The sequence below is a fragment of the Pinus tabuliformis genome, chromosome 3_2 (assembly GCF_031772625.1).
Source record: "Pinus tabuliformis cultivar Carrire ecotype Pingquan chromosome 3_2, CPIR1, whole genome shotgun sequence".
In the NCBI taxonomy this organism is placed as follows: Eukaryota; Viridiplantae; Streptophyta; class Pinopsida; order Pinales; family Pinaceae; genus Pinus; species Pinus tabuliformis.
The window spans coordinates 341,961,370-342,033,458 of NC_142302.1; the positions used below are offsets into that span (position 1 = coordinate 341,961,370).

Here is a 72,089-nt window from a genome sequence, read left to right on the forward strand (position 1 = left end):
TGTTCCAAGTCCAGAATTCACAGTTAGAGTTGGTTAGCAAGTTTTGTTCTTCTCTTCTTCTCTTGTTTTAATTTCCCATGTGCTATTATTTCCATTGCTTGGATAAGGGTTTCCTTTGTAGTAGTTTCTGCACATTCCACCAAATGAGCTTGGCCCTTTTATTAAACATAAATGGATAAGGCTTCCTTACTAGTTTTATACGCATTAACTTTAGTAAGAAAATACCTAACACGATAGACAAACTTGTAGGTAAATGTCGGTATTTTCTTTTCTAAGTGAAACCGATCACCCAGAGCTTGGTCTTTACCCTTACAGGTGACTAACAGTTTTCCTGAAAGTAACCAATCCTAGATTTCTTAAACAAGGGTAATCTGTGGTGACTGGGGAAAATTTTTTACAAGCTTTTCCTTATACGGTTTGCCCTCTGGCACATATAGTTATTTTATCTACATTATCTAGTATTATAAGAAATATGTATTCTATACTCTCGCATTAAATATTACAAGTAATTTTCATTCTACACTTGGTGCTTTAAAAAATAGATTAGCTTGTTTCCATAGTCCTTCTATGAATTTTCTTTCTTATCATTTTTTATAATGGTTACGATAATGTATGGAAATTAAGAAAAACACATGATATTCTTTGTTTCCTCTTTCCTACAGAATTAAAAGTTAACAATCGGGAAATTTTATTTTTCTTTTGTTTCTTTCATAAAGATACTTATATGTTCCACAGATACCAAAAGGTCTCACCACCCAACACCCAACCTTGAGACTGGTGACTACATCCTGTCTCTCCCCCGAGGCTTTCTTCCAGACAGTTAAGGAAGGAATCTCGAATTTTTGGTAACCGATATCTGAACCTTAGGACCCCTGGTCCAGTCCAGTACTGTATCCTTGAATTGGTTTGAAGGTTCCATTGACTTTCTAATTCGGCTCAATAACTCCTCTACAAGTAGAGTTCTACTTTTGTCATTACAGTGACAAGTTTCGGTTTTTGTCTTTCTCTCCAATTCCTCCAGCTTCTCCCTTAGCCATCACTGGGAGTCCCTTTTCTCTCTAGGAAGGAGAGGAAACCATGAACCCTAACTGATTCTAACTGTCTGGAAAATAATAAATAAATAATAATATATTCTTTAATTTCTTTATTTTTTTTATTGTTTTTGGTTCACAACCGTGACCATTTTAGTCATTATATCATTCTCATACATAATCTTTAAACAAGTTCTTCTTTACTACCAGTTTAGCAATCATCCAAAATCTACTAAGTTATAACAGATAAAAGTATTTATCTAGCTAGTAATTAATTCAGCAATGGGGTGTTACATATTCCCCGTCTCGTGCGAAACACCATCCTCAGTGTTTGTATCCAATCCTCTGAAAAATTCCAGGTATGACTCCCGCATTAATTCTCTATCTTCCTAGATGGCCTCCTTAGGGTTGAAGTGCTTCCATTGCACTTTAACTTGGGTTATGGTTTGCCTCTGTAGCATTATTTATCTTTGCTTGAGGATGCACTGAGTTTCTATTAAGAACTCTCCATCCAGTTCGACCTGTTACATAGTCATAAATTTATTCATGAGAATTTATCATAGTAGCATGAAATTACATTCTCTCTTTTAAAAATAAATAAATAAATATATTAATTACCTAGACATCCTACCAATGAATCACATGTTTAGGGTCATACACATATCGTTTTAACAGTGAGACATGAAACACATTATGAACCTTTACATAAATTGGTAAGGCTAGTTTGTAAGCTACCAGTCCAATTCTTTCGAGTATCTCGAAAGGACCACAAAAACAAGGGGCAATCTTTGCACAACTAGCCCATCTCAGTGTACTCTTCTTGGGTTTAATTCACACATAAACATGGTCCCCAACTTTAAAAGCTTGATATGTTCTTTTTCGGTTAGCATAAGATTTTTTCCTATCATGGGTAGCCTTTAAATTCCGTCAAACTCTCTTTACTATCCACTCTATTTCTTCCAACATTTTTGGTCCTAACCTTAACATGTTCTCAGGACTGCTCCAATTTGCAGGTGTTCTGCACCTTCTTCCATAAAGTACCTCAAAAGGACTCATTTTTAAAGACTCATGATACCCATTGTTATAGACAAACTCCACAAGATGAAAATAATCCTTCCATTTTCTAGGTTGTTGCATAACATATATTCGAAGCATGTCTTCCAATACCTTATTCACACGTTTAGTTTTCCCATCAGTTTGTGGATGATATGTAGTGATGAATTGGATTTGGGTACCCAATCTTGTGAATAGGGCTCTCCAAAATGAAGATTAAAATTTTACATCTCTGTCCGATATAACCACCTTAGGAATACCATGCAATCAGAACACTTCTTTCATAAAAATATCAGCAATTTGGATGGCCTTGAAAGTAGATTGTACTGGGATAAAGTGAGCTACTTTACTGAGTTTGTCTACAATTACCATGATAGAGTCATTATGCTTCTTAGATTTAGGCATCCCAGCTCCCACTTCCATTGCGGTATAGGTATGGGTTGAAGAAGACTAGCAGGGTGTTGATGTTCAGCTTTAACTTGCTGACATTCAATGCATTTTGTCAAATATTCTGCAATATCCCTGTGCATTCCTGGCCAAAAGTTATTTGGTTTGATGGCTGAAAACATTTTCTGATACCCAGGATGGGCATGGTAAGGGATTTTGTGGAACTCATCTAAAATCAGTTGTCTAACTGAAATTTGGTTAGGGACATATATTATTTTCTTAAAAGTTAACAACTGATCTTTATTTATGTCATAATTTGATTGTTTTCCCTGACTGCCAACTTGCTGCCATAAAAATTTATATTCGGGGTCTCGTTGGGAAACCTCTTTAATTTGTTCTAGAAATTTAAATTCTATTTGGTTATAACATAGTTCATAAACACAATGTATTCTTCTACTTAATGTGTCAACAACACAATTTTCCTTGCCTTTCAAATGCTTGATATCAAATTCAAATTCACTAAGGAAAGCATTCCACCTTGCTTGTTGAGCATTTAAATTAGGTTGTTTGAAATAACTTGTTAAACTACTATGATCCGTTAACAACAGAAATATTTTTCCTAGAAGATAGTGCCTCCATACCTTTAGTGCATGAACTATGATAATTAATTCTAAATCATAATCAAAGTATCTTTGCTCATGCTCTTTCAACTTTTGAGACTCATAGGAAATCACCCTCCCATCTTGTGTTAATACTGCCCCCACACCCTCCAAGCACGCATCTGTGTAGAATATGAATTACTTATTCGGATCAACAATTTTTAGTACAGGGTCATTGGTTAATAAATGTTTTAACTGTTCGAAGCTTTGTTGACATTCATTGGTCCATTTAAAAATATTTCCCTTATTTTGTAAGGAGGTGATGGGATATGCAATTCGAGAAAAATTCTCAATGAAATGGCAATAACCCTGCAAAACCCATAAAGCATCATAAATCAACTATGTTTTTGGGAACTAGCCACTCCATAATAGTCCTGATCTTTTCAGGATCAACTACTATACCCTCGGTTGTAATAACATGTCCCAAGTACTGAATTTGATCTTTGTAAAAATCACACTTACTAAACTTCACATACAACTGATGATCTCTTAATGTTTGTAATACTATTCGTAAGTGTTCCTTATGTTCTTCTAGAGACTTTGAGTAAATCAAAATATCATCTATAAAGATCAAAACAAATTTATCCAAGAAAGGATGGAAAATACCATGCATCAAACTCATGAATGTCACGAATGTGTTAGTTAGTCCAAAAGGTAGGACTACAAATTCATAGTGGTTGTATCGATTTCGAAAGGTCATCTTACAAATATCCTCCTCCTTCACCCAAATCTGATGATATCCTGATCGTAAATCAATCTTGGAGAAAATTGTTGTGCCTTTTACCTGATCAAACATGTCGTCAATTCGAGGTAGAGGGTACTTATTTTTTATAGTTAACTTATTAGGTTGCATTTAGTTAATACAAAACCGCAATGTGCCATCCTTTTTTCTTACAAACAATACTTGGGCTGCCCAGGGAGACACACTAGGGCGAATATATCCTTTATCGAGTAATTCCTGCAATTGCATCTTGAGTTCGGTTAACTCTAGAATACTCATATGGTAAGGGGATTTGGACACTAGCGCTACCCCAAGAATTAGCTCAATTGTAAAATCAATATCTCGCTTTGGAGGTAACCCTGAAATATTTTCAGGAAACACATCAACAAATTCTTGAATTACTGGTATGTTTTCCAAAGTAAAAATCTTCTCTTTGGAATTGGAATACCCAACTTGGACAACATAAATCATACAACCCTTCCTAATACATTTACTTAATTGGGAGGCAGTGATGGGACGTAACCTTATAGGATTTTTAACTCCTTCGATTTCTTACTAAGTACCATCTTCAACAAGGTAGTTGATGGTCTTGTCCTTACAATTCACTAAGGACCAGTGACTCTCTAACTAGTCCATTCCAATTAACAAATCATATGACCCTAAGGGTAATATATTCAAATCTATTTTTGTAAGCTGGCCACCTATATCAACAGAACAATTTGGGACTTTGGCATTTACCCTTCTCTTAGCTCCTGTAGCCAGTTGTACCAGCCAGGGGTTTTTAAATTTATGTGTTTGCAAACAACATTTTTCTACTACTTTGGGGCTAACATAACTCAAGCTTGCACCCGAATCTACTAAAATAGATATAGATTGAGTAGTTAACTTACCTTCCAATTCTATCATAGTAGGTTGGTAATCATCTTGTCGCTCTTCCAATGCAACATTGATCCGGGGCATGCTCCTTGCCACCTCTCCAACCATAGATGCCTCTTGTATATTAGCAGTTTGTTCAGGTCAGGTATGTTGAGGGAAATTCTTGTAATAATGAGGTCCTCCACAACCCCAACATTGCAAAGGGGGTTTTTGTCCTTGACTGGGTTTTGGTTTGCTAGATGCTTCCGTCAGCTTATTATCTGCTTGCCACCTGGTCTTTTGTTGATTCCTTCCAGGTTGTTTACTTAATTGATTTCTTTTTGTATTCTTGAAATTTGTAGATTTAGTACCCCAGAAATTATGATAATTTTTCTTTGCATTCTTCTGAGACGAATTCTTGCCAGAATCCCTTTCTGTTTTACATGTTGGTAACACATTCGAGCCTTTTGAATGGCTTCATCCATAGTCTTAGGACTATCAAACTCTATTCTTTCCTTCATATATGTAGGTAAACTACTTAGAAAACATTGTACTTTAGCTTTTTCCTCTTTGATATATGACACATACCTTAATAAAGATGTAAATTTTGTCACATACTCATCCACAGTTAATTGCCCCAATTTGAAATCATAAAATTATTTGGATTTTTCATCATAGAATTGCTCCATCGGTTATTTATTTTCAAAATGTTTCTGGAATTCATCCACATTACATCCTGATCCTTTATCCCATCAACTATTTTAACCTCTTCCCACCATAAAGTGGCCTTCCCCTGGAGCTGATAAATGGCCAATCTAGCCTTAAGGTGACTGTCGTATTCATAAACTTGGAAATAATTGTTCATAATAATGATCCAAGCTTTTGCAACTTCCTCTGCCCCCCATCAAACAATGAAGGCTTAATCTTTTTGAGCTCACCTTGCAATTCTAGTTTATGCTTCTTTATTTTCCTTGGTTCCGATACATTACTCAATTCTTCCTCATAATCCATTTTGTTTTTCTCCATTCTCTGGGTATGGCTCCCTTCCAAAGTATCTTCACTTGGGTGTTGATGCTCTTCTTCATCCCTGGTTTTATGCTCAGGACTAGGTCGAGAGGTTTGATGATTCTATTTGTCTAAGAGGCTCTTTAGAATCCTCTCCTGTTATCACATTAATCTTTCATTGTCTATCCTCAACCACACAATTTCAACTTGCAGTTGCTGAACATTTTCAAGCATCATATTTGTTTGGTTCTACTGTTCTACACCTAACTGCACCCACACTTCTAGATTCACATCAGGATTCGGTACCGAGCCCGCTCCTCGGCCTCCAGTTCCTCTCCTCATTGCGATCTATCTACCTAGTCACTTTCCTTCTCTATGCATATTTCAATACATTTACTATTACTATTGTTGGCTACTTGGGGCCTGACCCAAGTTTAGCAGTGAGTTTAGCCAAGCAAATCCTGGCACTACTGGCCCTTTTGACAACATTCCATGGTGCACGGACTAAGGTCTCACCCAAGGTAGTATGGGAGGGTGTTGGAACCAGGTTTTTTCACCCTAGGGATGTCTAGATGAAGTCTGGGAAGTTCACGAACTGATCTGCGCACTTGCACTACTCTGCGCAGTCGTCATTCCCTCGCACCTTATGCAACTGTTCTGCGTAGCTCTGTAAAGGGTGCGAAGAGATGATGTCTAGATCCTTTATCCTTACTGTGCCTTTAATATAGATCTTGCTTAATTATGTGGGCCCAAAATTCTTATTAATACCAATGCGCACAATCATGAACTGTAAAGAGATGCATAAATATCACAGAAACAACAACACATAATATTCCAGTGTCAACTTATCTTTTATTAATCTTCTATTCCAGTACAATCCCAACTCTGCCTTATGCACTCAGCTACAGGGGTCCGTGCACACAGCTGCGGACTCTACCAGGTCTTTGCGCACTCAGCTGCAGAGCCTCTTACTACCACTGCGACCCAAGACTCAGATTTACAGACTTAGAGCAAATTCCTTATTAAAAAACCCATAATACTTCTCAAAGCTAAGACTAAGACTTCCTTTCCACTTAGAGCCTTGCTCTATTTATACATCCCATGGTCTACGGACCATGGGTAGGCCAACTCATTCTGTATTAATTTACATTATTTGAGGGTAGACAACCCTAGACTTTCATGCTCCGCACCCGCATTTTGCGGGGTCTTTACATTACATTGACCAACTCGGGCTTTAGTTCCAAAAAACATGTTATGGGGGGATTGGCTACCCAACAGGCCCCCAACACAATCATCGTCACTCGTCTTGAGTCACTCGGCTGGTGCGGTGATCTTCGCATGGAGTTCATCCAGCAACCTCTGTGCTTCACTTACATCCACAACACATTCTTCCATTGTCCACTATACCAGTTGTGCATGTATCTCCGATGCTTCGTTGTCAGGTGCAATTCCTTGCTGAAGTGCATATATACCCTGCATCTGTGCCAGCTTTCCCTCGATCTTGGCAGTGACCGTGAATGCTTCCTTGAGCCAAGGCTAGATGCGCGCTTTAAGCATTGCTTCTTTCTGGTGCACGACGTCCATCTGTTCTTTTAGAGCCTGAGCCTCCTTCATCTTGGCAAGTCGCTGAGTAAGGGCAACCGTCTGTGTGGTCCCCCTGATATTGTCATATGCCTGCTGTAACTGCCATGCTTCTGTCTCTAGACGCTGTATGGTTGGATCTTCTTGCAACGAGGTGAGCGTGAAGAGGGACTGATCCAACAATCCCGTGCAGTCCTGTATAGTGTGCTCTATCGCTTCCAACCCCGATTGAATGGCACGGTGGCGCTGCTCTCTGACTTCCGGGGGTGTAGAGGGCTGCGCCTTCAGCCACAGCTCAACGATCTACAAGTTCAGCTCCAATTGAACCTTTGCAGCCTCTTCCTGGGCCTTGTGGACTCTAGCCGCTAGTTGGTGAATATTTTTTGTTGTTGGGAGTACCACTGGCACGACCAACTCTGGTATGCCGCTATAAGCCTCCTCCACGGCCTGTTCCAATCCCTAGGTTTGTACGACCAAGTTGTCGCACTGCAGGCTGAGCTATTCTAAATTTACCTTCTGCTCGCTCAAGACTTGGAGGGCACGGCCCTCCTTGGCGCGAAGCTCAGCAGTTACCCCATCCTGTAGTTGGCATATGATTTCTCTGGGAAGGGCGGCCAAATTCAACCCCCAACCCTTCACTTGACTTTCTGTGGCCTGGTCGCCCTTAACTACGGCTAAGACTATGCCTTTTCGTAACACCAAAGTGTTTGCTATGTGGGCGCGCAACATCTGCTTGGTTTCGGAGGTACCTACCGCAATGTGTGGTGTCATCATTCCTGGAGGTCGCACCTGTAATGCCTGCAACTGTGCTCTGAGTGCCCCCAACACCGTTGTTTGCTCCGACATTAATTATTCCAAAGCATCCTTTGTCTTTGAGACCTTTGGATTTTTCTGCGGGACTAACTCCTCCTGGATGCGTGGCCCCTTGAGTTGAGTCGATGTCAGTGCCGGGTTCGTGTGTTCCTCCATTTGATCCTCCCCCTGTATGTCATGTTCTGTGGACATTTCCTAGCTTCCCTTAGGCTCTCTGACTGGTGCAGTTGTAGTCTCTATCATCTATGTTTCTGCTGCTGCCTCAGCCGCCTTCCACTGCGTGGCCGCTTCTTCCTCCTGGCGCCTTCTTTCCGCCAGCTATGTGATGCATAGTTTGGTATCCTTCTTTCACTGCTGTGTTGTGATCTTTTCCATTTCTGCCAAGTCCGAGGCATGCCACTCCGGAGGCCAGGACTCCATTACCCCAAAGATCGCATCATCCATTGTGATGAATGGGAACTTTGCCAATGTTCGCGCGGGATCTTTGCATGCCTAGATATATAGGTTATGCATATCCACCTTAAACTTTGTCATGCCCTGTAAGTTGTTATGGATTGTAGGGGACATGCGCGACCTGCAATTGATCCATGTTCGTATGCTTGCCTCTATGAAAACCCAAAACAACTTTAGCTCGTGAACCCTTGTTGCGTCTTTCGTTGCCCAGAGTGAGGTGTATCGTGTGGCTTTGGGTAGGTCACCCTCAACCGTGGGAAACTGGCTGTCCTTTGGCAGTTCTCCTGCGACCAACAAGATGGATAAAAGAAACCACGCATAGTGGAAAGTCTTACCCTGCTCCTGGGCCTCCCTGCAGTTTGTCAAGAACTCATTACAGAGGAACTGTGCCCAGTTGAACTGGACCCCCTCTGTGCATTGCTCTTCCAATGCAATTACAATCATTGGCACTTTGTCTGTGCGGCATTTCCTCATCAGCTTGCCGGCCAGCATTTGGGTGGCTATGCACACCCCTTGGTCCTTGATGCTGGTGATTGCATACCCTCGCTTCCTCTTCTCCAGCTTATATTTGGCCTTCATAGCTTCTGTGAGGGCCAAGTCACTGCTCTTCCCTGCTATGGCTACAGGGTCATTTCCTTTGATGGGCAGCCGAGAAATCTGGTGGATTATATCGGCCATGATGGGAATTGGCTCCTCTAGCCAAAGATACCCATCATATACTAGGCATAGTAGTTGCTAGATGACAAAAATAGTGACGGGTGCACGGTGGTAGTGGGGTATCCATTGTAGATGGAGAAGCCTAGCCTTCTCTACACCGCGTGAGCATTTCTACTGCAGTAAGTTCTCCGTGGCCAACTGTGGGAACTTCTCACTGTCCGCAAGGTCTTAGTCTTCGAACTTCATATTAGGTACCCATTCCATCGGCGGACCTTCAAACCTTATGTCATCCGGAAGGAGCGGGGTCTGGAGCACACTCTTCATGGCCTCCAGGCCCTTCGGTATCTTGGCTTTCCCCTTCCACAGGGGGATGTAGGGGGTAACTTTATCACCGACGGCACTTGGGAGCCAGTCTTCGCCTCATCGTCTTGCGCTTCAATTTGGGTGATCAGAGCTTGCAAATCCTGCTCCTCTTCCTCAGTTTCAAGGGTGACAGCTTTGCCCTTCTCTTTCATTGACAATTTACTAAACCGTGGGTTCCGTGGTGATACCCGAACTGGCCCCATTGTTTTCTTGTCCTTCTGTGGTCATGGCATGCAGGGTGACTTTGGGACCTCTGGTGTAGCTGCTGCCTCTCCAGGCTCCTCCTGGGTCATACGGGGCTCTGGGGTAACTTCCACGAATTGCACCCTGGTTCTCGCAGTCATCATTGTGTCTACACTGGATCCATTCAGTCGCGTACTCAAGGGTGGAAAGAGTGCTTGGTGCTCAATGCTCTATACTGGCTCAAATATTAAACAACCAAGTGTTGCCTCAAGGCTAGCCCAAGGGATTTTATAGTATTGCTTGAATTTGTATTCGACCATTCCCTCCACTTCTGAGTCATTAATACCTTCTTGGCGGTAGATCGTCCCGAATCTAGCTCTTAATTCTTGTCTTAATTGCCCGCCACTTGCTCCTTTCTGCCTTAAATTGGACCTCTTATCATGAACAGTGACATCAACGATCACCTCCCAGCCTACTCGCGCAGCAGCACAACCCCTTATGCGCGACCGCGACCGCTGGGACATACTGACCCTGCGCATAACCTCCTTCCCACGCAGCTCTCCTACAGACTCGTTTATAGTCCCGCACTCTCTTTCAACTGCGTGCAGCACTGAGACTATGCGTCCTATAGATAGTCAGGTGGTTGCACCCATGGTGTGAGGCTTCAAATCACCTTTCAGCCTAGTCCACGAGCCACCCTTAGTTATCCTCATGCCAGTCAGCGCCCCGCGTTCTTCCTTATGTGGTGCGCTTCCTTGGTTGCTTTGTCTGATAAGGTGCAGTCGCAACCATGGTAGTATGGCCAAAAAATTTCGGCAACAATATTCTAGCGTAGTGGTAGGGCTACCCATATGTGGCCCCGTCCTTCTGTCGATGCGCAATGCTTGTGCGATGTTGGTTTCTAGTTTTTTGATATCTACGTCCATTAGTCTACTTTTCTGCTTCAGTCGTACCCGATCTTCTTCGAGTTTGCAAAGCTCAAGGTTCCCTTGCTGAATTGCTTCTTGAATCTACATATGTTCATTCTCGTGTGGTTACATAATCTCTTCGCTCTGGTCCTCGCGTGTTGTCACACTTATGGGAGTCTTTGCATGAGGATTTTTTCCCAAAGCTACGGCCTCAACTCTGCTTGTCATCTTTGGAATCATTTTTGCGCTCAGGTTTTTGTATATGGCCTTATAGGCCCATCGGACCGCTGGCACGTGCAGGTCCTAATCAGTTCGTCCCACCTGGTAAACTCTGTTCATGATTCCGCATAGCATTGTGAATGATCCGATGTGGAATATTTGTGGTGTGTGGTGCTTTTCCTGCTGCTGCTGCTGGTTCGGCGTGTCGATCCTTAGTATCGGATGTGCTTGCACAACACACGACTGCACCCATTGACCCAGGTGGGTGTGCAAGCTACTTCGTCTTGGCTGCCCAGCTCTCTTTTGACGCTGGGGACTTCCAAACCGTAAGCACATCCATCTTCTACATTCGCGCTAGTTTCCAATAGTCTTCTAATGTGTTCTCCACCATCGTGCGGGTGTCACGCGCAACACCCATGCCAGTGCACTGTACCGCTACTATTTCAGTACTGCTCTTTCAAATTTGTCTAAGAATTCATCCATCGTTGTTACTCCATCATATGTTGGCAATTCCCTTGCTTCTGTCATCACACACTGCGATGATCTAATCATCATGTTGCAATTCAGCATTGTCACCTCGTGCAACCAGTTCTGCCAGCATTCTACTTCTTCATCTGAATCCAAAGTACAAGAACTGTCGTGTTCACACGAGATTCTCCCATCTGCAGTCAGGTTCACTTGATCCTGGTCTTGCGTCGTTATCTGGTAAATGCAATCTAGCTCATCGTCATTGTCATCATCACGCACAGGTTCAGTGTAGCATGCTCCTTTGGCTGGATCTAGTGGAACTACTACACGTAGGGAATTGTTCTCAAATATCATCTTCCACTTCTTCAGGTTGATAACTCCATTCATATCAGTGGCCCAGTCTATCCCTAGCAACATAGGATAAGGATTGTTGTCATCAACAATATCTATTACTTCAAAGTCCGTCTGCATGCTCGCGCCTTCGATATCAATTGTTACCCCTTGAAACCTCCCCATAGGTAAAATCTTTTGTTGGTTCTCCATTCGTAATTGAATAGGAGACCATTGCAATGTGGACATGCCCAGGCATTCCCATGTATGCTTTGGTAACACATTCGCGTCTAAACCCAGGTCCAAGATTACCTCATCCATTTCGTATTCACCAATCTGAGCTGTCAATCTCATCTCCCTCCCAGTGCGCAATGTATGCTTTTCTAGTTTTTAGACTACACATGGTTCACCCGACCCTATGCACCTAGTAATCAGCTCTTGTAGTCCTTTAACTGCTTTATTGTTGCACAGTAGCTTCATTCATGTCTCTAAAAAGGTAGTAAGCATAGAAGGATCCATTCCTGGCTCTGGTTGATCCTTACTACCTGAAGTAGAGGCCTTCGTGAAGCTCTTCTTAGCTTCCATAAACGTCTCCTTTGTGTGTTCCAAGTCAAACTCAGGTTCCTTTGTAGGAGCCTTGCGAACCCATGTATCTTCCTCAGGCTACTTCCCCTTATCTTCCCTTGTGGTCGTGTCGCTTCTGAGCACCATATTCACATTTGGGTCTTCTTCGCATGGTTCAGACCTCATCATTTGGATATTTTGAGTCAGAGTAGGCTGAAGTACTCCTTTCTCGCGCATTTGTGCGATCAACGTAGGACAATCTACTGCTTCATGATCGAACTGAGCACAGTATGAACAAGATATTCTCGTTGGGTTGGTACAATCATGAGTGTAGTGCCCTGGTCCTCCGCAATTGTAACGGATTAACTCTCCACGGCCCCTTCGTAGCCCCATTCCTCCTTGTCCTTGACATCGGCCCTGAAACCCAGCGCACGCCATCCCTATAGCTGGATCGAGGCCTCACGTTTCTATCTGCATTCTATATGGCGGGGTCCGCTCCATCCTTAACTCGTAGTTGTGACAAGTATGCTCATTGTGGCCCACCAATCTACAGAAATTACAAAACAGCTGCTATAGAGTCTGTGTATACTTCTACAACAGATGACAATTGTCCGTCGTGTGTTTTCCTCCTATCTGACAGATCGCACACCATAACGTGGGTGTCATACTCGGCCCTGCCTGTGCTTCTGGTCTTAATGGCATCGGTCCCCCTCCTACCAAGTAGTTCACAAATACCAGACAGTGGTCCTTTTCGTGTCCCTGGCCTTTGCATTTTATGCACCACACTTCCTCGCGTGCCTCCAGCCGTGGTTCCCTATTCTGCTTCAAGCTCTGCATTTCCAAGCATAGATTTTGTAGTTGCACGTGGATTTGTTGGACTCCCAACCCCGAATCATGTATCGGTGTTTCATGCAACCTCATCGCCATTTCCAACGCTTCTACCTGGGTTGAAAGCTTCTGTTGTGACAACGTTGTCCTCAGGTGTGGCGTCAAAGACACCACAAACCATGCATGGTGCTGCACATCCGTTAGCATCATATTAGCCTCGCGAATTGTACTCTTCAGCCGCTGATCCAGATCCCATGGGGTCTTTCCTGGAAGCATCGCGATCTCTTTAAATCCGATGATTGACTGTGTCTCTAATTTCGATCGGCTAAATTCTTTGTTCAGCGCATTTTGGATCTCCGTTATTCTTGCATTTGGGTGATCATTAAAGTGATTGATATACCATGTCAGTACGCGATCCTGCAGCACGCACACTAATGTGGCCTTCTTAATGTGGTTGTTCGTGACCCCTTGTGCTTCCCACACTGCTCTTACCACGAACCAGAACTGGTCTGGATCCTCATTCCCTATTCCTCTGAATACAAGTAGCTTGATCACGCTCGCCATGCTGAAATGCGGGTTTGGTGGAGGTGGGGTGGGTGAAGATGGAGGTGAAACAAGTGCAGCGAGCGATGGCATAAGTGGAGGTGATAACTGCAGAATGCACTACCTTATCAAACTGACCGCACTTCTCGGAGAAACCCGAGTGCGCTCTTCCTCGCTCTCTCGCGAAGGTGAAATTAAGGGACTGTTTCCTAATCCTTCGGTACCTTTGTAGATCTTTCTGCTCCACGTCATTCCAAACATTAATGTATTTGCATCACCCATTTTTCACATAACAACATCTTAATCCAGGTATTCAGGGATTTAATGTACCTACCTCGCAGTCCCTTGAGAAAACATCGCTCTGCTTCGTTGTAGCTCACGGTCGTGTCTATTGCAAATTCAATGATAAATCCCCCTATTATCCGATCGAGCCAATGGTCCACATCTCGCGCGATCTTATCTTCTGATGTTTTTATTCTGTGCACTAACTCCGGAGTCTACACTATCGGTTGATCGAGCTTTTACCTTCCCTGGCTGTCAGCTAACCTCGCGATCCACTCATGTAGTTCATAAGAGAAAGACGCGAAGAATATTTCATGGATTTCTGTATATACGTAGCGATCTAGCCACCTCTTCTCGGATATCTGCAGAGTTTTGTTTTCCTGTGTCATGAACTCATGAAGCTTCTTGTCCAACCACTCTTCAATTTCCTCCTTTGTAGGGTTCCAATAGCATGACATCAGACATCCCTTAGGTAGATCTCAGTCTCGGCAACAGAACCATTTGTTGGCTACTTGGGGCCTGACCTAGGTTCACTGGTGAGTTTAGCCAAGCAAATCCCAGTACTACCAGCCCTTTCAGCAACAGTTCGCAGTGTGCGGATTGAGGTCTCACCCAAAGTAGTATGGGAGGGTGTTGCAACCAGGTTTCCGCACCCTAGGGATGTCTGGATGAAGTCTAGGAAGTTCGTGAACCGATTTGTGCGCTGGCGCTGCTTCGCGCAGCCGTCAGTCCCTCGTGCCTTATGCAACTATTCCGCGTAGCTCTGTAAAGGGCACAAAGAGATGTTGTCTAGATCCTTTATCCTTATTGTGCCTTTATTATAGATCTTACTTAATTATGTGGGCCCAATATTCTTATTAATCATTCAATATTTATAACCAGTGCGCACAATCATAAACTGTAAAGAGATGCATAAATATCACAGAAACAACAACACATAGTATTCCAGAGTCAACTTATCTTTTATTAATCTTCTATTCCAATACAATCCCAACTCCGCCCTGCGCACTCAGCTGCAGGGGTCCGCACACACAGCTGCGGACTCTACTAGGCCTCTGCGCACTCAGTTGTAGAGCCTCTTACTACCACTATGACCCAAGACTCGGACTTACAGACTCAGAGCGAATTCCTTATTCAAAAACCCATAATACTTCTCAAAGCTAAGACTAAGACTTCCTTTCCACTTAGAGCCTCGCTCTATTTATACAATCCCATGGTCTGCGGACCATGGGTAGGTCGACTCATTCTATATTATTTTACATTATTTTAGGGTGGACAACCCTAGAATTTCGCGCTTCGCGCCCACATTTTGCGAGGTCTTTACATTACATTGACCAACTTGGGCTTTAGGCCCCAAAAACATGATATGGGGAGATCCACTGCCCAACAACTATCATTTCCCATTCAGACCACAATATTGAGAACTGAGCTCTAATACCACTTGTAACCTATCTAATCATCAACCCATAAAAAAAATCATTTCGCTTTTACCTAAGATCAAGTATCTAAACAGTACATGATACTTTTCAACCTAGGTGCAATAACAGTTATAATATTTCACATTGTATAAGGTACTTTTGGATTTATTTATGATTATAGTCGAATGTGTGATTATCAACACCATATATATATTATGAAACATTCATGCTATGTTTAATTCTCATCCACTTTGTAATTCCAACTATCTAACCTTAAAATCCAGCAGATTAATTTTTTTACCTTGGAACTTGGTTCCATATAGAATAAGGATATCTGACATAAATTTGTATGTGATTATGGTTAAATGAATACACTATAATAATTTGTACTTGGTGAAACCATTAGACTACACAAGAGCTAAGAAATGATCTTGGAAGTTTCTCGACCCCTAACAAGCGTTAGTCGCACTCGACTGACAAATGGTCTGCTCTCCATCGCAAGATGAAGGTTTAGTGGATGGTTCAAATCTATCCCTCTATGATTAGGGCAATTGACATACCCTACCCTTCGTCCAAACCCTCATTCCATTATGTTTTCGACTATGAAGTCGCTCTGCAATTTGGCGATTTGTCTCCAACTTCAGCTATTTCACACTTCTACTACAAGGAGGTAAGCTTTTGTACAACTCTGCGTTGATTTTGGTTTCTCCTTTCCTTATTATTGAAAGAAACTAAATGATTTTATCCTTATTCTATTCTGTATGATAGAAATTTTTCCTATTCTGCATTGTGCTCCTCTGAATGACAAAGATCCATCTTCTTACATTTATTTCATTGCTGCAGTGCTTTATACTTGCATAAAAGGAGAAGCAAGGGTTTTCTGACTGTGGCTTTAAGTCAATAATTTATTCAAGGGTTATTCTGAGTTTTCCAATTGTACCTAAAGTTAATAGATTTGTTGTTGTTCTATTCATTTCTCCCTTTTCTTTTACTACAGGTCAGGTGAATCTACATTCCCAGTCTTGGCTTATGTCTAAAATTCGATGTGGTCCTCCCTTTCTCAGGTATTTATAATGTTCAGAGGTTCCTTGGGGAGTTTAAAGGTTGCACAGTATAATCTTAAGGTTGCTATGGGTTATATAGTCATGGCATAATTTCTTTGTTTTCACGGTTTGCAGACCCTTATGGCCCAACTGGGTATCTGTTCTAGCTCACGTGAGGGTTGCCGAAATCTTGTTTCTGAGTTCAGGTTCTTTCACCTAACTCTTGAGCTCTTCTGGTTTTTTCCCATTCCTCTCGACATTGTTCTCTAGGAAATCTCTTACAGAAAAGTGTGCTAAGTTTATGTACTAGGTTCCAGTGAATTTTGTTTTTAGTTGTATCAAGGGTTTCTAATTTTTTTTTGAAAACACTGCAACATAGAAAAGGGTATTTCGAAACCCTTGTATCATATTACAAAAGAGACAGTTTTTATTTGCTTTCCCTAAATAGTAGGTGTAGAACATGTCTCAAAATTTCTCTTGTATTTGGAAATTATCTTTATGAACTCGACTGGTTTAAAATTTATCAATATATCTGAGAATTCCTTCCTGGTAATTTTATTATGCGTTCCAAGTCCAGAATTACAGTTAGAGTTGGTTAGCAATCATTGTTCTTCTTTACTTCTCTTTTTTTAATTTCCCATGTGCTGGTATTTTCGTTGCTTGGATAAGGGTTTCCTTTGTAACACTTTCTGCATATTCCACCTAATGATCTTGGCCCTTTTATTAAACATAAATGTATAAGGCTTCCTTACCAATTTTCTACTCATTAACTTCAGTAAGAAAATACTTGTCATTGTAGACAAATTTGTAGGTAAATGTGGGTATTTTCTTTTCTAATTAAAACCGACCACCCAAAGCTTGGTCTTTACCCTTACAAGTGACTAATAGTTTTCTTGGAAGTAACCAATCCCATATTTCTTAAACTGGGGTAATCTGCCGTGACTGGGAAAAAATGTTATTGGATTTTCCTTATACTATTTGTACTCTAGCACATATAGTTATTTTACCTACATTATCTAATATTATAAGAAATATGTATTCTATACTCTCGCATTAAATATTACAAATAATTTTCATTCTACACTTGGTGCTTTAAAAAGCAAATTAGCTTGTTTCCATAGTCCTTCTATTAATTTTCTTTCTTATCATTGTTTATAATGTTTACAATAATGTATGGAAATTAAGAAAAACACATGATATTCTTTGTTTCTTCTTTCCTACAGGATTAAAAGTAAACACTCAGGAAATTATATTTTTCTTTTGCTTCTTTCATAGAGATACTTATATGTTCTGAAGATACCAAAAGGTCTTGCCACCCAACCTTGAGACTGACGATTATGTCATGTCTCTCCCGGAGGCTTTATTCCAGACAGTTAAGGAAGGAATTTCCAATTTTTGGTAACCAATATCTAAACCTCAGGACCCCTGGTCGAGTCGAGTAATGTACCCTTGAATCATTTGAGGGTTCCACTCATTTTCACATTCAACTCAAGAACACCTCTAGAAGCATAGTTCTTCTTTTGGCATTAGAGTGATCGATCTTTGTCCTTCGCTCCAATTCCTCCAGCTTCTCCCTTAGCCATCCTCAGATATTTCCACTGAGAGTCCCTTTTCTCTCTAAGAAGGAGAGGAAACCAAGAACCCTAACTAATTCTAACTGCCTGGAAATTAATAAAGAAATAATAATATATTATTTAATTCCTTCTTTATTTTATTTACTATTTTTGGTTAACAACCGTGACCCTTTTAGTCATTATATCATTCTCATACATAGTCTTTAAATAATTTCCTCTTTACTACCAGTTTAGCAATCATCCAAAATCTACTAAGTTATAACAGATAAAAGTATTTATTTATCTAATAATTAATTCAACAATGGGGTGTTAAATTTTGTTAGATATTTTTAATGAGCCGAGAAGCTCATTCTACAATCCAGTATGAGAAGAAAGTGTAATTTAGTGCGTGTTGAACTTGGAGTCACATGTCTCTTAAAAAAATACTTTAAATGAAAAATATTGTCAACTATAATAAAAACATAAATAATTATACATATTTGGTTAGTTTTAATTAAAATCATTATAAAAAATTACTAATGACATTCTCAGTGTGCTCACTTGATTCTTTGATATTTCACTTTCACTCTTCAAGTAATAAATAAAATATTTCCATATCTATTGTGAATAATATAATTTTATATATTTTCACATAGATAAAGTAGGAAGAAAAAACAACACTTGTATTTCTCATGTAAATATCCTTCTCTCTCTCTCTATATATGTGTGTGTGTGTAGCTTAGTAAAATATTTTAATGTGAGGAAGGAAAAAGTAATTAAAGGTCAAATAATTTAGTTATTTCTTAATAAGAGGAAAATGTGTAACTCGTTCATTTTTTAATATAAAATATTATTAATAATAAATTAATGGTCTATATAGAGAGACGAAAATCTCTTGGCTTGTAAATCTTTTTTCAAGGTTTGCATTCTAAATAGACCCTTTCATATAATGAGATTTGATCCGTGGTTAAGATGAATCTATACTAGTGTTATATAAAATAAAGATATAAAATGTTACTTTTTGGTTAAGATAAATAAATGTTGAGATGAAAAGTAAAACTAAAATAATTTAGTCATAATTTAATTAATGGATAATTGAAATATTTTAGGCATAATTTAATTAATAGATATTTTTGTGAATGTGAAGATACAATTTTGGTATTATTTTCAACACGAAAAAAAACTATATATTTGTATTATAATCCATGATTGATATACATATACAATGTCTATGTTACTGCCTGATAATAAACTGTAGATTGAAAACATATCCCACTTTGAAACTGACCAAAATAATGAAAATTTTCTAGGATACATACCCAGAAACTGAGTGGATATCAGATGTGATAGGGATCAAGAAATTTTTTTTCAGAATCTGCAATGTATGTTGCAAATAAGGAAGAAGTACCTACACTGCTAAAACTATCATGTATGGATAAGACAATTATAGAAAAACCAAAATTTTCTACCATTCTTTAATGTTATATGCCCTGAAAATGAAAATCCTGGATCTGGTAGATATTGTTGTCCGCCTTTATCTGCATTCTCCATAAACCTTGGGGCGAGGTTAGACCCATTTTAGATAAAGCATCAACCTTTTTGTTTTTGTTCCTGTCAATATGAGAAATAGAATAGTCCCTCCTGTTGTTCCATAACGCTGCAATCCTGTCCAACCATCCAGCAAGATGAATGTTTTTTATGTGTTGCTTTGACAAAACATGGTCCGTAATTACCTTGGAATCTCCATAGATTTGCAGGTTCGGAATATCAAGAAAATTGCTGAAGGAGAGAAGACCCGCTAATGCCACTGCTTCAGCTCTGTTGTTTGTCCCCAGACCAGCATTCCAATAGATTTCTATAGCTTGTGTATTTGATGTTCTGATGTAAACACCACATGCATAAGTTCCTTGTTGAGCTGCACTGTCGAAATATGCACATGGTGTTGCCAAAACAGTCATTTTCATGGTTCTTCTTCCACTCTCATACCTGTAGATTGTTGACTCATAATTCCTTCCATTACCATTGCTATTCTTCCTGGATATATCGAGGGCACTGTATAGAGCTATTATAGAAGCAATTACAGAAGAGCATGTTTCCACCTTTGAGCTGAAGATTTTGCCATTTCTCCATTTCCATATGCCCCAAATAGCCAATAAGGGTATGGCTCTCCATTCTTTCTTCATGGTGCTCCATTTTTTAAATGCTTCAGAAATGGATGGGAAAGAACAGAGGGAGAAACCATAGAGAGCCGCAAGATTCTGCCAGATTGGCCGCACCTGTTGACAGTTGAGGAATAGATGAAAATTATTTTCAGAGCTTTCTCTGCACAGCGGACATATGGCAGGCCCGTGCCAATTGCGTTTCTGTAAGTTTTCCCACGTAAGGTTCCTATTGTTAAAAACCAACCAAGCAAAAATGATTATCTTGGTGGGGCATCCCGATTTCCAAAATGTGGGAGGGAATATTTCTCCGGATATATTGCTCTCGGTACTTAGAAGCTGTAAATAAACATGTTTTACCTTCACATCCGTGGAGCCATCCATACCCCCCCAAATGAGCAGGTCTTTATCCGCTGTTCGGAAAATCCCATGGCCATGCAAAGAGGATAAAACAAATTCCCACTGTGCCTTCATGTATCCACAGAGATGTAGTTCATTCGAGATTTTCCATATGGGAATGGCCCCTTCCCATTTCCGGATGGTGCTGGCCCAAAAGAAAATCCCTCTGTTATGGAGCGCTCTCAACAACTGAGGGGAAACATGAATTTTCCCCGCACCTCCCGCAAACTCGTCCCTTCCTATCAAAATCTGAGTGCCCGTCTGAAATTTCCAAATGATGTTCTGTCTAAAATAAGGTTCCATCTTCTTGAATAATCTCCAGATAGCCGAACCAAATGGGGACCCAATATGATTCTCCCTGATCCAGTATGTCATATCCCTGTTATACATATATTTAGCGCGGATTTCCAAGCTCCATAATGAGTCGCCCATGATAGCCTTCCACATCGATTTGCATAAAAGAGCTTTTCTGAAGTGTGCCATTTCTAAAATGCCCCATCCTCCCATATTTTTAGGCCGCGCTATTGCAGATAGCTCGGTTAAATGAAATTTATAATGTTCTTTATCACTTCCCCAGATAAAATTGGGAATCATCCTGTTCAAATTTTTAATAATAGCAGCTGGAATGAAGAACAAGTGTGCCCAATAGACCATTGTCTGAACAAGAACAGCTTGTGTCAGGATCATTCTACCACCTTTGGATAAGCACAAATTTTCCCATGCTGCAATCTTCTTGTAAAATCTATCTATAATCCAAGACCAATCCGCCACCCTATAACCTGAAGTTTTCAATTTAAATCCCAAGTACTTAAGCCCATTCCGAAGTGGAATATCTTGAATGTTAAAAAGCTGAGAAAGGAATCGAATGAGATTCCCATTTGTATCTTTGACATAGAAGGAAGACTTCCCTTCATTAACAGTCATGCCTGTAGCACTTTGAAATCTTCTCAATATTTCATGAAGACAAATCCATGTTGTCGTTCATTATTGTCACTTCTAATTATTTAAAATATGTTTTTGAATTTATAAATGAATTCAATTATCTCTAAAATTATTAGAATACTCAAATTTTGTAAATTAAGTAGTTAAAATTTAAGATTTTCGAAATACTATACTAATTTTTGAGCAAAATCTACTTGAGAGAGACAAAAACATCTACTAGCATCTAATAGTTATATTGAGCTAATATTTTTAAGTATACAAAATAAAACATTTTAGAAGAAAGAAAAACAAGAAAAATCACAATTCCCAATTTAAGATAAATAGATTACGTGGTCGTTTGTGGTTCAATGATGGAGTGCAATTTGTTAAGGCAAAAATCGGAAGCAAAACCTGCCTCAACCTTCCCACTAGAAAGTGCGTGAACATCTTATCATCTTGAAGTTTATGCCTCAAGCTCCTCAGTCATTGACATAAGGGAAATAGGTATTTGTAAGACGTATTATGATATGAAGCACGAGATAGGTTCTCGCTACGTAGATTTTCCGGTGATAAATAATTTGGTAATGAACGACAATGCCCATCAAGGTAAACTAAGACAAAGAGGTGGGCCTGAACAACCATGTAAGTAGGTTTAGAGAATCTGCCATTAAGATAAGGGTTGTTGATAAAGGATGTACCATTTAATCTTAATTGATGTAGTGATAAATAGATATAACATCAAAATTGTTCATTTCGATAATGCTCTATTTACCTATGTCCCTAGGTCCAACTTCACATGATAAGATCAAATTTTTTTCACAACCCTAATTTATCCATTATTTCCATCTTACATGACCTTGTATTTTACTACAAATTTCAATAAGAATGATGTCCTCGATAAAAATGTTGAATTCAATAACCTCTTTTTAAATCATGATAAAAACTATTTTGTAATGCTATCTAAATTAAGATTTTAAATATCTAAAAATATTTAATACTATACTTGTTAGTATAAAGAAGTTTCCATGAATTAAATTTTCAATTTCAAAACTTCAAATCCATATTCACCTAAATGGAAAAAACTTTGACAATAGTACATGATCTTCGGTTAATTGCATTACTTTTATAAGGACAGAATGCAATTCCTAACATAGAAACCTATCATTAAAATCAATCCAAAATTATGAATGGAGATATGTCATAATGTAGTTTTACGAGAAAACAAGGTTAAAGTGTGAATAAGTTTTCCATATGTAAAGCACCTTAGCAATCTATGTAATAAAACACTTCTTGTATAATTTTTTAACTAATTTTTACACTTGCACCAACACTACTATTATTTCTATGTCAAGTTTGACAGTCACTAACTTAGACATATTGGTGTAGCTAGGAATGATTGAACGAGATTCGAGATTCCAATAACTTCATATTCAAACTTTGATTGAAGATAATTCCATAACTTCTTACCATGGATACACCATTTTTAATGAACTTATTTGGGTTGATTTGTATACATTTGAAGCTATAATTCGACATGCTTATTTCATAGGAGGTTAAGCATGTATATGTTAATGTAATGTGTGTATTTTCAATGCACATATCAAATTATGTGGGTATATTATTCCACGAATTTTATGTATTGAACTTAGTAGTGTTTCATTGCAATATTAGATGTACAATTCATACGACTTACAATAGAGATTCCTTTAATGATGACACTAGATGTAGAAAGAGAGGAGAGATTCCTTTAATGATGACATCACATGTAGAAAGAGAGGAGGAACATCACATAAGAACATGTAAAAAAAATTCCATTACTAAACAAAGCAATAAGAAGTCTTGAGAGTTCTCATTACATACTTTATGATTGTTATATAACATTGAAACAACTGCATTTAATTTAAGAAGAGATGCATTTATAGTTATTATTATTTACTTACTATATCCTATTTTATGTTGTAGAAAAGCTTAGTAAAAAACTTGCAACATTTACAATGAGTATAACTGAATAAGAAATACCATAATTTGATATGTATTACTTACACTCGGTGCAATGGGGAGAAAGTTATAGGGGTCTTAGATGTAGTAGATTTGAGCATGTTAGCCATGTTATGATTTATTCTACATTTTCTAGTGAATTTTAGAGGGTAATTCACTTATTTTCTCTATGATATGCATATTAGAGTTCTAATTACATACGTTATGATCATTATATAACATTGAAAAAAATGTGTTTAATTTAAGAAGAGATGCATTTATAATTATTATTATTTACTTACTATATCTTATTTTATGTTGTAGAAAAGCTTAATAAAAAAACTTGCAATATTTACAATGAGTATAACTAAAAAAGAAATACGATAATTTGATATCTATTACTTACACTCTGTGCAATGGGGAGAAAATTATAGGGGTCTTAGTTGTAGTAGATTTGAGCATGTTAGCCATGTTATGATTTTTCCTACATTTTCTAGTGAATTTTAGAGGGTAATTGAATCCAATATATTACATTTTTAATGGCACTTATTTGTTCTATGACATGCATATTAATCAATGTTGTGAAAAGCGCGAGCGGGATTAAATCGGCGCCGGGAATGAAGCGGAAAAAATCGGAAAAAGCGGAAAAAAAGCGGAAAAAAGCGGGAAAAAAGCATTTGGTACAAAAATATTCATTTTTTTTCATTTTTTTTCAATTTTTTTAATATCTAAACCATCTACAACATAAAATAAATACATTGACACATAAATATGATAAAAAAACTAATATATAAGATGTTTAATATCATTTCTAGCGCTAAAATCACACATAACATTGAATGATGTCCTGAATAGTAAGTCTTGACTCCTGAGTCCCAGCTCAGCCTCAAAATATCAACAAAAAATATGATAATGTATCTCATCATGTCATAATGTCATATACAATAAAATGAGGTCTAATCCTATTGATTTCCTCTGCCCCTCTTGCGAGAAAATGCCACAACGTTCCCTTTCCCTCTAGATGTAGATGCTGGTGCCTGTGCTGGTGGAGATGGCAGTGGAGTCTAATGTGCTCTAGAAGCTGAAGAACTAGAAGTAGGAGCTATAGGAGGTAGACCACGTCCTCTACTGGTGGCAGGGGTAGCCCGAGCAGGTGGTGTCACCTGGAAACATTACAATCTCCCAATCCTGAAATCTTGAAAAACTGATAAGTCTACTGGATTTTAAATGAAATCTAAAATTCTACTTTCTCCATATGAAATCCAATGAGGCTAGAACCACTCTCAAACATCCTGAGTCATTTCATGGTAATGTTAAAAATTTAAGTAAAAGGATGAAAATGAAGATTAAGGAGAATGTCACTTTTACTTTAAGAATTTAACATTACCATGAATAGCATATCCATACTAGGGCCTAGACTTGATCATTAAGCTACCCCACTCAAAAATTATTTGTTTCTTTCAAAAAAAATTGCATGAAAAAACCCAAATGACCAAATGAAAAACCAAAAAAAAAATTATAAAATCGTGCTGCCCCGACACCCCGAGCTTTTTTCCGAAAAAATCGGCAAAAAAAATTTTAGCCGCTTTTTTCCCATAAAACGCGCGATTAAATCGTCTTAGGGAAAAAAGCGCGATTTAATCGCGCTTTTCACAACACTGATATTAATGTTTTAGCATATGACGTAAAGAATAAGATGGTAACCAAAGATAAATATTTTTCTAGCAAAAGACAAAGAAGTTGGAATGCCTTATGATGATATTCAATTTATTGATAGAAGAGAGGTTTTGAAATTTGGTAGTGGAATAATTCTCATAATGATTTTTTTGACAATGCCACTAGGAGTGCTTGAAAGAATACCTTAAACATTGGGTTGATATAAATGGTGCTAGCATACAAAAATTATTACAACATCTATGTAGAACCTTCTCCAACAAACAATTTAGTGAAAAATGAGCCATTCATAAATTGTTGTAGACAATTGGAAATAGAAGAAACAATATTGACTGAAATGTGCTTGAATTAATCTTCTATCTACTCTCTCATATTTCTAGTCCATGTTTGATATTTCATTATACATCATTATTAAATTTTATAGATAAATTTATTTTATATGATTAAAAAAAAATTAAATGACTACATCATAGTTATAGATTTGAGTTGGTCAATAACATTCAAGGATAGACATGTTACTAAATGTGTGAAGGATTCCAACTCTAAAGGTGCTCTAATGATAGCTCTATACATTTGCTTTCCGACTTAGATTGACATTATTGTGTTTTTAGTGATAAAATATTTTTTTTTGTTTTTTTCTATAAGGGTGAGCCTAGGTTTATTGGATAGAAGAAGAACGATCAACTCACAATGCTTATTACCAGGATATTGCGAAGCTCACTCGAGTTTGGATACCCCCTGGGACAGTTTTAATTACGCCAAAGTGGCTTCCATCCTTGACCCCTCCCTATGAGGTTTGCTTATTACCAAGATTGTGCGAAGCTTAGTCGAGTTTGGATACCCCTTGGGATAGTTTTAACTACCCCAAAGTAGATATTGCGAAGCTCACTCGAGTTTGGATACCCCTTGGGACATTTTTAATTACCCCAAAGTGGCTTCCATCCTTGACCCCTCCCTATGAGGTTTGCTTATTACCAAGATTGTGCGAAGCTTAGTTGAGTTTGGATACCCTTTGGGATAGTTTTAATTACCCCAAAGTGGATTCCATCCTCAACCCCTCCCTATGAGGTTTGAACTTGAGACCTTGTGATGACTAAACCCCATGCAAACCAACTAGTCTACTCCTCATGTGATAAAAGATAATTTTATCAGATACCCCTTGGATAGTTTTAATTATCCCAAAGTGGCTTCCATCCTCGACCCCTCCCTATGAGGTTTGAACTTGAGACCTTGTGGGGACTAAACCCCATGGAAACCAACTAGTCTACTCCTCATGTGATAAAATTTAAATTTTATCATTGTGCATAGTTTTCTTAGGTAAGTTCACTTTTCTTGTTTGTGTCAAATGAGCAATCAAAGATTGCAACTCATATTTGAGCTCTCTTTTCTTCCTTGTGCCACATGAGTCAGATAATTGTAACTCATATTTGAGCTCTTTGTACTAGTTGTGAGAGTCTTCTAGAAATAACTCTCTAAACTTATCCATCTTAGTTTTTGCTATGTATATTGAATTTGAGGTATTTAATAAAATCACTTCTCAATTTTTTTTAAATATTTATAGTTATTAATTTAAAAAATATTTTATAAATTCCATTAAAATTATTTTTTAATAAAATTATTTTATATATATATATATATATATATATATATATATATATATATATGAGTGTAGATTGGGTGGTAGAGAAATAAATATATATATATATATATATATATATATATGAGTGTAGATTGGGTGGTAGAGAAATAAATATATATATATATATATATATGAGTGTAGATTGGGTGGTAGAGAAGAGACATTATAATTTTTCCACTCTAAATACACCCAAATGATGTCTATACTTTCTTGGTATATGTACAAATTTCAATACATCCCTATTATACCACCTATATAAAATTTCATTTAAGAATACATTTTAGCTGAATTTAAAAAAAAATCGATTTAACTTCCTTTTGAGAAAGAAAATACAATCTATAAATTTTAAATTTGTCATTATTGGAAAAAAATTCAAAAACAAAATAAACACTTCATCAGTTTTAAAAGAAAATACAATCTATAAATTTTAAATTTGTTATTATTGAAAAAAAAAATTGAAAAACAAAATACACACTACATCAATTTTAAAAGAAAATACAATCTATAAATACTTCATCAGTTTTAAAAGAAAATACAATCTATAAATTTTAAATTTGTCATTATTGATAAAAAAAATTCAAAAACAAAATAAACACTTCAGTTTTAAAAGAAAATGCAATCTATAAATTTTAAATTTGTCATTATTGAAAAAAAAATTCGAAAACAGAACAAATAGTTCATCAGTTTTAAAAAATTACAAAGAATGCTATTTACAATAATATACTATTTTCATTTTAAAAATACATTTTAGTTGAATTTAAAGAAACAATTCCCTCTGGAAAATCAAATGCTATGCAGGTCTCGAACCTGCGACTGTTTTATCCGAAGAAGGAAAACCAGTTATAACTGAATTTCAAATTAAATACCTGGTGCTAGGCAGACGACCTTCGTGTTATTTTCATTAAGAAAACAATTTCATTTTTTATAAAGAAAATCAATTTAACAAAATCTAATTTCAAAACACGATATAACTGAATTTCATATAAAACACTCGACCTTCGTGTTATTTTCATTAAGAAAGCAATTCCATTTTTTATAAAGAAAATCAATTTAACTAAACCTAATTTCAAAACATGTTATAACTGAATTTCATATGAAACACCTCGGCCTATGCAGGTCTCGAACCTGCGATCTTTTCAACAAATCTGTTCTTGTTGCTGTTCCATTCGATGAAGGAAAACCAGTTATAATTGAATTTAAAATAAAACACGTCTAGTTATGCAGGTCTCGAACCTGCGGCCTTTGCGGTCGTTTTTAGCATTAAGAAAACAATTCCATCTGAAGAAAGGAAATCAGTTTAACAAATCAATTCCATCAAACCAGATATAATTAAATTTCAAATTATGAATTTTAAAATAAAACAGGTTTTTTCAGGTCTCGAACCTACGACCTTCGCGTTATTAGCACGACGCTCAAACCAACTGATCTAATGGGCCAATCGGCTCCTCGTACAGTCCTTTTAAATTGATCTCTGAGTTACGAAAATGGCAAATAAGATTTTTAAGTGAAAAGTTTGCTCAGTGATAATGTCAATAATTATGTTTGTGGCTTTTTTTTTTAAGTGAGGTATTCTCGTGTTTTTTTCTTTTCACTTAAGAATAGTGTTTGGAGTAGTTTTTAGGCATGTTTAGTCTTATCCTTATTGGATCACAAGATTTGTGAAGACCTACTTAAGGATAAACAAACATCCCCACCTAACCATTGGATCAACTTAAGAAATAGTGTATGAAGTAGTTTTCAGGCATACATAGTCATGTCCGAGATTAGACCACAAAATCTGTGAAGACCAAACGTCCACTTAAGAAATAGTGTTTGGAGTAGTTTTTAGGCATGTTTAGTCTTGTCCTTATTGGACCACAAGATTTGTGAAGACCTACTTAAGGGTTGGATAAACAAACATCCCCACCTAACCATTGGATCAACTTAAGAAATAGTGTATGAAGTAGTTTCCAGGCATACATAGTCATGTCCGAGATTAGACCACAAAATGTGTGAAGACCAAACGTCCACTTAAGAAATAGTGTTTGGAGTAGTTTTTAGGCATGTTTAGTCTTGTCCTTATTGGACCACAAGATTTGTGAAGACCTACTTAAGGGTTGGATAAACAAACATCCCCACCTAACCATTGGATCAACTTAAGAAATAGTGTATGAAGTAGTTTTCAGGCATACATAGTCTTGTCCGAGATTAGACCACAAAATGTGTGAAGACCAAATGTCCCCACATAACAGTTAGACCACATCCTCAAAACTAAAATGCTATTCTTCTTCTCATGAAATTTGAGTGCCACTATTTCAAACCAAGATAGGCAAGTGTCGAAAAACTTACCTTCCAATTCCATCATTCATCCACAAACACTCAGCCAAAACCAATTTCCATACTCCCTTTCCCAGTTGATGTAAAAAAGAAAAGAAAAGAGGATGATAGCGGACGAAGGACTCTGAAACAAGTTACAGATGATTCCAAATCCTTATAATTTCCATAGATTTCCAACTGGATGAAAGGAAAGATTCTGTACGGTTTAAAGAATGAAACACCTTCGCATTTAAGTTTAAGCTCAAATGCAAAATTATGATTCTTCGCTATACTATTAATATGTATTATGATTTTATATTCATTATATATAAAAAAACAAAAATCTCTCCATAGTAAACCCTATATTTTGTGAGATTTTAGATGTGAGATTAAAATATATATATATATATATATATAGTAAGGATGTTATTGTTCCACACTACCTAAAAGATTGATTATATGGCCATTATATAGAGTTGCTTGACCATATATTAATATTGATACAGTTAAACATCTAGATCATTCCAAATTACTATGAGTGCATTACATTATCTAGAATTGAAGTTGGAACATTAAGTCAATAGTTGCATTTAACATTCTTCTTAATTTTGGCTTCATTTTCATTACAATTTTTAGTACAAAAAACTTTTAAGTGTTGTTTTTGAAACTCAAAACTTGCTTTGCCAATGCTTGCTTTGTCAACTGATTTTTGGAATTACAAAACTGAAGATTGACTTCACCATTGTTAACCAAATCTCAGATTGGAATTACAAAACTCGAGATTGACTTCACCATTGTTAACGAAATCTCAGATGAAGTCAAATCAGGTATCGATGTGTTTACTTTTACAATGAAACACATGATTTATTGGAAGTCCAATAGCTGAATTATTACCAAAGAAAATAGGAATTGGCTTCTTCTTCTTTTCAGGCTCAATATCACCTTTCAATCTTCTTAACCAAACAACTTGGCATGTTTTTCCTATTGTTGCTATATACTCTATTTACATTGATAAAATGAGGACAATGAAATCAGTGATGTACCTCGGTGAAATGTGTAACCCTAGGTATTCTTTCTATAATCAATACTTCCTGCAAAATCACTACTTGTGTAACCAATAAAATGGTTTTCCTTTTAATTTGTGTACAAAATTCTATATTGTATTGTTCCTACAATATAATAATACCTTAAAATATTTTTTCTACTTTCCAATGAGTTCCTTTTGGTGACTCCATGAACATGGATATAAGACTAACTAAATGCATGATGTCAGGCCCTGTTGATGTGAGATACATTAGGTTGCCTATTAGCTACTTGTACAAAGCTAAAAATTTGGTTGTTGGACTATTGTCATTTTTGCTTAACTTGGTTCTTGGGAAAATTAGTGTGTCTCCTCGCTTGCATTCACTCATCTTCATTCTTGTCAAAATGTCCCTTGCATACATTCTTTGACAAATGAAGTTTTATGTTTTCAAATTGTTTAATTTCTATTCCAAGAAGGTATTTCATGTGACCAAGGTTGGTTATCTCAAATTCTTTTTCCATGGCTATTTGAAAATGTTCAAATTCGCTATGTATATCATATAATTCACATAAATGCAAACAATTAAAATATTACCTTGCAACTTTGTTTTTGTATAGAGAGTGGATTCATTCATGTTGTGTTTGAATCCTTCGTTGAGCGAATATGAATCAATTTTATTGTACCATGCTCTAAGGCCTTGTTTGAAACCATACAAAGCCTTTTTTAACTTGTAAACTTTATGTTCTTGACCCTTGATTTCATACCCTAGAGGTTGATCTACATAAACTTCTTCCTTCAATATCCCATTTAAAAATGTTGATTTGATATGCATTTAGTAAATTGGTCAATGATACTCTACTGCTATTGCTAAATATATTCTTGCACTATCCAATATTGCTACTGGGGTGAAGGTTTCTTCATATCCACTCCTAGTTGTTGTGCAAAGCCTTTTGCTACCAATCTAACTGTATGCTTTTCAATTTCCCCCCTTTCATTAAAATTGGTCTTATAGACCCATTTAACTCCAATGTTTGTTTTTCCTTTGTGTATATCTACAAGACTCCATGTATAATTCCTCTACAGGGTTGTAATTTCTTCATTCATAGTTTCAACCCATTCTTTCTTTTTTACTGCTTCATCAAAATGTGTTGGCTGGAAAGACAATAAAGCAAAACGTACTTGTTCATTCTTTCATTGTTCATAAATATCTCCCAATTTTTTTTATTTTTTTTGTAGAACGGTGGATTCATATTCATTTCTTGAGCATGGGCTATGATCTCTCTGTCATCCTTGGTTTGCACCTTCAGTTGGAACTTGTAGCCGTGGAAATTCTTGCCTTGGTTTTTCTACTTCTGTTGCATCAGTTGGTGCAAATGCATGTGGAGAAATTTGATTCATGTTTGTCCACTTATCTTGATCATTCCATGCTTAATCTTTGAAGAATTTAACATCTCTTAAAATAATTGCTTTCATGGTGACAATATTGTACAATTTGTAAGCCTTGGATTCTTCACTATATCCAACAAATATGCATTTTTCACTTCTATCATCTAGTTTATTCCTCATTTCTTTTGGAGCATGTGCATAGGCTACATAACCAAATGTTCTCAAGTGTGATACACTTATCTTCACACCACTCCAAGCTTCCAAAGGAAATTTTTCTTTGACACTTTTGTTTGGAGATCAGTTCAAAATATAAATTGAACATGCTCAATGCTTCTCCTCAATACTCAATTGGTAAATTCTTTACCTTCAACATGCTTCTTTCCACATTCATGATGGTTTGGATTTTTTCTTTCTACTACTCCATCTTGTTGTGGAATGTACCTTGTTGTAAATTTCCTCTTAATACCTTGATCCATACAATATGCTGCAAACTCTTTGGAATCATGTTCACCTCCTCCATATTATCTTAATACTTTAATTTTCTTACCACTTTTGTTATCTTCCATGGCTTTTAATTTCTTGAATTTTTCAATTGTATCATGTTTGTTTTTTATGAAGAAAACCCATGTCATTCTACTAAAAATATCAATATGTTAGAAAGTAAAAACTTCCTCCTATTGGCTAGGTTTGCATTGGACCAAAAGGGTTTGTGTGCACTGGTTCAAGTGGATTTTGGGCTCTATAGTTGACAACATTTGGAAAATTGTTTCTTTGGTATTTAGCAGGGATACAAATTTCCCATGGATTATGATGGACATATATCATAGGTAAACCTATAACCATAGACTTCTTTGGGAAAAAATCAAGACTGTTCAAAACTAAATAGCCATATCTAAGATTCCATAACCAAGTTTCATCAGAACTTGTTACAAACTGAGCATATGAAAATGAATGCTTGAAATTTCTCATGACTAGAGAAAACATCCTATTTTTTGTCATTTGGATCCTTGCTATGACTCTTTGACTAACTGGCCTATCAAAAATTATGCAAGCAACACCTTTAAACTTGAATTCAAAACCATTTTGACTCATTTCTCCTACACTTAATATATTTTAGACTGTACATAATAGACATCATGAATTCCCTTCTTTTCATTCTACTTGGTTACAATTGTAACAATATATTTTCCTAAGGAATTAACAAGATGATCATCACCCAACTTAATCTGAAACTTTACAGTTTCAACAAAACTTGAAAAAATATCTTTGTTTCCTGTCATATGGTTACTGCAACCACTGTCCAATTTACATCTTCATTATTGTTTTCTTTAGTTGTTGAACAAGAAATAAACATAGATGATGATGTACATTCATAAGTACTTGAAACATTTGTGTTACCTTTGTTCAAATCTACTTGCTTCTTCCTGCATTCACTTTCAAAATAACCATACTTCTTGCAATAATAGCACTGCGTTTTTTATGTGTCCATCCTTCCTCTTCCTATGTTGTTTCTTCCTCTTCCTCTTTGATTCTGTGGTTGATCTTGTGGTTGTTCATGTTGACTTGATGCATTGTTTCTACTACTAGAATATCCTCTTCATATTCTACCTTTGCTTCTATTACCTCTGCCTCTTCCTCTACTAATTGTGGCTTGAGGTTGAAATATATTTCCTAATGAGTCACTTCTACCTTTAATTCTTGACTTATAATTCAACATTGAACTTGTTGGTTCTTCAATTGAAAATTGGGTCAAATATTTCTATCCCTATCACAAGAATGTCAAATGAAGGTGGGAGAATTATGAGATTTTTTTCAACCACCTTTTGATATGGGAAATCCTCTCCAAGAGTTCTAAGTTGATTTACATTCCCATTACTCAAGTCATAAACTAATCTATTGATTCAACATCTCTAATTTGTAGAGTTTCAATCTTCTTCCTAAGAATTTGGAGTTTTTCATTCTTGACCTTCTTTGTACCTTAGTACATGCTTGTTCCAAAATATCTCAAGCTTGATGGGCACTGGTTTTTGTGGAAATATTAGGAAATATGGAGTCTTCAACTCCATTGGTCATATTCTGTAGTACTCTTGAATCCTTTCTTTCGCTCTCTTCTGCCGCATCTCTTTGGGCTCTTATTATTACTATTAAATCTTGATAATTTGGTTCATATTTTGTGACTATTCCTTCCCAACAATCCAAATTCTTCAAAAAATGTTCATATTTATTTCCCACATTGGACAGTTGGTACCATTCAATATGGGACCTTGTGTTTTATGATTGTTGATGGGAGCCATAACTGACTTTTGTAACATCTCTTCATCATTACATTAAACAAACTTTGAGATAAAAAATAGGCCTCAAAACAAAAATGTACAACAAAAATTAACTTTATAAGAACTGATAGGATTCAATATGATGATGTCAATCATGGGGGATGATTCACCATTTTTTGAGTAAAAAGGTAAAAAGTTAAAAAAAACTACTATTTCAATTCATATTTTCAGCTTATCTCCCTATGATTTTACTCAAATTTTGAGCGGGAGTACTCGCTGGATGCGGAATTTAATTTTGCATCCAGAGAGTACCCATGTTTCATCCTTTCGATGGACCCTACTACACAAAAATATGAAATATATGAAAAGTGTGATTACAATTATGTTTTTCATGTATTTCATATTTTCGTGCAGTAGGGTCCATAAAAAATATGCAACATGGGTACTCCTTGGATGAAAAATTAAATTCCGCATCCAACGAGTGCTCCTGCTTGAAATTTGAGTAAAATCATAGGGATATAAATTGAAAATATGAATTGAAAAAGTAGTTTTTCCTTTTTCCCTCTAACACTTGCTGAGATAATCTAATCTTATTTTATTATTTCCACTATTATTTTATAATATTCCTTAAGAGGCCCATTTTAGACCTCAAAATTTTTGTAATGATGGATTGGAGGAGGACTTCTCCTTAATTTTGAATTTAATTGAAATCCTAACAAATGTCTCACTGTTGCACTAATATCACTTCTAAAGTTTTTAAATACTCAAACACCAAGCCACTTTTCCCAAATCTCCAAAAACAAAATTTATTTAATATATATTTCCTCTTTCTTTAAAACCTTAAAACACCTTAACAACAACAACAACAAAAAAACTTTGCAAACCACCCCTTTCACCAGATCATGGGCTCTCAATTAGAAAATAAACCACTTTTCACTTTTTCAAAAAATAAGCAACTTCAGGAAAAATATTTTACCTAAGCCTTTTATATAGTAGCTCATTTTAAAAATTTCACATGATATTCATTTAGACAACACTCAAATAGGTGTGAATTTAACCTAGTCAATTATGAATTTCTCTACATCTTTTGAGCTTGATATAGATCCATCTAAAACATTTGTCGTGATCTTCCCTATATAGTGGCTTTGCACTTTCTTGATGACAACTATGTATGTGGTCGCTCCACTAAAAAACTATAACGAGGACTAAAAAACAACAAAAAATATTAGCATGGTTAAGGTTTTACTTGGCGACTACAAAAATGGATGGATATGTGATTTACAACGGCTTGGACGTAGTGGAAACCCAAAAAATTAAAATACGGATTTTGAATACCACGTGTAGGCCTAGGCCGAGAGGTTTTAGCGATCACGACATCTAGGGTTGTGAATTCTCCTTTCTTGACGAGCTACAACTCTTTATTTTCAAATGATAGTTTCACACTTAACTACAGGAGAAAAATCCTTCTCTTGACAACGACGAAATCGAGCAATGACTCTCCCTATGTGATGGTGGCCTTGACAAAATTTTTCCTTGCAATATTTTACTAATGATTGGGAAAATTTATGAAGATTCAGGGTTAATGGATCGAGCTACAACATTGATACCATGTCATATTTTAGAGGTAGAGATTAAAACACATTAAAAACATAATTAAAAAAACATAATATTGCAAGAATTCTACTTTTCCACACCACACAAAAAGATTGATCACATAACCATTATATAGAGCTACTTGTTTGACCAAATTTAACAACTAGTTTGATATGGTAAAAAATCTAGATCATTCCAAACCACTATGTGTGCATTTCACTACCTAGAACTGCATAGAAGTTGGAAGACAAAGTAAACAATTACATTTAACATATTAACCCTAAATTTAATGCATTCACCCATAGATCACATCATGTATTGAAACAAGTTAAATGAAAATTGCACTGACACACCCTTACAATAAATTCTGAGATTTCAAAGGTAACTAGCATTCTACCAAACCAAGAAATCCATGCAAAAATTGTTTACTAGATTTCAAACATAATGTCGACAAGATATACAATATGTGACATATGAAGTGATCCCCTTCACTTTGTATATTGGGATGTGGACTTAAAAAAGATGATTTAAAACAAGGATTTCTTTCCTATAGATGTTTATAGATTAATGTAAAGATAGATATAATCCAATTATGATCACAATTATCAATCATCAATTTTCAATGTAAATAGGTTTTCCTACTTCAAGAAATGAGCGCCTAACATCTCAAAAAACCATGAAACATTATAGAAACCTTTTCCTTCCAACAAAATAAGAGACAAATACCTTTTTCTTTGTAGAACAATTGCTTAAGAGTCTAGTCTATCCAACTATCTCTATGCATGAAAAGTTTGCTCCATACTCAATATGAAAGTTTTGGCAATGGTTTGGAAACATGGACAACATTATCCTTAACTTCACGATTCACACCCATGCTACATATCTCCCAACCAACATGGAATTCACAATGCATTATCATATATCAACATGACAACTAGAGGAATGAAATATTGATTGCTCCCTCTTCTTTCTAGCATCGCTCCAAAAAAAGGGGTGACACAACTTTCATTCAACATTGTTTAAACCTCTTGATAGTGGAGGATAATTCTCCAAACATAGTTCAGTATGGTCTAGAAAAACCTTTTGAATGGGTTTTGAATGAATAATACTCTTAAATGAAGAACATGGCTCCAAAGTAATGCCAAGACTTAATTCAGACCTTTTTTTGGAATGCTCTTTCTTATTCATGTGAGGTGGCTTCATGCATATGCAAGCAAGGACATGCCTTCTCTTAAGGAAAATAAAAAATCAAGAAGGAGGGAATTCAAGGGTTTCTAAAGCTACCACTTTCCATATCATTAAGTCTATTTACCCTTCCAATCCCCTTTGGTTGTCTCATTGGCCCCATGGTGCTCTTAAAAAAATTTGACCCCTAAGTGCACTTCATTAATTAAGTACTATTTTATAATAATAATTCCAATATAACTCAAGCAATATTATACATACATAGTTACCATGTTATCGTACCCAATTCATAAGGTTGCATCGTCTTGCATGGTTGGCATTGTGTCATCCCATGTAGAGCCTTATTGCTTCCTTGTGCACTTGAAGCATTAATATCCACATACTTTCTAGACATCCATGTTAGGGAATTATATGCAGAACATGTAATAGGGAAGCATGGGTTCTCAAACAATGTTTATTATGATTGTGGACATCATTAACTATTGCAATCAAATGTATGGCCCTATGTAATTAAATTTTCATCTGTAACATCCATTGGTAGATGATGAAAGCACTTCTAACATTGCTTTTGTCTAGCCTGCCTAGATACAATATCAAGTGTGACAAAAGTTTGGAATAAGTTTTTCATTTCTCTCATAGGACATTCACATGCATATACAATTTTATCTATAGCTAGAAGAAGGTGGTTGAAATAACCAACCAATATAATTGATCTCTCTACAAAAGGAATTTAAGAAATTTTAAGGAAATCTTGACAAACTTGAGGAACAATTTGTGTTATGAGATTTTCCCTATAATACTCATCTCATTAATAATGCTATATTTGATATGTCTTCTCTCCTATTGTAAACTAATCAAATGTAGCCCTTGTAAATTGGTTCTGTCCCTAACTAGTATATAAAGCACAATGTGCATTATTGATACATATATCTAAAAAAACTACAAAATAGGTTTTTTTTTAATAGCCCCAATTAGGCAATACTTTCCAATAATTGAAATCCCCCCAATACATATTCCATAATTCTATATTTATTTCTTTATCAATGTGTTATTTTCTTAATTTAGCATTTAATCTTTTATATGCACCCCTTTTTTATAGAGTCACATGTTTCCATTGATTCTCTTTCAAATTTATGCATTCACGATCTTGTTTTATTTGTTATTTAGTTGCACATGTAATTCACTTTGTCTATACCTCTTAAGATGTCGTCAAACTACCCTTATTTGTTCTTTAGTCTTACCCTTAGTATTTGCATTATAAGGAGACATGATTGGCTTATGTTTCATATTTTAATCTAAATATATACCCCCCAAAAAAAAACCAAATTCAATGCACCATAAGAGGAAACATTATTGCCTATTGCAAAAATTAACTCAATGTAAGATAAATCTTAATAACTATATGGTAAAATCAATGTAACACACGGAACAATATAATAATTATATACCAAAATCAGTTCATGAAAAGAAAATACTTAAGAACTTGATGCTTAAACTGATGCTAAATATTTTCAATTCAATCTTTAAAAATACATAATAAATCCATGCTTAAATCATAATAGTTTAGCTATTTCCATATTTTTTCTAAGGTAAACCTCATGGAAAACCCTTCAAGTACATCCCCATGATCCATGGATGGTGAATAAGGTAAACCAATAGCCTTGATTATGGACACTAAGTTTGAAGGCATCAAGAGAGTCCAACTCATGGCCATATTTTGGGGAGATATCTCATGTCTGGCTCATGATCACTTAAGTTGACCCTCGTGGCTCTATTTTTTTATTTCATGCAATGAAAAATTAAATTTGTGTCGAGCATCATAGATGATGAAAAAACCCAAATATTGAAAGTTTTAATAAAATAGTTGAGTCTCAACATAATTATAAATTTATTTTTACATGTGACATGCATATGTATTTTTAGAATACATCAATTGAGTTTAGCTCAAATGGTTGGAAGAATAACTTTTACCTTCTCCACACAAGTTCAATTCCTACATGTAACACGTTGAACTCATTGAGTATTTATTGTAATAGCTTCAAATCATGTGCTAACAAATTCATCATGAAAGCATAAAAGTTTGAAACAAAATAGATAAAAAAAAATATTAAGACCAAATAATCCTGATTCCTCATAGATAAAAAATATTAAGACAAGAAAACCTAGGAAAAAAATAGACATTTTAAAATTTAAATTACCAAACAAATATTAATATAATACAATAACAATGATACTTACTTAAATATTCAATATTATATAATATACTTAATATACTTTAATTTTCATAATACCAATATCCATTGCAACCGCATTAAGGTAATTACTATTTAAAAAATATATTATAAGGATATGGATCAAAATTAAACCCAATAAATATCAAATGTCAAATCTCATTAACCCTATAATTTATGAGAGTGTGATGTGCTTCTTCCTTTATAATTTATGAGAGTGTGACGTGATTTTAGGTTAATAAAGAAACATATTCATTACAATGTCATGATTTTAAAAACAAAATAATAGTGAAAATAAAAAATATTTTACAAATTAAATTAGTGATGCTTATAACTCTATCTCTGTGAAAGATGATCTCATTAACCCTATAATTTATGAGAGTGTGGTGTGCTTCTTCCTTTATGTTAAGAAAGAAACATATTCATTACAATGTAATGATTTTAAAAACATAATAATAGTGAAAATAAAAAAGAGTTTACAAATTAAATCACTGATGCTCATAGCCCTATATCTTCCTCTATGTTAAGAAAGAAACATATTCATTACAATGTAATGATTTTAAAAACATAATAATAGTGAAAATAAAAAATATTTTACAAATTAAATCACTGATGCTCATAGCCCTATATCTGTGCAACCAACCCAAGAAACATTCACCCTCATTAATAATTAATCTTATTTAAGGAGTGAAAATTGACATGCAATAACCTTCTATTTTCCATAGACTTTAAGCCATTACCCAATGGTTCCACCAATGGTTCCACCTTAAGATATTACTAGAAATATAATTATTTAGTTTAAACATAATTGAATTAAACAATTATTGAGTGTTCATTTGTAGATTAATTATCTTTTGAGTGAAAATTGACATGCAATAACTTTTTATTTTCCATAGACTTTAACCCATTACCCAATGGTTTTATCTTAAGATATTACTAGAAATACAATTATTTAGTTTAAGCATAATTGAATTAAACAATTATTGAGGGTTTATTTGTAGTTTAATTATCTTTTTTATCAAATACTTATAGTCTATTCAAAGAAAAATAAAAAATAAGTGAAAATGAATGATATATTTTTTAAGGTAGTTTTTAAGTGTGATTTTTTGAAAAATTTTCTGGTTCAGATTCCGATCTAATTTGTCAAAAATCTCATAGGGATTCATTGAAATCGCATGTTTGGCGGGTGAAATCTTCACAATCTAAGTGCCCCAGAAAATTTTGAGGGTTCTGAATCCATATATGCAATAAAAAAATATTTTAAACAACACAAATCAAGATTCGAAGTGCCCAATTGAGTGCGTTGAATCTATATATGCAATAAAAAAATAGCTTAAACAACACAAATCAAGATTTTGCTATAATTTTTTCACAAATTCTAACCATAAATCTGCCAAAAACTCAAAAAGTCCTACTCAAAAAAAATGTTTTCCTTCTATACATCTTTACTTATTAATATCTTTATATTTTAAAATACAATATACATTATATAATATTATTTTGAAAAAATTATAATCACAATTATACTATTAAGTTTAGGTGAGGTGAGGATAAGTGTAGTTAGTCATAACTCTAGAGCTGAAAAGGAAATAGATATAGGAATATATTATTTACCATAATACAATACGTAAGGGTATAATATCAAGATGCCATTGGTTTTACAATGATATATTATTCATATATAATAACATATTTCCCTACCAAAGTTAACTGTACCATCCATGCATAAGTCTTTTTTAATTCTAAACATAACCAGGAGAGTTGTAGAGCAGCAAATCCTTGCCAATATTGAATGTGCTCTTGCCAATGTCAATTGAGAAAATGAATACACCAAATAACTCCATGCGCTCCAGTCGGGGTCCATGCAGTCTTCTAGCATGTGCGTGGTTAACTAAAATGTTTTTGACTAACTTTTCTCTTAACTAAAATGTTTTTGACTAAACTTCTGCAACCCATTTCAAGGTTATCTGTCCTCGACAAATTTGAGAAAAATCATTTTTAAATTCTTTTTGTAAGCCTGTGCAAGGGTTCATTGCAAGTGTTCCAATGAAATTGCAAACTTTTGAAAGTTTTGCGTCTGAATATTTTTCACTTCACTTATCTTTTCCAACCAAGACTAGGAAATTTAAAATTAAATATTAATTAAAGTATCAAGTAATTTTTTTTACAGAAGGCCAAAACCACAGTCACATAAACTATTGTTTACATTTATCATGAAAAATATCATGTTCATCAAGTGAAACTTTGGGATTTGACCAAAATCATCACAACCGAAAAGAAAAGTTTATGGTAACACTTAAAAAAAATCCTAGAATATTTTTGCAAATCTTCACTTAAAAGGCCAAATGATCATTTTCCACTAAGTTGATCTCTTAAACTCATATAAACATCTAAATACTATTCAAATTCTTTCAATTCTACACCTTTAAAAGGATCTACTTCTATAAACAATATAAATGCTAAAAGTTGTAAATCAAACAATATCAAGAGACCAACGAGCAGAGAGGTTCCAAAATCCACAATGACAGCACAACCTTCACATAACAATCCTGTAAACAGCAAATCCTGCTTTTATAAAAGACTCCAACGAGCAGAGAGGTTCCAGAATCCACAATGGCAGCACAACCTTTACTACAAAATCCTGTAAACAACAAATCCTGCTTTTATAAAAGACTCCAAGCAACGCTTTACCATTTATCGGTTACGCAGGACTCTGAAGCTAAATAAGTTAAAAAAATATCCTAGAGAATTTTCTCACCTTTTGATTGACCAACTACAAGGACGTCACGTGCTTATTCTTCATATATTAGTACATATGTTATTGCGAATGCACTTGAATTAAAGCAAGATCAATGTGGTATATAGAATAGGCATGATATCACCTTACTTATGGTATTCATTAGGTATCTAACACAGATATCACAATGGACTACCTACCAGTAACATTCACGTGTGATTAGAACATGAGAAAACGGAAGTGTCTACTGAGGTGGAGGAATTCTAGTTCACCTAGAAGATAAGAAAATGAAGTGTCAGAAGTGTCTACTGAGGCTGAGGTGGAGGAATTGCTTTGAAAGTTAAAAGTGGGTATTTTTTCTTTATTATTTTTGCATTAGCAGTGTTTGAATTATGTTTTTATGAAAATGGATTTAACACCATCAAAAACTTCTAGAATTGTTAGGATAGTCAAAAGTGGCCGGAATTCCTGTAAAAATATTTCAAAAAGTCTTACACCAGTATTTGAATCATGTTTTTGAGGTGGAAATAGATTCAGCACCATCAAAAACTTTTATGGCACCCAAAATCTTGAAATTTAACAATTATAACCTAGATTTACAAAAATCTCTACCAAAATTTATCAAAATCTTACCTGAATTTTCAAAACAAAACACAGTCTAATAATTAAACTGCAGCTAAAATAACAAATTATATATAAGCGAAATTCACTTTCCATAACTCATTCAAATTCAAGGCCCAGAAAACGTAGCCAGTATAATGAGGGTTGCGGTTGAATAAAATGAAATGATTAGAATTCATGGATCCTAATGTGTTAACGGATCTTTAATTTTAATTTTTATATATATAAAAAGTGCACTTTCCATAATTCATTCATATTTAAAGCCCAGAAAACCCAGCCAGTGTAATGAGGGTTGCGGTTGAATAAAGTGAAATGATTGGAATTCATGAATCCTATTGTGTTGACAGATCCTTTTTACAATACATTCCTCACTCCAAGACCATGCAAGAGTAAGCCCTCATAACAATATGCCTTAAACCTGAGGTTTACTTATGCGACGGTTGTCTTCGCTGCAAGTTTGGTTGATGGGACGTAGAAAGAATTTGACCAAGAAGCAAGAGCCCTTACCTGCACGTAGAGTAACTAAGTCTTTCGGCTGCCCGGTGGTGATATTGAATGATTCAAGGTAAACTATTCGCGCTGATGTTGATCCCTCTGTCTTAAATGCTCATACCAATACTGGGGGGCAAGCCCGACAATAGAACGAATATCCAGGGGTCCACATGAATATGGAATCAAGAGGCCTTCCGCATACCCTTCCCATTGAATTCTTTATAGTGGATGATTTTGTTGTTCACTCGGTAAATTGAGAGCAAGCAAAGGAGGAATACATATATAACAGTATACAGGGATTTTTACTTATTCAACATGATTTATACATTGAATGCATCTTAATAGTTGATAATTTTGTTGTTCACTCGGTTAATTGAGAGCCAGTAAAGGAGGAATACATATATAACACTATACAATGGATTTTTTACTTATTCAACATGATTTATATTTCACTGGTGAGACTATTTGAAAATTAATTCCAAACATAAAACTTTAGAGGTCGAAGTTGGCGATGGGACTTGCTTTCATATTGCTTATATCCTCTTACACTAGGCATATGGAGGGTGGGACTACTTGCAAATCGATTCCAAACACCAAAACTCCAGAGAGAGTTGGTGATGGGACTTGCAAATTGATGCACTCCAGTGATGGGACTTGAGACTGGAGTTGGTGATGCGACTTGCTTTCATATTGTTTGTATCCTCCTACACTATGGGTGACATCTCCAGAGATGGAGTTGGTGATGGGACTTGCTTTCATATTGCTTGTATCCTCCTACTCTATAGGTGACACCTCCATAGATTTGCACAGGAGTGAGACTACTTGCAAATTGATGCACTCAAGTGATGGGACTTGAGACTGGAGTTGGTGATGGGACTTGTTTTCATATTGTTTGTATTCTACTACACTATGGGTGACGCCTCCAAAGATTTGAACACCAGTGGCACTACTTGCAAATTGATGCCAAACACCAAAACTCCAAAGCCCAGAGTTGGTTAAGGGACTTACTTTCATATCGCTTGTATCCTCCTACATGTCACCATGTGACGTCTCTAGAATTTGAACATAAGTGGGGCTACTTGCAAGTCGATTCCTAACACCAAAACTCTAGAACCCTGGCTTACTTTCATATTGTGTGTATACTCCTACACGAGAAAACAAAGACCTTTTACTCCTAGGATACCAGAAATATTGTACATTAACGTTTATGTGTGTAGAAAAAAAATTCAATTTGACATAATGACAACTTTTTCAATATATCAAACTTAGTTTGCAGAATTTTGTGTTGTATAGAATTTGCACATAAAACAAAATCATTTGGTTAACTCATTTTAAAATTATTCTCATAAGTTACTATCAGGTTCCACGGTCCAAAATCTGAAGTAAATTGAGGAAAAGATAAAAAACACCCATTTCAAACCAAAAGACAACATGGCATTTGGGTGATGGTTATCTGTCCAGAAAATATGGTCGAAAATAGGTGGAAAACAATTTTTATACAAGTTGCAATCTCCAATCTCTACACTACGGTAAGAAATGGAGAGCAACATTTAGAAATGCCGCAATACTATAAAATGATCAGAATTCACCGTGTAGAAAATCATATATACATGGAAAAGGTAGATTTTTTCTATTTCTTGGGAATATAGTGAATAACCAAGGCCAACAACCTTTTCTGGATTCCGCATCCTGCTAAAGCAGTAGGACACGCAGACATTAGGGAATTACTAGAATATTGAACCATTAACTCTTATTTGCATACTGTTTTGATGGATTGAACTACAAAACCTATAGAGTTTAGTAGCATGTTATTAACCCACCATTGAAAAAAAGGTTAAAATGTACAGCTGAAACATAATACCCAGAACCTGATTATGATTGAATTACAACGCCTATGGAGTTGAGTAGCATGTTATTAACCAATCATCGAAAAAAGTATGGTGAAAATGTATAGTTAAGGAAATAATACCTAGGAACCTGATTCTGCACCAGAAAAAGAGTCTTCAAATATAGGTCAGATTATGAAACATTTAGTGTGAAGAGGGAACTTGGCTTGCAGGCAAGCCTTGTGTGCCTGCAACCAAGTTTATATTAGTTTTATTTTATTATATTAGTTACGATATTTTATTTTTTATTAATTTTTCTCATGTAAACACAAGCAAAGAATTTAATATAAGTTTTATAACCCTTGCATGCAGCACAGGTGTATAAACGATATTACGCGGAAGACATATTCGGTTGAAAAGAGTCATGTTTATCCTTCTCCAGCTATGATTCATTTCTCTAGCATTTGATTTTGCCGAGTCCTGCAAGTATTTAGTGTTAGTGCAGGTTGCAAATTCGAACCTCTTTTTGGAGTGAATATGGATAAAGCAATGCAAGTTTGATGTCTCTCTCAATGGGTAAGGTTCAATTTGCCACATCTTGGCCTATGTGAGACATTTTTATTTTTCTAATAAGTCTGGTCCAGAAAGACCAAGTATCCAAGATGTAAACAGAGAATTGCCAAATTATAACTTGAATCTAGCTGTCCAAAAAGACCAAGTATGTAAAATTTCCAAGAATGTGAGATGTAAACACAAGATTGTCAAACTTGTAGCTTGAATCTAGCTACCTACTTAGTAGAAAAGATTAAAAAAAAGGAGCATATAAGGAGAACCAATAAATGGATATAATGAAAGCACATTTTATTTATAATGTACAACCAGAGAATCTGCATTTTTATTTCAAAAGCATCTGATCCAAAGTCCTTATTCTTCTTTATAGTTTCTATATTGAAAATCATTTTTCCTCATACATGATGATACGATACTGAGAAAGGAACATTGTTACTATTACTTGAGAAGTATATCTTTTGATTTCAATAGAATCAACTCAGCTTTTCTAATTAGATATTGAGTTGGACACTTTCTTTTTCCTTAATTAGGGGAGAGCCTTCTATTGTTGTGCAAGGACCAATACTAGTTATAGTACTGGTCCTACACATCTATAAAAAAATATTCATAAATCATAAAAAAATTGTACATAAATACTTTATATTAAGTTATATAAGTTATATAATTTAGTCCAAAATGGGCCAACATATTGATTGGGCCAACAAGTGTCAAATACCAAACCTTAACATCACATATTGAAAAGACATAATGTCCCAAATATCTCCAGCTCTGAATTACCAAATAGGGCAAAATGCACTACAAAATATTCTATTGAATTCTATTCAGGAGTACACCTATCCCATCAAACAGTCACCTACAGATTTCCAGTGGAGCAACAAATCCCATTGCTTAGTAATACTTCCACAAGAATAGGTGAAATGTGTGTCAGCCATATGTATATGTGTATTTACCATTCAACCTATTAAAGACAATAAATGATAACATTCCATTCAGGATTAAAGATAATAAATGACAACATTCAATTCTCAACATTCTCAATAAATGTCATCAACACACCATACTTTTCAATTCAGGAATTAAAAACAGGAAAGCACATGGATCAGCCTTCAAAGATTATCAACCATTTAATCATGTACAAATCAATCCACGCCACACATTTGAATTTGGGAGATGACAATATATGCCAAACTTCCCTACCAATTAAATTCTATATGAAAAAAACTATAAAACATAAACTTTTACTCATTTTCATTTGAGACATTCATTCTACTCATCAGCGATTGGAGATATGCAATCAAAGTGTTCAGACATTGTTACACTCATTCTATTCAAAAGTTTCAAAAGTTGTTGGAAACATACAAACTGAGTGTGTGCACAGTGTTACATTCATTATATTCATCAGTGGCTGGAGACATATAGGTATGTTTTTGTTGAATAATGTTACCATTTTATTTCTATTGAGAAACAAAGGTAAATTAAAGCCATTATAGCCAATTTCATTATTGATATATTGATTTAGAAACCAATTTCATTGCCACTATAACCTCAAATATGACCTTGCAACTCAATATTAGACTACTATAATAGAAAAGAATATCCTTTCAAAGAGAAAAGACAAATAGCCTCAGGCACTAAAGCCATTACAACCAATTTCATTACTGATTTACTAAATTCATTACAACATACCTCAAATCTGACCCTGCAACTCAATATCAAACTACTATAATAGCAAATAGAGTTATTGTGCCTAGTCGTTAGCATCCCTCCATCTAATTTTGTGCTATTGTTATTTATGTAGACTTAACATTTCAGAATATGATATTATGACATTCTACAGAAATAACATTTTAAAATATGATATTATGACATTCTAAATTAAATTTGGCGGATCTATGGTACAACAATATATGCACCAGGTTTGATAAAAAAACTGAATTGTCCAATTTTCCTATGAATAAGCCATTTTTCAAATATAGGTCTAGGTGTTTGAAAAGGAGATGTGTTTTCTTTCACTTTGTAAAATGTCAATGAGTTAACAAAGCATCGAATGAAGGAATGATCTTTCAAATCTAACGCGCATGTAATTCTCTGTAATATTTGAAATACTGCAAAAAATACAATTATTGTCTCACACAAAGTTTACCTTCATGTGTGGGTCTCCATTACGATTTCTATTAGCAATAAAACATAAAAGAGAATTGGAAAACTCAAGAACCCAACATGGTACAAGGTAAAATGCTTGAGCAATGGATATATTTTAAATGCTCAACAATGACCTTTAGATGTGGTAAATGAATCACTAAAATTGTGTTGATAGATCATGATCAAGCCAACTTCAGTTCTGTTTGTAACCCCTTTGAAGGCTACATCATCATCAATTGGTCCAAAGGTGTAGTGCTCTCTCTCCACACTAAGTGTGAATGTGCTAAGAAAACCATCATTGAGCTATGGATGCACACACGACTTCGCAAGCTCACATACAAAGGTCCAAACCAAGTGAATTCATGTCAAAAGATAGCCAAATCAACACAATAGTGCCTCTCATTGAGTTATAAAAAGATTCTTTTGCATGGGAAAGCAGGGCTTTGGTTTCTTACAAATTAGAAATCACTTTGCACTCAATGTTGTAGTTGATTGTGTGATTCATTTTCGAGTTAGTACTAGTTTTTCTTTGTTGCACTCAATAACATTGTATTTGCTTATTTTGGGTATCCAGTTATTACTAGACACTTACAACATCAATTATTGAGCAACATAAAGGCTTGAATTTTGACCGTGAAATGGTGCAAGAGGAGATAGTTTGGTTAGTGTCTCCCTTCTTTTTGGCCCGAGCCTAGCATTTTCTCCAATAATAAACTCCAAAACCATGAAATGTCAGAGCTAGAGTAGCTACTTACTGAATTAAGCGCTTGGTAGAGTAGCTACCACTATTAGGACTTCTTATCAGCATAAGCAGGACTAGATCACTTCATTCCTCACCTCTCCCTTACTTAAGTGTTTCTTTACTGACTCTTTAGAGCTAAACATGTTAGCTTTAGACCACTGAATGAATCCCTTAAAAGATACCACTTGACCCTTTTCTCAAGACATAATCATGTTAAACAACAGAAATTCTTAAACTTGTTCTTGGTTTCATTGAAGAAAGACATGCCAGTTCCCAGAAACAATCATTTGAGGACACATCAAAATAGTTGGGTTAAATAAATTGTGTTATTTCAAATTTGTTATAAAATTAAAAAGGAATAGCTCTTCTTGATAACTCATAAGAATCATCTAAGAATCAAATAAAGAACTTTAAACACTCCCAACAATGATTTTCAGATCCAAGATGTATTCATCTATAATATATAGATAAAGCACTAATTGTTGTTGCTCATTGATTGCAAAGGCCAATGAATTTCCTTGTTTTCTAATACAGTTTTTTAAAATCAGAATTTGGTGGTCACTTTGCAGGTTGTTGCAGCCATGCCAAGAGTTTCTATTGCAGATCGTACAAGGAACAGGAGGAGGTGAGGGGCAAGGGGGGCCCAACTGCGGTCCACTTCATTAGATGAGGATGGGGGGGTGATGTGAATGCTCACAATGTACCCAGTAATGTCGTTGAAAAGGACACTGTGGTTGCAGATCATGTTATCCCACCATCAACCACAGAGTCGCCTTCAACCACAGTGCAAGGTGCAAGTTAAACAAAGAAAATCAGTGCCATCAGAGGCTAGACAAAGTAAGACATGCAAGTTGCAATTGATGACATCGAGTTTAATGGACATTCAATCTATGCCTCTGCAAAAAAACATGGTATTGCTGCCTCTAACATACATTATTGGATAAATGGGTTGAATAATACGAAGCATAGAGGGCCTGTTACAATTATGACTAAAGAGGAGGAGGTTGAGGTGGTTGAGTGGTGTAAGGAGATGGCCCAATTGGGACATGGGTTAGAGATTATAAAACTTAAATCCACAATAGCTCAAATCTGTCAAGGGAGGCCAAACCCCTTCAAAGATGGGTTTCCTAGTAAATCATGGTGGAGTGGATTTAAAAAAAGGCATCCAGACCTTGTGCTACGTATAGCTGAGGGCCTTGACAGAGACAGGGCTTTAAATATACGCCCTACAATTGTGTCCAATTTCTATAACACTCTTTTTGTTGCATATGAGAAACACTAATATGCCCTAGACCATATACGGAACTGTGATGAAACAAGCTTATAGATAGGAAGGAATTGTGGTATGCGGGTAATTGCCAAAAGAGGGAGCATAAATGTGCCAAAGATTTTGCCTAAGAGAATGGAGTATATCACTATACTTTCTTGTGTCAATGCAATTGGTTCTTCAATCCCAGGATTTTACCTATTCAAAGGTAAAACACAACTAAAAAACTATATACAGAACTGTGAACCAGGTGCATGCATGGCAGCACATCCCCATGCATGGATGACAAAGGAACTATTCCTGAATTGGCTTTGTCATTTTGTTGCATCTGTACCAGGTGGTGTCTTGCCTAAAAACATACACCTACTGATTTTAGATGGCCATGGAAGCCACATGGCTTTGCAGACAATTGAGGAGGCCAACAATTTTGGCATTGACCTGTTAACATTACTGGCTCATACCACTCACAGATTGCAACCCCTTGATGTCAACGTGTTTGGGCCTTTCAAGAATTATTTCAGGATCGAGCGAGCTTCGTGGATGGCAAAGAATCCAGGGGTGGAAGTAAAGAGGTTTGAGCTAGTTGAGCTTGCAAGTAAAGCATTAAAAAGGGCTCTCACACCTTCTAATATCAAGGCTGGATTTAGGAGGACTGGTATATGGCCACTTAATGTTGATGCTCTCGTGCATGATACTTGTTGTAGCCAAGAATTTTATGTGGAAGGTTAAGAAGTAGAGAACTTACAAGACCATGTTGATGCCCAAGAAGATGTTGCTACTGCTTAAGGTATAATGTCCCTTTATGAAGGGCACTTATGTGGTGATGATGATGAACATGTGAATGCGACACAGTTTAGTCATGAACCAACAGTCAATGACATGGAGGCTGTCACACCTACTGAACCACATGCCAATTCTACATGTGATATTCCATATGAGGTAGCTGATGAAGCAAATGAAAATGAAAACTTGATTTCAAATGATAATGCAACATGATTAAACAATGAACAATTGAGCATGCCAACCCAGGTAAGCCCACCATCATGGTTGGCAGAGGCCATGATGAATATCAACCCACATAATGTGTCTACCACCAATGAGGAAATCATGGACATGCCTTCACAACCATTAGAGTTGAACCCCGAACTTGTTCATTATTTTATGGACGATGGTTCACTGGACGAGGAGCCTATTCAGCATGAGGCACCTGAAGAAGATAATGGGGGCCAATCAACTATACCGAAGGCTAGAAGCCAAGTGTCAAATCGTAAGGGGCAAGGGGAAAATCGTAGATTAATTGGTGCATTCCTAAATCTACCAGTAGAGAGAGTGAAGGCCTCATCAAGGCACTCAACTACAGATTGTCTTCATTTGGGGAGGAGTTCACAGTTGCTCACATCTGAAGATTATATGAATTTATTGTTTGAGTCTGAACGTAAAAAAAAATGAAATTCAGGAAACTAAAAAGAGAAAGAAGGAGTTGGCCAAGGACGAGAGAGATGCAAGGATTGTAGCAGCAGAAGCTCGAACAAAGGAAAGGATGGAAAGACAAAAATCAAGGGAAGATAAGGAACATCAAAAATAATTGGCAAGGCAAGAGAGGGAGGCAAGAAAGGTTCAAGAAGTGTTGGAAAGAGGAGGAGGGGTGACAAGCACGAAAGTCTATGGTCCAAGCCAGTTTGAGGAAAATAGGATGATGTCCAATACGCTGGACCACATTACAGAGAACACACCATCATACCAAGAGTTGATTAACATCCAAGTCCCCTGCTATCAGCCAGGGGTTCTGCCCACCTCATATACCCCTACCAATGTATGTTTACATCCAAACTATTTTTATATGACACTTGCACCCAGTGATGGAGTTAGTAACACAAGTGGACACTTGGGTTACTCAGTCCCTCTATGGCTACAAGGAGAAAATTGGAGTCAAGGATATGGTAACATTCAGGCACATCCTAATCAACCAATCTTGGGTAGTCCACCATACTTGGGTCAGGCAGGAGACTCAACAATTCTAGGTAATTCAAGAAATGGAGGCCATCAAGCATAGGGGTGGCATGAATTAATTTTTGTAACTGCTATCGCAATGTGAATTTTGTAACGACACTTGTCCCACACATGCAATGACATGTTGGCTACTTATTAAAACTGGTTCGGTAGGTTATGGTAGGGTTTGGGGTTTCTATACCATGATTACATTGTGCATTGGTCATTTACGCATTCATTTTTGTTTGGGACCTGTTCTTGTCCGTTCGCTCTGCCGGGTAGTTGAATTTGAATTGGAATTATGATGAAAGTCAACATAATAATCGCAATGTGAATTTTGTAAGGATGAAATATGTTGATTGGTTTCATAGTAGAAGCTAAACTATAAACTAAATTGAATTTGAATTGGAATTATGATGAAAGGCAACATAATAACTCAGGAAAAGAAGTGAACATGAAACAAAAGTAGTTACCAATCAAAGGAAAGATCTTCCCAGGAGCATGTGCTTGATAAGTTCATTAGAAACCAACCCTCTGTCTGCTCACTAAGGCAGTAAACAAAAGAATACCTTTGTTCTCACTAAAGGAAATTCAAGAGAAAATAATAGAAAGTAAAGATCAATTGAATCCAGTTTGAAACAACATTGCAAAGGAAAAGAAGTAGTAATTTAGAACAACACTCAAACTTGGATATGTGAATTTTGTAAGGATGCAATATGTTGATTGGTTTCATAGTAGAAGATAAGCTATAAACTAAATTGAAATTGAATTGGAATTATGATCTAGAATTATGATGAAAGGCAACATAATAACTTAGGAAAATAAGTGAACATGAAACAAAAGTTGCTACCAATGGAAGGAAAGATCTACCTAGGAGCATGTGCTTGAGAAGTGAAATAGAAACCAACCCTCTGTCTGCTCACAGAGGTAGTAAACAAAAGAATCCCTTTGTTCTCACTAAAGGAAATTCAAGAGAAAATAATAGAAAGTAAAGATCAATTGAATCCAGTTTGAAACAACATTGCAAAGGAAAAGAAGTAGTAATTTAGAACAGCACTCAAACTTGGATTTGGTTCCATATCAGTGGTATCGGAGCAGTTCCACTCCTCTGGATCTAGAAGCCAAAATTCTCTCATTCCGAGAGTCGTAGCTTGCTTCCATGGACCTTTAGATTTCTATATTACCCTTTAGGAAAAAGGGAATACAATCTGAGACTCTAGAGAGAAACCCTAGTCCACACCTTAGTTCTACTATCAAGAGGCCCTGCCCTGGAACTTTGTATGAAAACCACACTGCAGGTAGCAAAACTTTTTAAAGGAAAAGGCATTGAGAAAGGTTGTCCTATTGAGAATTAAATCAAAAGATGGAACTGGAGTATAAGAGAGGTCTCCTATTGGCATTGGAATAGCTTTCAAGGGGGTGTGATGCAAAAGAAATAAAAGGTTTAATGCATATCTGGTAATGAGGCAACTTTGTGGTTACTCTGTCACATGCAAAGGGACACAAATATCAGACCCACATTCGAGTGTGTGGTATATCAACACTAGTGATCAAATAAGAGTTTGAACTTAAAGGCCTCAACGAACCTGATATTGTTCATTTCCAAAGTTAGGAGTCAAGGGAAATGAAGACTCTCTGGTTGGAAAACCTAGAGGATTGAGATTGGATAACTTAAGCATAACAAAGATAGCAAGAGGTCAGAGTAGACATTTTTGAAGTTCCTTAAGGCATATAGAAATTTCTATACAAATAGAAATTAATGTAAAATAGAAATGTCATCTCTATCTGAGACAACCCAGACAATATTTTAATTCTTAACAACTACAAACATCTAGACAACCCAAGAGAAAAATACCAAAATGTTCTAATAAGTTTTAGCCTTCTAGGCCAGATATGAACACAAACAATTACAACTCTAAATACAATAGCAAAACAACCCTTATCTTATTCAATTACAATGCTAAATCACTTAGCATAATCACCATTAATTTATGTCAAATTAGCAAGACATATAAGTCGGAAATTATAAACCCTGAAAAACATAGATAGCTAAAAATCAAATCTCCAATTCACACAGGTATTGGACAGTTGAAAACTTCATTAATATGCATGAGATGAAGTTCATATGCATACTAGTATTATTTCAATTATCCTAGACAACAACAGATTATATTTCAATTCTTAACAACTACAAACATCCAAACAACCTAAGAGAAAAATAGCAAAATGTTCTGATAAGTTTCAACCTTCTAGGCCAAATATGAACACAAACAATTATAGCGCTAAATACAACAACAAAACTACCCTTATCTTCTTTAATTACAATGCTAAATCACTTAAGCATAATCACCATTAATTTATGTTAAATTAGCAAGACATATAAGTTGGAAATTGTAAACCCTGAAAAACATAGATGGCTGAAAATCAAATCTCCAATTCACATAGGTATTGGACAACTGAAAACTTCATTAATATGCATAAGATGAAGTTCATATGCATATTAGTCTTATATCAATTATCCTAGACAATAGCAGACAATATTTCAATTCTTAACAACTACAAACATCCAGACAAACCAAGAGAAAATTACCAAAATATTCGTAACGAAAGAAATTGAGAGTGTGAGCTTCCATCAGTAGAATTGATAGGTCCAAGATAGAAGAAAGTTGGAGGTGGGATTTGGTCTGGGGCTATGTAGGGTTTGCTCCTCAACCAAAGACAAGCATTCAATACTTTATATTCATCTCTCTCCCACATAACATCACATCTACACCTCAAATTCCCATAGGTTTCTGCACATTGGGCCTCATATTGTTGAGCTTGGGATAAGAATTAACTAATCTTGGGAAGGAAGGTTCATGTCAAGTGTGTGGATAGCCCATCTCACAAGCCTAGGAAAAATTCTGCAAGGCCGTAATTCTTGCACCCTTAATTAATGTTGTTGAGGTTTCACTTGGAAGAAGAAAATTCAATCTGTTAAAAGTTCCTGTAGACATGAAAAACTAAGGAAATTCATACACACACAAAGGATAGATCATATCTTATCTCAAGAAATTTCTTCACAAGGACGAGTCCTCTCTGTACCTCCACATGCAAGTGGAAGGGGGGTTAATGTAATCACGGAGGGGTTAATGCAATAACTGAGAGTGATAATCGAAGAAATAAAGAGCCATCAAAACCTATGAGGAAAGAAATGTTTTTCTTTTACCTATAGCAGGGTGGTCATGGAAACCCATAACTTGGTCCCACCCTCGAGCCCGATGGAAGCTTGGGAAGGGTTTTAAGGCCATTTAACATTTCCAAGAGGTAGCTACGAGCTATGAGCAAAGAAATACAATGATTTTCTATCAGAGAATAACATACTTCCTACTCCACAACCGCGTGCATACCAACAAGGGAGAGGGCATAAACCCTTCCATGGGGAAGAAGTCTAGAGTTAACCCTGACTTATGCAGTCAAACCCGATTCCCAGAACTTGTATCCAGTCTACTGTGCATAATAATATATCACATTTCCAGAGAAAGTAAGAGGGGTGAACCTCAACACTATGAAGAGATGTTAGTCGACCAAAAATTGTAACAAAATTTAAGAGAAAGGTCAGACTGTAAAGCAATGCACCAAATAAAACATATCACAAGATTATACAAGGCACTTAGATACTCAGGAACTGTGCCTTGTTGGTATTGGAAAAAAAATCAGTGACAAATATTAGAGTTTCAATTCCGCAGTTTCAGAGCCATGTTCACCAAGTCAAGGAATCGAATGAGACCACAAAAACCAATAATTAGACAAAACCCACAACCCAAAACCAAATAATTAGCCAAAACCCACACAGGTAAACACATACACAAAGGTAAACAAAGGCACAATATTCCAATGGAGGTTAAATGTGTTGAAAAACACAGTAAATTTGGCTGGTAGGATAGTGTCCTACCTTTTTTCTCCATGCCAGAAAGCCATAGGAACCCCAGATGCTCAAACAGTAGCTTAGACTGCAACAACCTGCAAAACAACATCAAAATGGTTAGATATGGACCAAAAATTAGTTAAATAATGAAATTGTAGCTAAGTTATTTAACCACAAACCTGAAAAATCTGTTTGGAGCACGGAACGACCATCTCCAACACCGAATCGAGCGTAATTAGCCATAGGGATAAAGGAAAACAAATAACGAGCCCATACCACCAAATGGGGAAGAAAAATCAGGCGGAAAAACAACACGAAATAGACGAAAACAACCAAACAAGCTGAAGAACAACCACCTTTGCTAAACCATAAACCACCACTCGGCACTGCGAAGCCACTACCCGCATCACGCACAACAATAATGGTAGTGACTGCCATTGGAGCAACGGCGGTTAACTTCTAGCACTGCAAATGGACAATAATAGGTCCCAAACAAAAATGAACTATGAAATGAACAATGCACAATGTAATCACTGAATGAAACCCTAAACCCCGCCATAACCTTCCGAACCGGTTTTAATAGGTAGCCAACACGTCATTGCATGCATGAGATAGGTGTCGTACAGAAAAAGGGTTTTCCAGCGTGGCGTTGTGGGTGGTTGACGTGGAGGTGTTTGCCTAATGGCGTCCCTCCCCTATATAAAATTATGTTTGGCGTGACGTCTCCACACTACTGTAACTTCCTATAATCCATTTTATTATTTTCAGTGGTATTTCAGATTAAGATTTGAGTAATGAAGAGTTGCTTGGATCATGAGCTCGCTACTGCACTTCTTGGAAGAGTTGTAGACGATCATAATTCTGCCTGGGCGAAAGGGGATGGAACTTGCGGTGGTGGACATTCAAGAAATGCCCATGGATTATCTATTCTACGCCGAAGTTTAGGGCCTGACCAAGTCTGACATTCAGGTTTATGTGGAAGAGGAGAAGGTGTTGGTGATAAAATGCTACGGAGGCAAGTAGAAGTGTGAGGTGGTCAAGGATGAGGAGGGTCGCAAATATTTGCAAATGGAAAGAAAGAGAAGCCCTAAGTCTAAGACAATTCAGATTTCTATAACTGATGATAGAAGAAGGCGTTTCCAGATGAACTGCAATCAGATGTTGTTCCATTTTTGTTTAATGGAAGGGGTTTTCTGTGTTGGATCTTGTTTAAAGGATTTGAGGAATTCTGGTTTTCTGCTGGTCTCAGATGTAATTTTTGTTTTGAATTTAGAGCCTGAGCATAAGGGAAAAAAATCATAACCAAGATTTCCGCGGATGGATATATGCCCAATCTAGGCATCTGGACGACCGCGTGTAGTAGAGGTGCAGGGGATTGTGGTGAGACTAAGGAGATCGTGGAGAGACTCAGGAGATCATGGAAAGACTTGCTTTGAGTCCTAACAATCAAGGTTTTTTTCCTTTTAAAGCAAACAGTTAAGCTAAACAATTAATATTAAGAAATTAAGGTTAATCAAGTAATGTTAGAATAATGCCAACGTTACTTCATTATAAAAAAAATCTCTTTTCATTCTATCATATGTTTTTTTAGTTCTAAGTTATATATGTGTGTGTGTGTGTGTGTGTGTGTGTGTGTGTGTGTTTTCTAGAGATTGCAAGTATATGGTGATGCCAAGGGTATCATTGATTGGGTCAATGAGCATAATCGATTCAATCTGCCCATTTTATCTAATTGGATGAATCACATAAGGATCATGGTAAGCTTCTTCCAATGCATCAAATTTGATCATGTCTATAGAGAACATAATATGGCATTTGAACCTCTGTCCAAAAGAGGTATAAAAATGGTTCCGGTAAGATATTTTATGCAGCTTTTGAAAATCACATCAAAATCAAGGATGACAATATCACTTTTACATAAGAGAATTCAAATCAAAATCAAGCTTTTGAAAATTGTTAAAATTGGCAACCAGGGCAAAACTTCATGTGGGTCATCTTATTCATGGATGATAATATTTTTATTATATTCCTCTCGTTGAGAGGTGTAGGATTGATATAAAGATCATCCGATTCCAATAAGTATTCATGGAGATATGAATTTATTTTGATTATGGAATTATTATCAAGTCGACCTACAACTCATGTAGGCTCAGAAGCCCATTAGTTGCATCTATTCAAACACCAACGTTGTGTATAAATACAGGAGGACTTTTCCTCATTTGGACTCACTCATCTCATCACATCCCTCTCTCTCTCTACTGCATAGAAAATAGTCTCTTCTCTACTGTGCAGAAAAGGGTCTCTCTCTCACACATGTGAAGCCAGAAGCTGTCGAAACTGAAGCTGCAACTGCAGAATGAAAGATTGACCTGCGTGGACTAGAAGATCTCCTCATCTAAACTATGTTGTAGGTTCATCTGAACTACATTGTAGGTTCATCTGAACCTCCTCTGAAAACCGCAACTTTTGGTGGTGGAATCATGCTGATCCGACGGTCAGTTTGTGAGATATCGTCTGCCCTAGTTTGATGATGAAGCGCTAATGTTGATGCTGTTGATCTAGGGTTTGCTACTGTTGATATAAATCAGATTTATTGTACTATTTCTCTCTACTGAATTATTGAAGATAAAATATGATTTGATCAAAGGGTTTCCCCACACATTGTGGGGTTTGTCCCTAGCTAGCCGCCACATCTTGTGTCCCTTATCTTGGCTTGTTTTCTGTCGATCGTTTAATGTTATATCTGCACTTTACTTTATGTACATGTGATTGCTACTCTATGGAATATAATAAGAAAAATAAGTAAACTGTTATAAGCATAGTACATACTATAACTTAACATGGTATCAGAGCTGAGGTGAAGATAAAGCCCGAGCAAGAGCAAGAGCAATCACCGAAGAGAAGATTGGAAAGGCTATCCTAAAAGAACTATGGGGTCCTCAACACTCTGCTGAAGGCAAGATTCGTAAGAAAGATGACTATCACGGATGGAAGATGTCTATCGATCTAACCCTAGAAGATCTAGGAGTGCTGGACCACATAAGAGGCAATATTGTTGAGCCTCCATCAAATGCATCCGCTACTGCATGGAACAAATGGAAAACCGAAGAAGTCAAAATAGAAGACCATCTGGGACTCTATTGACAAGCACTTGGTGGCCTACATCTCTAAATTGGACACCTTCAAGGAAATCTATGATAGACTGGCTATTACTGACAGGGAAATGGCACTCACAACTCTTGGAGGATTACCATCCGAATGGTACGTGTTCAGGACTACTCTTCTGAACTATAATGTAATTCCTAGTTTCGAGGAATTAATGGCTAGATGCATTCAAGAATAAATAAGGGAATAAGAGCAAGAAATGCCCATGGCTAAAGGTCCTCCTGTTGCCTTTCCTTCTCATGCTAAGAAAAGAAATAATTCCGGGACTAAATCAAAAGGAAAGGCTAGACCTAAGGGTGGAAGAAAATGACGATGTTACATCTGCGATAAAGCAGGTCACTATGCAAGGGAGTGCCCTGATAGAAAGGACTCGCACTGGGACTATGATCAAAATCCCTCTGATGGCAATAAAAGGAATGACAAATTCAATAGCAAAGGTAAGACGAGAGCTGGGAATCGATGAAGAGGACAACCATTCAAGAAGGCTAGAAATTCTAGGATGTATTAAATGCACCTGATCTCAAAAGGAACCCGGTGTCCATCTCGGCAATGGAAGACAAAGACTACAAGGTAACCTTCAGCGATGGCAAGGTACGTATATGGAAAAATAATGTTAAAGATGCCTTTACAAGTTTACTCTTGGGTTTAATGTTGATTCATTATATCAGGTCGATGGAAGTCCGCTAGGTGTCATGTCTTATGACACATCTCTTCAGTCAAAACTTTGGCATCCGAGGTTTGCCCCCCCTCATTATAAAGCTATACTCGGTGTAAGACAAATGGTGACAGGGATGCCCGAATTCGGAGTAGAGAAAGAAGGTGTATGTCCAAGATGTGCCGAAGGAAAGCTCAAAAGGGGACCATTCCCCTCAAGCCAAATCAAGACCACTGATATATTACAGTTGGTTTGCTCATGCATACCTGAGGTTGGCATTAAGAGGGAGACTGCTACACCACATACTCCTGAGCAGAATGGTGTGGCAGGAAGGAAGAACCATACGATTGTGGAAGCTGTCCGGGCCGTGCTACATGATCAAAGACTTCCGAAATTTCTGTGGGCTGAAACTACAAACACCGTCGTATATGTACAAAATCGATGCCCTCATCAAGAATTGGGTTCGAAGACTCCTAAAGAAATGCTCATCGGTAAGAAACCTGATGTTTCTCATTTTTTTTGGAAGCCCTATATATTTTCATGTGCTGAAAGAGAAAAGAAATAAATTGGGTGCATCTGGAAAGAAAGGAATTTTCATGGGCTATGGTGAAAATACTAAAGGATATAGAATCTATGTAGCCGGTCAAAGGGAAGTCGTGATTAGTCATGATGTCACCTTTGACGAAGATATGGCTCTCATCAAGGTGGACAATCTTCTAACTTTGAGGAGCTCTCAAGAAGCCGACACTAGGGAACCGAAAGAAAAGGATGATAAATCAATGCCTGATGTAGAAGAACCCATGGATTCAATTGATCCTCATCCACTTGAGCCTTCCTCTTCTAGGAAGAGGCCTTCATGGCTTAGGGGGATACTTGATGATGCTGAAAGACATGTTGCACCCTGAGGAACCTTCCGTCAAAGTAAGAAACCTAACAGGTATCAGGGATACCTGACCATCATGAGCACGATCATACAAAATGAGCCTTCATCATTCTCAGATGTCGTCAACCATTAAGTATGGAAGGATGCTATGACCATAGAATATGAATCTATTATGGAGAATGATGTTTGGGAAGTAGTTCCCAGACCCCAGACAAGACAATTGTTACTTCAAAATGGCTTTACAAGATAAAGCATGCAGCAGATGGAAGTACGGAAAAGTATAAGGCTTGTTTTTTTGCTCGTGGTTTATCCTAGAAGGAAGGTATACACTATGATATTTGCACCTGTTGCCAGATATACGACCATCCGCTTGATCATAGCCCTTGTGTCTTCATAAGGATGGAACCTACATCAGATGGATGTCAAGACCGCGTTCTTGCACAGTTCGATCAAAGAAGAGGTCTATGTGGAGCAACCCAAAGGATTTGATATTTATGATCGAAAATCTCATGTATGCAGGTTGAAGAAGGCTCTCTATGGGCTGAAGCAAGCACCCCGAGCATCATTGGTATGAGAGGATCGATAGCAACTTGATGAAGTTGGGATTCACTAGGAGTGAAGCCGATCCTAACCTTTACTTACCTTTACTTTAAGGTTGAAGATGACAAGCCTCTCATATTGATGTTGTATGTGGATGACCTCTTTCTAACAGGTGCAAACCATCTCATTCACAAATGTAAGAGGGAGTTGGCTTCTGAATTTGAAATGAAGGACCAAGGACTTGAAGTGTGGCAGAAGCCAGGGGAAATTTTCCTATCTCAAGGAAAATATGTGGTAAAGATATTGGAAAGATTCGGTATGATGGACTGCAAACCTGTGACTACCTCGAGGATATTAACTTTTAGAAGTTATATGGTAGTGATGTCGGACTAGATTTGGGAAATGCCTCTGAGTTTCATAAACTGATTTGCATTGATGTTCTTGGTGAACCTCCATCCGAATATATGTTTTGTAGTTAGCATTGTGAGCTCATATTTGGTTGAGCCTCACTGGATTGATGCCAAGAATCTTATGAGATATCTTCGTGGCACAATGGGTTAAGATACACTGCTGAAGATGTGAGACTACTTGGATATACTGATGCTGATTGGGCAGGCAGTGTGGTAGACCGTAAGAGCACTTCCAGGTGCTGTTTCACCTTGGGATCTGCTTCGATATCTTGGATGAGCAAGAAGCAAAAGTCGGTGGCTTTGAGCACCGCCGAAGCAGAATATATTGTTGCTAGCATGACCTCATGTGAGGCAGTCTGGTTGCGAAAGCTCTTTAGTGAGCTATTTGGATTTACATTGGATACCACTGTGATTCTCTGTAACAACCAGATGTGGGATTCAATTATTGAGGAATCCCGTATTCGTCAATTGCTCCAGCAGATAGACATCATCTAGGATATGGTAAGTTGATGAGCAAGGAGGCTCCATCGCATTAAGATGATGTACAGGTCAATACACCTTGTCAAAGCCCCAAGGAAAGATCTAATCTGTGATTTTCCCAAACGACTTGGAGTCGTCAAGAAACCCTTGTACAAGGGTCCTGCATGTTGCATACATTGAGCTCTAGGAGCTCTGAGGGCTTGCGGTTCTTACTGGAGCAACATACGACCATAGGGTGACTCACCCTCCCTTGGTGGTGCGCAATGGAACAAGATAATTCGCTCTCTTGTGGGACAAGATGATTCGCTCTCTTGTGGAATAGGATGATTCACTCTCCTATGTAGCAGGATGATTAGTTCTCCTGTGAGGCCTGGATTGATGTGTTCTCCATGGCAATTGTAGTAGGATTGATGTGTTCTCCTGTGATTCTTGGATTGATGTGTTCTCCATGGTGATTGTAGCAGGATTGATGTGTTCTCCTGTGAGGCCTGGATTGATGTGTTCTCCATGGCGATTATAGCAGGATTGATGTGTTCTCCTGTGAGGCTTAGATTGATGTGTTCTCCGTGGCGATTATAGCAGGATTGATGTGTTCTCTTGTGAGGCCTGGATTGATGTGTTCTCCATGGTGATTGTAGTAGGATTGATGTGTTCTCCATGGCGATTGTAGCAGGATTAATGTGTTCTCCTTTGAGGCTTGGATTGATGTGTTCTCCATGGTAGCTTGGATTGATGTGTTCTCCTGTGGGGACAGGATTGATTAGTTCTCCTATCGAGGCATCCTACCCATGCAGTCTGGGACTCATGGGAAGTACCTCTCATTTGATCAATGAGCAGGGAAATGAAGTTAGGGACCATAGTAGTACCGATGGACGCATCGTTGTATCTACCGTACTCCCTACGCTAGGATGACCTCCATTGATCTGGGATCAATGATACTGGTCTGGGACCAGTGGTAGGAGTTGTACCATACTATGACGCTAACTTCGGGTCAGTTGAGACTGGTCTAGGACCAGTGGCACATACTCTTAGACTGACTTCATGTCAGTGTAGTACTGGTCTGAGACCAGTGAGAGTGGTACATACTATGACACTGACTTCAGGTTGGTTGAGACTGGTCTGGGACCAGTGGTACACTCTCTGAGACTGCGATACTGGTTTGGGACCAGTGGTAGGAGTGGTTCCTACTATGAAGCTGACTTCGGGTTGGTTGAGACGGGTCTGGGACCAGTGGTACGCACTCCGAGACTGACCTTGAGTTAGTGGAGGATGATATTGGTCTGAGACCAGTGGAGTTGTACTCACTATGACGCTAACTTTGGGTTGGTTGAGACTGGTCTAGGACTGGTGGTACATACTCTGAGGCTGACTTTGAGTCAGTATGATACATCCTCGATCATTTCTTCTTCTTCATAATTTGGACAAAAGCAGAGCAAAAAAGAACAATGCAAGAGCAGAGTAGAATAGAGCAAAATAGTACATATCAGTATAGGGTAGAACAAGACAAAGCAGAACATACAGAATAAAGCAGAGTAGGGCAAGGGTCAGGCTATACAGGGCAGTGAATTTGATGGATGAATAGTAATGACCTATAGCCAGATTGCAGATGAAGTTCTCCCTAGTTGCGAGGGAGTGTTAAAATTGGCAACCAGGGAAAAACTTCATGTGGGTCATCTTATTCATGGCTGATAATATTTTTATTAGATTCCTCTCGTTGAGAGGTGTAGGATTTATATAAAGATCATCTGATTCTGATAAGTATTCATTGAGATATGAATTTATTTTGAATATGGAATTATTATCAAGCCGACCTACAACTCATGTAGGCTCAGAAGCCCATTAATCGCATCTATTCAAACACCAACGTTGTGTATAAATACAGGAGGACTTTTCCTCATTTGGACTCACTCATCTCATCACATCTCTCTCTCTCTCTCTATTGCACAGAAAAGAGTCTCTTCTCTACTACGCAGAAAAGGGTCTCTCTCTCACACATGTGAAGCCGGAAGCTGCTGAAACTGAAGCTGCAACTGTAGACGGAAAGATTGACCTGTGTGGAATATAATATCTCCTCATCTGAACTATGTTGTAGGTTCATATGAACCTCCTCTGAAAGCTGCAACTTTTGGTGGTGGAATCATGCTGATCCGACGATTAGTTTGTGAGATATCATCTGCCCTAGTTTGATGATGAAGCCGCTAATGTTGATGTTGTTGATCTAGGGTTTGCTATTGTTTATGTAAATCAGATTTATTTTATTATTTCTCTCTACTGAATTATTGAAGATAAAAGAATATTTGATCAAAGGGTTTCCCCACACATTGTGGGGTTTGTCCCTGGCTAGCTGCCACATCTTGTGTCTCTTGTCTTCGCTTGTTTTCTGTCGATCGTTTAATGTTCTATCTACACTTTACTTTATGTACATGTGATTGCTAATCTGTGGAATATAATAAGAAAAAGAAGTAAACTATTATAATCATAGAACATACTATAACTTAACAAAAATCATGTCAAAATCAAGAATGACGGTGTCACTTTTATGTAAGAGAATTCAAATCAAAATTAAGAATGACGTTGTCACTTTTTGTAAGAGATGTCTACATTTTCTTTGTGTATGGATTATGATAAAGAAGGGGTATCCAATTTTTGTGTTTCGAAGAACAGGCACAAAAATATGGACCAAAGAGCATAAAGTCAAAATAAAAGGAATTCCAGAGGTGATTGGAGACAAGGTATACAAAGCTATATAGAATAAATAAGGGTAGTAGAAAGGATAAATAAATGGTTGTTTATATGTATATGGGTTGGGTAGAAGAATACCATGAAAATATGGATATATGAAAATGTACTTCCTCTTTTATTTTATAATGATAAGAAGTGTTTTTTTTTTTTTTTTTTTTTTGGGAAAAAAAATATATATGTCTCTCCACCATGGGAAAAAGCCAAATAAGTTGTACAAATTGTTCATTAACTGAAAAAAAGTGTTGTAAACATTTAATATAGTGGATAAAAAACATATTATAATATCTGCCTTCAAACTTTAGATGTGTTGTTTTAATGAAACTAATACAAATCATCATATCAAACTAATTACTATAGTCCTTATAACCTTATGAAAAGAACTAATAACATACTTCCATACCAAGGTTAATTGTACCACCCATTCATAAATCTTTAACTTCAATGTAAGATATACTACATTTATACACCTAATTTTCGTACTTATATTATTCGAAATTCCATAATGATACTTCTCCTCTTTAGTATACATAGTCATATTTTATTATATCAAAACTCTATAAGTAAAACCATAATCTTAACTACTTTCACTATTTATATTATATTTAATAATATTGAAATAAATTTCACCACATAATCTTAATCTTAATTTATATATTTATATATATTTTTTAAAAAGGTGAAAAAACTTATCTTAATTTAATTGTCAAATTAATAGTGGGAATAGTTATTATTGGTTCCATTCATTTTTGTTATTCAGGGAAAACCACACCACTTGAAATGACTATCTAGTAGTCCATAAGGGCTTAAGCTTTCACTCCTATGAGATACCTCTACATTATTAGCTTGTTTCCTTACATTTGAAAAAGACAAACTCTTAGCTACTAATATATATATATATATATATATATATATATATATCTCGAGGGTGAGAGTGAGGGTCAATACAACAATATTCATAGGCAATTATCTATTAAAATAGAATAATATTCATAGACACACATCCATTACAACAATATTTCTCATTATCATATCACTCGCAAAGAATTGAACCTGGGTGGAAGAGATAACAACCATTCTACCCAACTATACATATAACTCCAATTAACATTATTTATACTTACATTGTAATAAAATTCTAAAATATTTGGGAAAAGTTCTATACTTTAATATATTAATAATAATAATCTCTATTGTTATTATATAATTTGTTTTAATGTGAAATTATTTAAATATGTTTAATTTATTTATTAAATCAATTATTGTTATTTGAATTTTTAAAACTAATACATGTATAATAACACTATATGACATACCAACATTATAAACCTAACAATTCCACCTAAATTATAAGATAATAAGTATTTATCAATACCAATAGTATGATAAAAGAAATGACCAAATGCACATGTGCATAGATATAATGACATTATACTACCAATTGCCTCAAAAGGTGCAAAGATATGTCAATAGGATTGTTAATTTGAAAAAGTTGTACTTTGGTTTCCATAATCAAGCAAATAATAATATATATATATATATATATATGTATGTATGTATGTATGTATGTATGTATGTATGTATGTATGTATTGATTAGTAAAACTGATATGTGTTAAGGTAATTGTATTTATATTTTTGGGTTGTGGTGATCATGAGTAGAATATTAGTGGTGTGGTGAATTTGAGTGTATATGGTGTCCATTTATATTGGTGGAAGTCAAAGACCCCAAAATATGACAACTCTAGGGGCTTTGAGCCAGTTGCATAGAAGATGGAAAATGACTTTGCCAAACACACCATTAACAAGGCTTGCTTTGACCCACAAGTTGCATGTGAGGATAAATTTTTTCTCATTGCATAAGAGGACCTTTGCATCCAACTATTCATCTTCTGTTGTAGGAGAATATTGTTGTCTTCATTGCTCAACAGAACATAATGCAATTGACATGTTCAATTTTTTTTTAGCATTGTCTTGTTATGCAAAGAAACATAATGGTTCATTGCATATAGGTGCATGGAATCTTGGAACATTTGATGCTCGTCATGCATGAGATGTTGATTTATGGTAGCATCTGATGTTCTCTAAGTCTCAAATTTTGCAGGTTGCTTAGACACATGCATTCTCCAATACCCAGAAATTGTTTTGGGAAATTTCACTTGAAGACATTTTTATTAAAATAATTAATTATTTTTAATGGGGCCCTAAGTTTAAACTTAGGAAAATAAAATACTAAAGGGTATTAATATAAAATGTGGGTGAAACTTCTAGAATAAGGCAGAGATCAACCCAATATGATCCTAGCCATTGAATTGAATCTAATCTAGGTCGTTGATTGATCAACAAGAGGATTATAAGAGGAGGCTTGATGGGCACTTGGAGAACACACTAAGAGAGTTTAGAAGATCGAATTTCTGAAGCGGAGCAGCTGCCAGAGAGAGATTCAAGGTGAGATTTTCCAGTGAGGGGCAGTGAATATCCGGAAGAATGAATTTTTTCTGGGCCAAAGAGTACGAGGCAGAGAGAGGGCATAACATTGTTTAGAGAGAGGTAGACGTTGGCCCACTAAGAGTTGACGTAGTGGCACTGCAGGCCTTAGAGGGAGATCGAATTCCTGCTAAGGAAATCAGGATTCGGTAGACGGGAGCCGGGGTGTGAGACCATGAGGAAGAGATTTAGATTTTCTAGCCAATAGACGGTCCATAGAAGGAGAAATGTGATACCCAGCAGGGGTGGTGCAAGAACTGTGTGGGAGTGACATAGTTCTATGCAGAGGCTACGCAGAGGGTACACAGAGGCTCTAGTTCAACATGATTAGACTCAGATTCTCCCAGTGACAGGGTGAGAACACTTCACCATTCGTTTTGTCCAGTTTCTCTTTGTATCAGATTTCTAGTTGAGCATCCAAGAATTGTACTCAAATTTACTATTGCATAATAATAAAACCCTTAAATCTGCTACACCGGTTTCCCTGCATTGGGTTTTTTTGAGGACATTTGTCCAAAAATAACGATGTTATTGTGTTGTATTTTCTTTCTTGCTCAGTCTCTTGTTTCCACATATTAAATTAATTAAGTGAAGGTTGCAATGAATGTATTTCAATATTTTCCGTAGGAAACTGCAAATAACTTGTTCATATAAATCTAAAAAGTAGGAGAAATATCATCAGCTACAGTAGTAGGGATTCTAGTTTAGGAATTTTCACATGTATCGAAGCTGCAAGTGGAACAAGAGGAGAAGTGCTAGAGAACCTAGTGCTGAGCAAACGAGGGAGATTGAAACACTGCAAAAGGTAGTAGTTTCAAAACCCTAGAGGGTTTGCGCACTTCTAGCCGGAGAGCTTAAATTTTGAGGTAATCTCTCTCCGAGTGACTTGACGAAGAGAAGGGATTCTAGATCGAGATCTTATCATGGTAGAGGGAGGAGTGCTGAAGCCTCAGTGTGAGGAGTAGATGGTGGGACGCATATTTTTCTACATGCAGTTTGCTAGGCAGAAAATCGCCAGAAGAGAGAGGAGAAGCATGGTTGAGGGAATTTCTTCCTCAAATAATTCCTGGCCACTGAATTCGATTTATCTAGAGTTGGGTAGTAGTAAGGGGAAATAGTTTACTAGCTCCAGTAGGGAGTGCATAGGCTAACCCAACAACAACACAGAGGAGAGAGGATATTTTCGACATGTGTGGTAGAAATGGAAACTAGTGGCTTGAGGGATCGGGATAGGTTGGATGGAGCATCCAACTACGTCATCTGGAAGGCAATAATTTCGTTCCTTCTAGATGAGCATGCCCTCAAGACATACGTCGAAAACGTGGTGGTTTCCCCTGTAGATGTAGATATGTTGAAGAAATAGAAGGGTGAGATGGCGAAGTCGAAAAGAATGATCCTCGATGAAGTGAAGGATCATAACAATGTAAACTTTGAAACGAGAACAAATACTGTTACCCATTTCGTAGAGATAGAAAAAAAATGACCTGATTTTGAAAAGGGGTGATGCAAAACACACATGTTTTTTTTAGAGCATAGTTTTTGGCACTATAAATCTTTTTATGTACATTGCGTTTTAGAATGGTAGTGATTTTCATGCTGATTTAAGGAAGTGGTAATCCTACACTAGACCCTTTTTTTTTAAGTTTTTTTTTTTTTTACTTTCAATTTTATATGTATGAAATGTAAATAATTATTTTCTAGAATTAATAATTTTTGAAGTGGTCTTCTTCTTCATATTATCTTGTTTTTATTTTAATTTTTCTTTTTTGTAGTGAGGTTTTTATTGTTTTGCATATTTAAAGAAGAAGGTCGATATTTTGAAATTTCGATATTCAACATATTTATATATTGTTAATTAATTTTTCAATCCACATGAAATAATTGTCTCTAGAAAAACAACATTTTTTAACAATTGACATAAAAATAACCATTTTTGACATAAATATAACTAAAAAACTATATGTTTTGATCATTTTTTGTATTTTTTTGCTAGAAATGACATGTCAAAATCACAATTTTTATAGGAAATTTTTAACTAAAAATGGTTAAATAATAGTTTTTTTTATGAATTTCATGTCAAAAAAATAATAATAATCACTTCTTTTTTTTTCAAAAAATAATGATTTGTAGAAATTTCACCTGTAGAACAAACCGATATATGCAATGTCCTAAAGCATAATACTTGTTCTACTTCTACAAAACATTAAGCGGAAGCATAATCGAATTCATGAGCAACATCAAGTAGAAACATGCATAACTGATCAAGAGAAATCAATCACACATAACACATAATATATCACTGGGGAAAGCACCAGCATAAAACCCCAACACTGTATTATCAATCAAGTGGAAATCCTCTTCAACATACAAAAAGAATTAGCTCAATAGCTATCCTGCTCTCTCTGTACTCTGATGATCTTCAATCAGAAGATGAAAATCATGGACTACCTAGGCCTCAATATATAGGCCACAAGTCCTCCAATCTCCTATAATAGATCCTTCTCCATGCAAGGAATACTTACTAGAAATATCCAAGCATCTGATAGTACACTGTCCCACATCTGATCTCAACTGGGTCTCTGATAGAACTGACATGCAACAATTATCCATGAGTGAATCCTTAGTTATCTAAAATAATAGTTGTCACATGCATGCAAGCATTAACAAACTATATTTTATTATTTTAACAACTTGTTAAAATAATCTAACTAGACTTGACTAGTTAGAACTAAGTCAACTGATTCTTTCATTATAGAACTCATACTTATTCCCTCAATCAGTGGAGGAAATTAAGGATAAATTCCTCAATCAGTGGGACAACTCATGTGCATGCTCACAAAGACTTCAAATTCGAATTTCCTTAACTAATTAACTCAACTGAATTAATTAATTAATATTTCCAACTACTGTTAAGACCAAAATTAATTTTACTTCCTATAGATAGACTAGGGACTGCTATAAATAGGAAGGGACCCAGAAATACTATTTTTAGAACTTTCTATTTTTAGCAGTTTCACCTCTCACCCAATGTGGCAAATGACCTCACTGGCCAAACTGCTATTTTTAGTAGGTCTATTTTTATCACATTTTAAATTTAACCTTTCTTGTTGCACATTTTTCAACACTCCCTCTCAACAAGAAAGGCTTCCTCTCAAACCCGATCCTGTAACTCTGGAATGTTCTGCGTGCAACACATCTATTCGGTCCACTTGCTCCAACAACATTTGGAACAAAAACACTCCCAACTGACCATTCTGTTGGGCTAGGAACATACTCTGATGCTGAAGCTCTACCTGCTGCTGACAAGTGCTCCCTCTCCGACATTTGCGCTACTGTAACATCTCCATGAATCTCGCACCATTGCACACCTCTCTGTGCCACCTAGCACTGTGCAAAACACTTATGCCTCTTGCATTGCTGCAACCTGCTAGCTATGCGCTGTAATGGGATTCCCCGCACTGTTGCTCTCTCTGCCGCTCCATCTACATCTGTCTCTACCCAATCAGTCAGTTTCTGCTACTCCACATTGAGGCTCCTATAGCAAGGTCTCATCCAAGAGGTTGGGTACCTCAAGGATCCTACCCCTCTTCCTTGGGACGATCACTCTATATTGCCCCACCTCCTACCTGGAGGTATGGCTGCATGTGATCCCTCTGCCCACCTGGCTCGAAGTTTCCCCCTACTGGAGGTCTTTGCATGAGTAGATGTCTCTTCTTGATCTTATCTTAGCTTCTCCTGTTGTGGCTGCTCCACAACCACCTGAAGTTGTTGCACCAATCGTGGCTCCTCCACAATCATTTGAGACTTCTTCTGGCGTTTCATGTTGAGAGGTAATATACCCTCCCTCTCAACTACCAAGTCTCCATCAGTTGCCTTGCTGCTCAAGGCTTTTGCATGGATCTTGAACCTCAAGAACATACAGGTTCTTGACCTGTGAACCAATATGCTTCACTTGTCTAGTGATGATGTGTCTAAGGAAAAACTTTCCCTTACTGAAGACTACATCATAGCCTATATCTTCCAGCATCGCGATCGACACCAAGTTTCTCTTTAGTCCTGGTACATACTTGACATTGGTCAAGGTAAGGCAAGATCCATGCTCCCTCTGAAAAATAACCGTGCCTACACCTGAGACACTATACTTCTCATCATTACCCATCGCTATGAGTATCTGGAGATCTTTCTCCTCCAAAGTACTGAACAAACTCTTATCACCGGTCATGTGGAAAGAAGCTCCACTGTCAAGAAACCAACCACTTCCCACCATGGATGAAACCATGCATGCAAAGAGTGTGAAATCCAACTCAAACTGTGAAGCAAGTGCCTCACCTTCAGATCCTTCCCCGGATCCCTTCTTGGATTTCCTCCGTGGACAATTTGCAACATAATGGCCCACCTCATGACAATGAAAGCATCGCACTTTCGATTTGTCAACCTTCTTCCCATCATTGGAAGAACTAGATTCGGAAAGAGAAACCTTCTCCTTCCCCTTCTTCACCTTACTCGCTAAGGCACAGTTCTCCTCATCATGCATGGATGAAGAACTATCTCTGGTGCTTCGTTTGATCTCCTCCTGCATCAAATTCGACCATAGTCATTCCCAATCTGGCAGTTTCTCCCTTCCATTCACTGAGTCCTGGTAGCTATGCCAGCTCTTAGGAAGGCCAAGGAGTGCTAGACTCACCATATCCTCATCCGATGTCACGACCCCTACACTTGCAAGCTCATCCCTACATGTGATGAGCTTGGTCAGATACATAGAGATCATCTAATCCCTTTCACACTTGATATTTTGAAGTTTGTTCTTTAGTGCTAGCTTCCTCTAATCACTGCTATTCTGATATAAATCTTTTAATGTTTTCCACATTGCATGCAGAGTCTCCTTCCCATGGAGGCTCGAGACAATGTGATCTTGCACTCCCTCCAAGAGAATTCTCCTAGCTCTAGCCACACACTTCCTCCATTCCACCTGCTTAGTCTTGTTAGTAGGCTTAGGAATTTCTTGATCAATGAAATCCTTAAGGCCATTATCTTCCAAAACTGCCTCCATACGATCCTTCCAGGCTATATAGTTTGAGCTGCCATTGAGGGCATACTCAAGCCCCAAACCATAGAACACCATCGATGAAATAGATGTGATAAGAACTTGAGATCTATATCCCGAATAATAAACTTTGAATTTTTCCTGCTAGTATATTTTTCTTTCTTGATCACCTGTGCTCTGATACCATGTAGAAATTTCACCTGTAGAACAAACTGATATATGCAATGTCCTAAAGCATAATACTTGTTCTACTTCTACAAAACATTAAGCGGAAGCATAATCGAATTCATGAGCAACATCAAGTAGAAACATGCATAATTGATCAAGAGAAATCAATCACACATAACACAGAATATGTCACTGGGAAAAGCACCAGCATACAACCCCAACACTGTATTATCAATCAAGTGGAAATCCTCTTCAACATACAAAAAGAATCAGCTCAATAGCTATCCTGCTCTCTCTGTACGTTGATGATCTTCAATCAGAAGATGAAAATCATGGACTACCTAGGCCTCAATATATAGGCCACAAGTCCTCCAATCTCCTATAATATATCCTTCTCCATGCAAGGAATACTTACTAGAAACATCCAAGCATCTAATAGTATACTGTCCCACATCTGATCTCAACTAGGTCTCTGACAGAACTGACATGCAACAGTTATCCATGAGTGAATCCTCAGTTATCTAAAATAATAGTTGTCACATGCATGCAAGCA

General features: G+C 36.6%; 1 long non-coding RNA gene across 5 annotated transcripts; it reads left to right on the top strand.

Annotated features, from left to right (window-relative positions):
* Nucleotides 1-15,739: 15,739 nt before the first annotated feature.
* Nucleotides 15,740-45,230, top strand: LOC149180886 (uncharacterized). 5 transcript variants are annotated; one of them, XR_016257497.1, is made up of 5 exons: nt 15,740-15,991; nt 16,165-16,385; nt 16,500-16,570; nt 23,963-24,053; nt 44,722-45,230. It is a non-coding gene; the product is annotated as an uncharacterized LOC149180886 (long non-coding RNA). The 5 variants fall into 5 exon arrangements; XR_016257496.1 differs by having other exon boundaries at nt 16,319-16,385; XR_016257498.1 differs by having other exon boundaries at nt 16,319-16,385; nt 44,727-45,230.
* The last annotated feature ends 26,859 nt before the right edge of the window (nt 45,231-72,089 follow it).